This window comes from Eptesicus fuscus, chromosome 8 (genome assembly GCF_027574615.1).
Source record: "Eptesicus fuscus isolate TK198812 chromosome 8, DD_ASM_mEF_20220401, whole genome shotgun sequence".
Taxonomy (NCBI): domain Eukaryota; kingdom Metazoa; phylum Chordata; class Mammalia; order Chiroptera; family Vespertilionidae; genus Eptesicus; species Eptesicus fuscus.
The window spans coordinates 57,267,210-57,339,298 of NC_072480.1; the positions used below are offsets into that span (position 1 = coordinate 57,267,210).

The 72,089-nt window shown below is 38.4% G+C and overlaps 1 long non-coding RNA gene and 4 other non-coding genes across 5 annotated transcripts; all 5 read left to right on the forward strand.

The window, feature by feature from the left end:
• Positions 1-31,092: 31,092 nt before the first annotated feature.
• LOC114228050 (uncharacterized) lies at positions 31,093-37,350 on the forward strand. Its single transcript, XR_008556828.1, has 3 exons — positions 31,093-31,352; positions 33,101-33,178; positions 36,749-37,350. It is a non-coding gene; the product is annotated as an uncharacterized LOC114228050 (long non-coding RNA).
• Positions 33,979-34,062, forward strand: MIR17 (microRNA mir-17). Its single transcript, NR_129069.2, has one exon. It is a non-coding gene; the product is annotated as a microRNA mir-17 (primary transcript).
• On the forward strand, positions 34,120-34,204 carry MIR18 (microRNA mir-18). The gene has a single exon (NR_129067.2). It is a non-coding gene; the product is annotated as a microRNA mir-18 (primary transcript).
• On the forward strand, positions 34,429-34,507 carry MIR20 (microRNA mir-20). Its single transcript, NR_129066.2, has one exon. It is a non-coding gene; the product is annotated as a microRNA mir-20 (primary transcript).
• Positions 34,681-34,759, forward strand: MIR92C (microRNA mir-92c). The gene has a single exon (NR_129068.2). It is a non-coding gene; the product is annotated as a microRNA mir-92c (primary transcript).
• Positions 37,351-72,089: the final 34,739 nt, after the last annotated feature.

The following is a 72,089-nucleotide window of genomic DNA, read 5'->3' on the forward strand; positions in this document are numbered from 1 at the left end:
AATATTTTTTCAATCTTCCAAGTTATCTAGACTTCAGAATTTTCATTAATTCTAAATAGATCAGTTCTGATCATTCTGGAAAAACTTTACAACTATCATCTGTTTTCATTAACATTACTTGAGCAATTTTGGCAGTATTTTTAATGAAAAAACCGTAAGGATTATAATTCCCATACACAAGGAGACAATGAATTTTTTTTAAGTTAGCATGCTCTCCTGGTAGATAAAATAATTATCACCTTCATTTATATGTGCCAAATGTACTAATTATTTTAAAGGCTGTAAATTTAAAATAATTATTTCAAATTATATATATTGTGGGTCACTGTGAAAGATGAATTAGGAAGTACATGAAGATGCAAACCTGAATAGTTGTTACTTTGGATCATGAAGAAAAATGCAGTTTTTACAGGCTTTTTCTTAGTCAACTGTATTCAGAAAAAAAAAACACATTTAGGTTTCAGTGTATAAGCACAAGATGCTTCACCCTTTTCTTGACTATTAAAACCACTAATTAGCAGCTGTTCAATGACTTAAAATAGTCAAGCTGTGCATGCTGTAGCTAAGCACAGAATGCACAGGTAAAAGAAAACTAGTAGTAAATCCATTTTTTTCCCTTTTGAAGGACAGTTGTTAAATGAGATCTTATCTCTTGATTCATTGTCCCAATGTGAGCCTGGGTCCTACTAAGAAACTATTGATTCACAAATACTTGTCAAACACAGCATGTTTTATTTATACTTTTAAAAATATTAGTAAAAAAACAAAACTGAATTATTAAATTGACATTTATTGGTTGCTTATGTATAAATTAATAAACAGTGAAGAAGAGTAACTTAATTTCTCCTTCATTGTTAACATTATTCTTTGCAAAATTCTGCAGCAAAATAATAAATTCATGTTGAATTTTAGATTTATATATACATATGAAATATTTGGGAGAAAATTGTTAAATTGGTTAAATACTCTCTTCACAACTAATAATTATTTTCTGATTACATATTATTTACTAGATTTTTACAATATTTTCATTGTAGCAATAGCATCATTGAATTATGTATGGCAGAAATGAACAATCATAATATGTTTATAACAGAATACATTTTGTTGATTTTAATTGGGTCATATAAAATATTTTCATCATTTTCTTACAAGTTCTATATTTCTTGGAATCATACATTTTTGCTAGTTTGGAAATTAGGATCAAAATGTTATATACTTAAAATATTGGAAGCTTGAAATCAGAAGCATTTGATTTTACAATTAAATCAGACTCGTGTCTTTTTCAGATTTAAAAGATAAGCCAATTTGTCCCAAACCCTTTAAAAATATTTCATTAACATAATTTAAAATAGTGAGGAAATAAAAGTTGTTTATTGTTAAAAATGTAAAACTTGAATATATTTTCATTTTGTAAAACAAAAAACATCTAAAGCAATTTGTAGACTATAGGGACTGCCATTTCAAGAAACTTATTAATTATAAAATTATTGATATTCTCATAAGATCAAAGAAAAATCATAATAAAATTAACAAAAAGATTTCCCCCACTTTTGTACCTCTACAGTTCTTACAAAATAAAAAAAAAAATTACTTTGGGGTGCGTTATCCTACGTATACTATGCCATATATTCTGGGATACCTTCACACTAAGCCATAAAGTTCAAAGAGCTAAACAAGAGCAATGGGAAAATATTCTTTCTTCTTCAGGTCTACTACTTAATTTTCCCTTATTTATCCAACATAACTTACATTAGCACTCATTAGAATCCTATGTACAACCTGCCTCCTCTTCCCACAGAGAATGTAAGACTTAAAGGAAATTAATATCAAGCTCCTCCTTTCTTCCAACTGCAGCTATTCCACAGCAATCCAGGATGTAGATAAATCTACACAGGACTGCCTTGTTGTGAAAAGTTGAATTTATATCCATACACAGCTGGTAGGGATGTAAACTGCTAAAACCAAAGTGGAAAAATAATTATTCTTTACTCGGTAGTGTTGAATATATCCATACTGTATGACCATATATCTGTATAATCCTACCGTCTGGAGAAATTCCTCCTCCTGCACACTGAGAGGCATGTCCAAGTTCATAGCTATATTGTTCACAATAGAAGAAAATAAACAATAAATAAATAAATAAATAAATAACAACCCTGCAAATCATTCAAAAGCCCCATGACAGTAGATAAAATAAATAAATTGTGACATACTTACTGATACACTGGAACATTTTATGGGATGGAAAAATCAATGAACTACAGTTATGGGCATCAGTGAGACAAAAATTTTTAAGATTAAATTAAAAAGTTAAGCAACAGCCTGGCCAGTGTGGTTCAGTTGGTTGAGTGTCACTGATTTGATTCCTTGTCAGGGCACATGCCCAGGCTTCAGGCTCCATCACTAGTAGGGAGCATACAGAAGGCAGGCAAGTAATGTTTCTCTCTCATCAAAGTTTCTATCTCTCTCTCCCTCTACCTTTCTTTCTCTCTCAAAAAATAATAATAATAAAATAAAATAAAAATTAAGCAACAGAGGAATACACTATGATTCTGTTAGTTTCAGTTTCAAAAGTAGGCACACTAAACACATATTGTTTAGGAATATAGCCAAATGTAGTAAAATTATAAAGAAAAGCAAGGTAGGATTAACACCAAACTCAGGGTAGAGACTGTTTTTAGGAATGAGGGGAAGGGAGGCAAATAGAAGTATACGCACTCAGGTGATTTCAGGTTCCTAAGATATTGTGTTTCTCAAGCTGAGTGTTGGGTGGGTACACCAGTGCTCAGGTTTTTGTGGGTTATTTTGGTGGTGATGTTTTTTCATAACAGTACTCTGGTTTTCTGTGTGTGTATTTGAAATGTATGTGTGTACCACATTTCGCAAAGAAACAAAGGAAGTAAAAGTAAATAAATTGATTTTAGGCATATAACTGAAGCAACTTACTATTAAATTTCAGATTGGTTTCAAAGTAGCTTACTGACTTTAGTCTTCCCCCAACCAATAAACAAGGAAACGTGCAAAACCATGTTAAAGTAAACCAAGAGCTGAAACTGGTTTGGCTCAGGGGATAGAGCGTCGGTCTGTGGACTGAAGGGTCCCAGGTTCGATTCCGGTCAAGGGCATGTACATTGGCTGCGGGCACGTCCCCGGAAGGGGGTGTGCAAGAGGCAGCTGGTCGATGTTTCTAGCTCTCTGTCCCTCTCCTTTCCTTTCTGTAAAAAATCAATAAAATATATTTTTTAAAAATAAAAAATAAAATAAAGTAAACCAAGAGAGGTATCAATCCTAACGTGCATGGAACTAAATCTAAATTTGTATGAACTAAATTGCAATACAAATGAGAGTTTAGGGCAGTAATTCTCAACAGAATTACAGTGGGTCTCAGCCAAGACAAGGAAGGGAAGGTTCGTTGCAGATAAGTGTTCAGAATTGTGGTGGGGAGAGAGTTTGAAAAGAGCTGTCCCAACCCCCCTGCTCCTTCACCTCCTCCAATCCCCCACTCTAACCCCCTAAAGTGGTCTGGAGAACAACTTTAAATAGATACATATTTGCATTTTTTCTCTCAAACTCAGAGCTCAGTCATCACATTCATTCACGCCTTGTGCAATTACCTATTGAGCCTTACAGTGTAGCAGGCACCAACTTTCCAAATAAAGCACTGAGCAAAACACATGGAAACCCAAAATTAAAAAAATTAAAAAACAGAGAAAGTATAAGCCACTTCTCTGAAAAGATTAGCACCATTATTTAGTCTGTTATGGAAACACACATTTATTTCTCTTAAAGTAAAACACTTAGAGTTTATACCACATACATAGATACCCACATTTCATTCACCAGTCTTCTGGTATACCGGCTAGTCCCTGTCTCAGATTCTGAGCCCATTGATTGGAATGCTATATCACCTTTTTTGCCTAAGCCACTCACATAATGCGTTGTGTACAATTTTCAGGTTCAGTTTCTTTCATGTGGAGCAATAACTGAAGGCAGGCTAAAAGTTACTATTAAACGTACATTAGCTGAGAGCAAGCATTTGGGGGGGGGTTGTCAATTTTTTTTTTCCCCTCCCAGCCTCAATCTCCCACAACCAAGTTAACAGTCATTTTACCCCTTGCCCTTCAGGGATCATTCTAAACATTTGATTTAGAGTCCCCAGAAATAATGATTTTCCGTTCAAACTGACCATGCATCTATCTATGTAATGTTTAAGTAAATGATGTCATTAAAATAATGACTACAACTGACAACAGGTTTGGGAACTGACACCCTTTCCGGTGTAAAGTCTCAGATTGTTGATAAGCACACCACTCAGTTGCTGGAAGCAAAGATGAGCCAACTTACCTATCAGAAAGGAACCGACGATCTTCAACATTCAGTGTTTTTGGCATCAGTCAGCATACCATTCAAGGGAAGAAATGAAGAAACTCTATTAAGACAGGCCAGTTAAGGGAGGCTGGTTAAGATAACATACTATCAGATCGACAACAGCAGCATAACAGCAAGGGGTTGGAGCCAGGAAATAGGCATTCTGGAAAATACTGTGGAAAGAAGGCTCCTACCTGGAAGATTTTAATCTCTAAAATCAAATTGATTATGCAGTTTGGGGGCTTACATGCTGCCCTAAAACCTGAAAGTTTTGTGAAGCAGTTTAACAGGTGCAGAATCCCCCAAGATTCCTCTCCTACTGCTAACTTTCCACTTACAGTGGGTTTTTTTAAAAAAAGAAAGAAAAAGAAAAACCAATACAGAAAACACTGATTACAAGTAACAAGAAGAATCATGCCACTTCTAATGAGTCCCCAATAAGAGTGATGGCTTTGATTAACTACTGAAAGGAAATTAATGTCAGAAACCTATTGGTATCACCCTATCAAAGGCTGTAAAAGTGAAAAACCCACATGGTACTGGGCTGCTCTCTGAAAAATGAAACGATAGCCCAAGGCTATCTAAGTTCTGAGTTTCCCAATAGCCCTGTAGAGTCTGCAATGCTGGTAGTTTTTTTCTTCCAGATATGTGAACCCCCAAATAAAGGTGCAGACTTGACACCAGGTGTTGCTTCTGGGGGTACCAACTGGAAAAGACAGGTAAAATGGGCCCAAGTGACCTAGAGGAAGTGGGAAGGGAAGGGCTCTGGGGTCCCCAGTTTGGAGACAAACACCCTCTCCAAGTAATGGGATGAGCTAGGGTCTGAAAGCTGAGCCAGAGCTGCAGACGATGCACCTGTGCCCTCCAGCACTGTGATGTCTCTGGAAAGAAGTCACTTTGTGATTGGTTAAAGAAGGAAACAATAAAAATCAAAAAGAAATTGTAATAAATTTTAAGAACAAATCCATATGTGAGAAAAACAAGCCTGGTACATACCCCACTTCCCGCTGGCCCCAGCCCCCATCATTCCCACGTCCACCCTCCTCCCCACCTAGTAGGTGGTCAGGATTGGGTCTAAAGGAGAGGGTTTGAGAGCCATGAGGCCAAGCCCCCTGGACCCAACCACCAAGGGTGTGGGTTCAGCCCAGGCCAAAGAGGTGAGGGGCTGCCCCTACCTCCAGGTCCATCCCTTTGTTCTAAGTGGCCTTCACCCAGAAGTGACGTCTGCGTCTGGGACTTGAATTCTCTTGACTGTCCAGCCTGCAAGCCTCTTCTCTGGGAACCTGCAAGCGTGGCTTCACTCTCGCCTCCCTTGGGACTGAAGTCAGGAGACCCTGGACTTGTCACGGCAGCATGCAGAGCTGGACACACACTGCACTCAAGCCACCCAGATTTCCAGCTCAAGGTTTGGACCAGGCGGCCTCTGCGACCCTTCTCCAACCCTCCCTCCCTGCTGAGCCTTTGCTCATTGACCTGATTTGGGTTGCTGAAATAGTCTTCCAATTGCTTCTGACGCACCTGAACCCAGATTGCTTTTCTAAAAGTGTGTTGCTTCCTTTCACTATTCCTCCCCTTCACATCCTTTCCCACCCACCTCATGTACCCACAAGCACACCTTCACACACCTTGCTGGAGACTGTTCTCTGGGGGCATTCATATAAACTGTTCCCAAAGCTCACCCCTCCTCCCCCCTCCCCTATTTTTGAGGTTGCAATTCAATAGTATTCACTATAGACAGAAGGATAAGAATGCTTTGTACGGTCGGTATGAATCCACCTCTAGGCCAATGTCCAGCAGAACCTGGAGTTTCTGTCGCCTTCCTCAGACAGCTGGGAGCAGGCTGTCCCTGGCTAGTTGAACCCCAATTTAAAATGGAAACTTCTCTGGAACACACTTGCCATCAAGCGTGTGCAATAGGCTCCCTTTGTTTGATCCTGTTATTTCCTCCCCTGAACTTTTAAAAGTGTTGAATAGCATAGAGTTCTGTTTTCATTTGAAATACATTTCAAAATAGTTGAGTTTAAGAGTTTCATAGCATTCAGTGGAGACAAACTTGTGTTGAGGTAAAATCAGATTTTGGGGGGAAAAGGTTTGGGGGTCACTGGTATGCACAACCCTAGGCATTAGGATTTCACAGCCCTATCTATTTATGCTTTTAATTTACATTTAATTTTATTTGTTTAATAAAAATAAATGTCAATCCCTAAGCACCATCGTTATTATCTTTTCAAAAAGGGCACTTAAATCCCAGAGAAATAAAAATGTTTGTTTTTAACTTTATGAAAAATCTTCTCTTGTAAAACTATAATTTTATTTATTTCAGAGAGGGAGAGGGAGAAAAAGAAAGAAACATCAATGGTGAGAGAGAATCATTGCTGGGCTGCCTCTTGTAGGCCTCCTACTGGGGATTGAGCCCACAACCTTGGCATATCCCCTGACCGGGAATTGAACAAGTGACCTCCTGGTTCATGGGTTGGTGCTCAACCACTGAGCCACACCAGCCAAGCATGAAAAAACGTCTTGATGTTATACTTATGTCTCTTATTTTTGCCCTTCTCAATGTAAGCTTTGGCATGGACCGGCATCAGTACGATGGCCGGTGTTTATGAGACAGGTTGCTCTCAATGGTTTTGATTGCTAAGTATGTAAACCAAGTTCCTCTGGGATGCTTGCTTATATCACTGCTCTCCTTCACCAGCTAAACCCCGCCAAGGAGAGGAAAAGCTCTCTTCTCCTTTGTCCAAAATACATGCACGTATGCTAGTCATGAATAGGAAACAAGCTTGACAAGGTTATTTTCAAAGGTATCTTCTTCAGTCTGCTTTACAGAGGTTGTGCGATTAAGAGAAAAAGTGTATTTTTGGGACATTGCTGGTAGGGTCCTTGTTACAGCACCATTCTCCATAATGGCAACTTCTGATTTGAGATACAGAAAAGTGAACATTAAGGCAGCATGCCCCTGGGACTTTGAAAGAAAAAGGTCTTGTCTCTGGGACATTTCAACAGCAATCTGTGTGTCCAAGGGGAAAGTTGACTGGAGATCTGTCTATACTAACTCACAGATATATTAGGAAGGCATATAATAAATTATTAGTTTTCAGATTTCTTGTGCATGTTGACTTATTAATTTATTAAGATTAATACATCATATGGAGTCAGAGAGTCTGGGTTTGATTCTTGTCTCTGCCACTTGGTCATACTGAGAACTTGAATAAGTTTTGTCACATCTCATGTCTCGGTTTCAACTTTTGTAAAACAATGATAATCTCTATGTTGCTTAACCCCCTGTAAGAATTAAAGCTGCTAAATGGTATGTGAACATGCCATTTAATATTATTCCAATTGCCCCACTGACTGCTGTGAAATCCTTAAAACTCAATTATTTTGAAATTTATTTCAAATGAAAACAGAACTATATATGCCATTCAACACTTTTTAAAGTTAAGGGGAGGAAATCCCTGGATAAGTCAAACAAAGGTAGTTTGACATGACATGAACGTATTTGCATAAATTTCTATACATATTTATGAATGGGACATGAGAATGAGCTCTCAGCTGTAAGCATTAGGAAGAGTGAAATAATATACTCATTTTCTGCACATGGTATGATCATAATTTGGATTGAAAGTACACAGCAGCCTTAGGAAATAAGCTCTCTTATGCCAGTCTTATTGCAAGAATTGGGTTCCACATTCTTCTTTGGCATGAGGCCATGGACAATTACAGGCCAGATCAGAGGGACTGTCAGATATGCAGGCAAGTATGTGGGGCCACAGACTTAAAAAGTGAACTGGATAAACTACAATAGTCCCTGGTGTCCCGCTAGTGAAAAAAAATTAAGGAAGAAGGCTACTGGTTGTCCCTTTTACACCAGAATAACCATTCCAGAGGGTGTGGCCAAATGCATACATCCACAGAATATTACATTTCTCTTTTGTTTCTTCTAGTTTCCCCTGATCTATGAGCCACATTGCCCTAAATTGTTTTGATTGCTTAAATGTAAACCAAGCTGCTCTGGGATACTTGCTTGCATCATCGCTCTCATCCACCAGCTAAAGCTCACCAAGGAAAAGCTCTCCTAAAGGAAGGTCAAGGGGAGGACCAGTTTTCATACCTGTCAGAGACAAGACTGCTTAGTAAGCACTATCAGGACTTTCTGTGATCTTAATGGAGCCAAGACGCAGAGGGCAGCAAGAAGGAGATGTAGGTCTCAACAATAGCCACTACGATAACATCCTTTACTAGATGGGCAGAGATGTGTAGAGGCTTGGAGCACGACTCTATAGCCAGACGGCCTGAGTGTGAATTCAGACTCCACCACTTACCTCAGAGAAGTTAGATAACCTCTCTGTGCTTCAGTTTCCTCATCTACAAAATTGGACCATAACAATACTAGGAACTACCGCAAAATTTTTATGAGAATTAAATGAGTTGATGTTTGTAAAGCACCTATAAAAATGTAAACAGTATGTGAATATTTGATTGCGATTTTTAAAATATGGTTTTGTTGACCCCAGAGAGAGGAAGAGAGAAGGAGAGAGAGAGATAGAAACAACAACGATGAGAATCATTGATTGGCTGCGTCCTGCATGCCCCCTACTGGGGATCAAGCCCCCAACCTGGGCATGTGCCCTCTCTGAGAATCAAACCATGACCTCCTGGTTCCTGGGTTGATGCTCAACTACTAAGCCATGCTGGCTGGGCTGATAGTGATTTTTAAAAAGTTCTATGAAGGTTCTGTAATGATAGAGCAAAATAAATACTTAAGCATCCTTTACCTAATTGCCAAGGTTGCTGTTTTGTTGTTGTTGTTGCTTTGGTATTAGAATTAGGGTTAGTTCTTTTTTATTCCCAGGAGAACTGTAAACAATTTTAAATACTGATTGAACCAAGAGAAAGCCTTGATCAATTATTTTTTTAAATATATTTTATTGATTTTTTACAGAGAGGAAGGGAGAGGGATAGAGAGCTAGAAACATCGATGAGAGAGAAACATCGACCAGCTGCCTCCTGCACACCCCCTACTGGGGATGTGCCCGCAACCAATGTACATGCCCTTGACGGGAATCGAACCTGGGACCCCTCAGTCTGCAGACCGACACTCTATCCACTGAGCCAAACCGATTTCGGCAAGCCTTGATCAATTATAAACCTAGCCACCATTCAGTCTGTTTTTTTCCATTGATTTCTAATGAGATTTTTATCTCAGGATGGAAATCATTGGTGTTATGTTTGAGTATAGTTATTTTACATATGAATGGTGTACATAATCTTGATCAACAGTGCCCACAACCAACCGAGGATATGTGTGGGTCCTAAGAAATGTCTCTTCACCTACAAAGCTTACTGATTCACATACTAAACATATAATTACAGTTTGATTCTCTCCCTCCTCCTTAAGTATGCCTAGGCCAACAGAGTTTGGTATAAATTAACAGATTTATTAATTGTTACTATATCCATCCTTAAGCCTGATCATTTCCCTTCCTCCATGAGCATCTAAAGCTGTTCAAATCTCCTTCATGTTTCTATTTCTGTGGGCTGTATAACAATGGTTAATCAAGCTTTGACAAGACATACAGGAAAGAGTTCAACTGGTTGGATCATCTCCATGGGTTCACATCCATATTTTTTAATAGAATTCAGTATAAATAAAATAGGTAAAACAGGTTATGTGAAATTCCAAGCAATCTGATAGCTCCTCTAACCTTCTCTCTAGCAGTAAGGGAAAACTCTAACATGGGGTATCTAGAGTATCCAAAATTTTATTTTACCCCCTAAGGACAATAACACACACACAAAATCCATCATCTTAATTTCTTTTAAAAAGGCAATTTTAACAAAAACAATAAAATGGGCATTTTTTAAAATTTTAATCCTCGCCCGAGGATATTTTCTCCATTGATTTTTTTTTTTTTTTTTTTAGAGTGAGTGAAGTGGAGAGAGAGAGCGAAAGCAAGAGAGAGAGAGAGGAAGAGAGAGAGAGAGAGAGAGAGAGAGAGAGAGAGAGAGAGAGAGAGAGAGAGAGAAATACCAATGTGAGAGACATATCAGTTGGTTGCCTCCCACACATGCACCAGAGGTATGTGCCCTTGACCGGGAATCAAACCGTGGGCCGAAGCTCTAACCATATTGGCCAGGGCTAAAGTGTGTATTTTTTAGAGTAAACAACAGTTCTTAAAGTGTAATGCATTTAGGATTTTTAAAATAACTACATTGTCCTTATCTTTCTTTTTTCATCATAGGTTAGTAAACCTTGCATCATCTCTTGGAAAGCCTAGTGTGGGAGACACTGCTGTAGATCATGTTATCTGTAATACAGTTGTTTAGGTCGGTTGGGGCTGCTATAACAAAAATACCATAGACTGGGTGGCTTAAGCAGCAAATATTTATTTCTCACAGTTCTGGAGGCTGGGAAGCCCAAAATCAGGTTAGCAGCAGACTTGCTATTTGGTGAGAGCCCACTTCCCGGTTACTAGGGATCTACGTGCTGTGTCCTCAGTTTGTGGAAGGAGCTAGAGAGTTTTCTGGGGTCTGTATTATAAGGGCACTGATCCCACTATCAAGACCTCCACCTTCACGACCTAATTTCCTCCCAAAGGTCCCACCTCCTAGTACCATCACATTGTGGAGTTAGGATTTTAACGCACACATTTGGAGGGGACACAGTCAGTCCATAAAAATAGTTTAACCTTTTGCACTCGGATGTCGAGTGTGACTCGACATGGTTAGCATCGATAGCAGCTTGTATGTCGAGCCACACTCGACACGTAGTTTCACCGCGGGGGGAAGGGGGATTTTTGTCTATTTTTCCAGTATCTTTTCTTGTTTTCATTAGCATGAAAGGACAAGTAAAATGTAAATGCCGTCTCAACTGATGCCACCACCTAAGCTTATCTTTTGCATAGGCAGCAATCTTGAGTAGGAGGGTCCAAGGCATGAGTCGTTGCATCTTGCCATTTTGAGCTTGCATCATCTTCCCTTGGTAAAGAACCTTCCTTATCTTTTCGTCTACTAGGTTTGTTTAGGTTTCTATTAGCATATCACAGATGTTGTCATGACACAGGGTTTAGTTGGATGATTGGTTTGCCCCCTAGCAGTCACACGTTCTGAGTGAATTTCCCCTCCTCAGGATGGATAAGTTTTCCAAAGACATAGAAAGCAGCGATGATGAATTTTACTTCGAAAACGAAGAAAAAAGTGAAAAATGTAATAGTGACGAAAGTGAGTTCTCCTAGGATGCAAGTGGAGATGATGAACAAATCGCTGGTCCTAGTGGAACTACAGAAAGGAAAAAGTCCCTTGCTTTGCTCAAAGATCTGGCTGAAAGTACTGAGAGTGACAGTGACATTGAATTCATAAAGGCAAAAAGAAGACGCACAATTGTTTATTCGAGTGAGAGTGATGGAGATATAGGTGATATCATTGAGAAATCGGGTATAAGACCCAGTGAAAGTTACATTTCTAGGGGAAAACAGGAAAAAGAAAAGTGGACATCTACATCTGTGAATGACAAAGAGCCTAGCAGAATCCCTTTCTCCACTGGTCAGTTACATGTTGGACCTCAAGTTCCTTCTGGATGTGCCACACCAACAGACTTTTTTCAGTTGTTTTTTACTGAGACGTTGATAAAAAATATAACGGATGAGACAAATGAGTATGCTAGGCATAAAATTAGCCAGAAAGAACTGTCCCAGCGATCCACTTGGAATAATTGGAAAGATGTGATGATAGAAGACATGAAGGCTTTTCTTGGTGTAATACTAAATATGCGTGTATTGAATCACCCTAACTTGCAGAGTTATTGGTCCATGGATTTTGAGTCTCATATACCATTTTTTCGATCTGTTTTCAAAAGAGAAAGGTTCTTGCAAATATTTTGGATGTTACACTTGAAAAACGACCAAAAGTCAAGTAAAGATTTGAGAACAAGAACCGAGAAGGTAAACTGCTTCTTGTCATACCTTGAAATGAAATTTAGAGAGAGATTCTGTCCTGGAAGAGAGATTGCTGTTGATGAGGCTGTTGTTGGTTTCAAGGGAAAGATACACTTCATCACATATAATCCTAAAAAGCCAACAAAATGGGGTATTCGTTTATATGTCCTCTCAGATTCAAAATGTGGTTACGTACATTCATTTGTCCCTTATTATGGAGGAATAACATCTGAAACGTTGGTGAGACCTGATCTCCCTTTTACTAGCAGAATAGTTTTAGAGCTTCATGAAAGATTGAAGAACTCAGTACCTGGTTCTCAAGGTTATCATTTCTTCACTGACAGGTATTACACTAGTGTCACTCTTGCAAAGGAATTGTTCAAGGAAAAAACACACTTGACAGGGACAATAATGCCCAATAGGAAAGATAATCCACCTGTTATCAAACATCCAAAGCTAATGAAAGGAGAGATAGTGGCTTTCAGGGTTGAAAATGTAATGCTTCTTGCGTGGAAAGACAAGAGGATAGTCACAATGCTCAGTACATGGGACACTTCAGAGACTGAGTCTGTGGAAAGGAGAGTGCGTGGTGGTGGGAAGGAAATAGTTCTCAAACCCAAGGTCGTGACCAACTATACAAAGTTTATGGGGGGTGTTGATATAGCTGATCACTACACAGGCACATACTGTTTTATGAGGAAGACTCTAAAATGGTGGCGTAAATTGTTTTTCTGGGGACTTGAGGTCAGTGTTGTAAATTCCTATATATTGTACAAAGAATGCCAAAAAAGAAAAAATGAAAAACCGATAACGCATGTGAAATTTATTAGGAAACTAGTACATGATCTTGTTGGAGAATTCAGAGATGGTACACTAACTTCCAGGGGTAGATTATTATCCACTAACTTAGAGCAACGTTTAGATGGAAAGTTCCATATAATCATACCTTACCCTAACAAAAAACACAAAGATTGTGTTGTTTGTTCTAACAGAAAAATCAGAGGAGGAAGAAGAGAGACGATTTATATTTGCGAAACATGTGAATGTAAACCAGGTCTTCATGTGGGTGAATGTTTCAAAAAATATCACACCATGAAAACTTATAGAGATTAAAATTACTCTTTGAATGTATCAATAATTTGAAATATAAAAAAATCCAAATAAATAAGTTTGTATGAAAAGAAACTCCAGTTTTTTATCCTACTGCCACGCTTTGTAAAATCTGGGGTATTTAAAAAATTAAATCCCGAGTAGAATAAAGGAATCGAGAAAAAAGCAAGAGAGTGCAAAGGGTTAAGCACATGCAGTTCATGCTTGCTGAACATTCCATTTTCATCCCTTCCACCTGGGATATACCAGGTCTTACAAACTGAGCTCAACTTTAGGAAATGGTAAAAGGAATTAGTCTTTACTGTTTTATAAACCCAAGTCAACCCAACTCTTTTTAAAACATTAAATATTAGAAACAAACTTGGTAAATGCTAAGTAATCACTTTCATATTGCATGCTTGGAATTAGGTTTTATAAAAGTTGACATGTAAATGAGCAACTTGCTATAAATACAGGGGTGGGAAAAATTAGGTTTACAGTTGTGAGTATGTGAAACAGTGCATTCTTTCATTATTTATTAATTATTGTATTATTTTCCATACGAACAACTGTAAACCTACTTTTGCCTATTACTGTAGTGTGCATTAATTTATATACAAACAAATGCAAAATGGTTAACTGGAATTCTAATTGTGTTAACATTACATACTTTAAATACATTAACATAAAACACATAAGTGTGCATTTTATTCCGAAATCTCCTTGATGTAGGGCCAAGGACTTTTTTAAAATATAGTTTCACTGATTAGAATTGTATTGATTAGATCATATCCTTCAAATATAAACCATATTCCAATATATCTCCTGAGGTTCCTGTATTGGTTTCAGGGGGGAAAAAGAGTAAAATATTATCCAAATAGTGTGAGTCTTTATAGATTTTTGGCTTGTTTTCTTCATAATATTTTCTAGTTTTTCACACACATTTCAGTTAACAGTATTTTTTTAAAAATCTTATTGTCTGTAGGGACTTTTTCTAAAGCATTCAACTTAGTTTCCTAGAAACAACAATTTTCCCTTCCAACACTTACTTCATAAACATTACTTTATGTAACATTTAATGAAATTACATGATTACAGTAACAACTAGCACAAATCGGTTTGGCAAGTCCTCACCTCTGGCTGGTGGGACCAGAAACAGAAGTTACTGGAAAGAAGCCTATGAGCTCTAGTGCATTTTCTGTGTGGCCGCGGCTCAGTATGCCTTGCACAGGAAAGAGAGAGCTATGATTAATGTATTGAATATAAGGAAACATATCTGTGTTAACTATATTCTCATTTAATTTCATTAACTACTAGAAAAGCTAATCATGAATAGAACACTAACATTTTGGCATTGCCACATCATTACATGACACAGAGAAAGTTATAATAATTATACTCTTCACAAATGAAAACTTTAGAACAAAACTATATCTGGAATATCTTGGCTTAACAAAAAGTGAGACTATAGATCTGGGCAGCAATATTAGGTCTACCCTGTTGCCTACTCAAATTTTCAAGCTGACCATAGGCAAACTATAATATAGACAAACTTTGTTTCATCCATTTTGCCCACCATATTTCTCAAAAACTCATTTTTTCACCCTACCCATAGTAAAATAGTAAACCACAGGGTGGGGAAAAGTAGGTTTACAGTTGTTTGTATGGAAAATAATTAATAAATAATAATACAAGAATAAACTATGTTTCACATACTCACAGTTGTAAACCTGCTGTTGCCCCACCCTGTATTTTAAGATGCTTGCTAGCTAAATAATTGCCCTTAATTTTTGACATTCAAAATTTCTCCTCCTCAAAGTTGTCCCACATCAAAATTTAGCTTTTTCCTGTTTCAGTCCTTCAGATTCTATTTTTCTAGGATAATAGGTTAATAGTTAAGGTATATCAACATGCATATAATGTGGTTAATAGTATGAATATCTAACATATGCTTATGAGTGACTGTGCTGTCCTATTAAGATAATGTAAGAATTTTAATAGGACTGTGATAGAGATAATCTCACCCCAAAAGCTGTGATTAATGGGTTGAGATTTTAATAGGTGCTATGGAAGACTCAGGAATTGGGAAAGAACTTTCAGTGAGTATACCTTTTAGCCTTCTTTAAAACTTAATACTATAGAAGCCACCTAATCATTTCAAACTTTAGGGCTGACTATTAATTCCTTGCACCAAAGAAACTATCTCTACCAAAGAAGCAGGGAGAATTCACAAGCTGCATCTACAACTCAAAAAGATCTTTATTTTATTTTGGTCCAGAAAGTCAGTCTCTGTATGTGTGTGAATGTGTGTGTGAATTTTTGGTATACTTGTTAAAGTATGTTTCCAATGGAAAAGGAGCAGGCTATATATAACTTCGTGAGAGTACTGATCTCATTTTAGGTCCAGCCAAAGAGGTTATTCTTAACTGAAGAGCTGGAGTCAAGCCCTTATTAAAAGGCACCTAGGCAACTCTAACCCACAAGCCACTGGCACCATGTTTTACTCAAAAGTTAAAGGCATTAACTGAATCAAACAAAACCCCAAATGGTAAAGCTCTCCACTCCTATACAGTTTGTCTGAAACTCTACCTTTCCCCATTAGCTCTCGCCCAAACTCCATAAATCAGGGGTAGTAAACCCTCAGTCTCAGACTATGCCAGCTTATAGGAAGTACAGTTAAATATTTGTTATTTTTGGAGATAAAATCTAGGCTAATGAACATTAATAAATATCTCATCCCATTTTTCAATAATCCTCAAGCATTTAGAATTATTGAAAAAAATGGAATGAGATCTTTTCTTCTTTCAGCTTTCAAATTGTATGAGCTGCACTTTTTTCCTAAGGAAAAAAAACTCCTCAAGTTCTGACTAAGACAATGTCACTTTTATAAGTTGCTCATTACCTCTTTAAAGTGGAATTGTTTTTTAAAGTCTTTTTTTAAATTGTTCAATAATTTTTAATAAAATAATTTATTACAGCTCCTTATATTATCAAGCATGGTTTATTTTTAAAACATTTGTCATTTGTCCTTATCCATCAGAAAGTTATAATTTAACAAACATGCCAAACATATGCATATATATGGTAGGGGAGTTAGGAGAAAGGTCCTGTGTGTGTGTGTGTGGGGGGGTGTATATGTTTTCTGTATCAAAATAAAATAAAGGTTTTATTTTTTTCTAGTTTTAAATGTCATTCCTGAATTTGCCCCACTTTTTTGGTGAGATGGTTTTGTGGTCTGTCTTCCATGCAAGGAATTAGGAGTTAGCCCTAATGACTAGGTGCCTACCAAAGTATACTTCTGAACTTTCATAGTTTATACCGTTTTGAAGCCTTAGAGAAATATTATATGTTTTCTTCAGTGTAAGCCACTAAAGGGAATTATAAAATTGGCGTTTTTCTACAGGCTCTTTCAACATGTATTGACACCGTGGTTGATGGCCTGCATTACTAATGGATTGCAAGTAAGATTTGCCACGATAGTTGACTATATACACAGTTAATTTTGCAAGACTATTTAAAGGCTTTTGGTTGGTAAAAGTGTTATAAAGTATTCCTAAAAATACTTAATTAGAGGGTCTACCAATACAAAGAGGCAAGTTAAAAAGTTCCATTGGTCAGAATCCTGCAACCTGTGAGGACTGGCTTCTAACCATGCTTGATAATATAAGGAGCTGTAATAAATTATTTTATTAAAAATTATTGAACAATTTAAAAAAGACTCTAAAATGGATTAGTCCTAGGATAATCAGAGAATCATTGAATGAGACAACACAGCATGTAATTACGCCGATGAACTGAGGAGCTGCCGTTTTTCTATCCCTACTATGAGAAATAATAAATTAACATCTCCAGCATGAGGCCAGAATCTTAGAACTAATGGAGTCTTTTTCTTTCACTTAAAATGAATTAAATTTAAGAACATTTAACTTAACATTTAGAATTTTTGTTCTCTGTTGGTGTTTTTCTCTTATGTGCCTTTATCTGTTTCCATTTTGACAGAGGCAGGGGCTAGTGTGAAGGGTGTTGAGGAAACTGGAGTGGAAATAACTGAGTAAAACAAAATTGAAATTAAGAAAAAGATAAAGCAAATAACCAGAACATTTGAGTTGCGAAGAACTAAAAAAATAAAATAAAATAAAAAGCCTGCCCTTACAGACCTTATATTACAGCAGGATGAGGCAGAAAGTAAGCAATAGACATAATAAAAAAGCAAATTAAATTGAATGTTTTAAGATGATAAGTGTTAAAAAATAAATAAAAGGTAAACCCAGAAAAAATTGGAGAGATTTGCAGTTTAAATGCATTTTACAAAGAATAAGAGAAAACAACACTTAGCTCCAAATCTTGAGGTAGAGGTAGGGGAGTTGGGAGAAAGGTCCTGACAAAAGAGCCTTAAGAAATTGTTGGGTGAGCCCTTGCTCTTAAATAAATAAGGAGCAAAATCAGAATTCCTTGCCCTCCTCCTGCCTTCCCTTCACCCATCCAGCAAATGCTGGCAGCCAACCTCAGTTCTGTGTACAAACAATGTTGAAATGGTACAGGCATATCAGTGAAGATCCACTTTTTATATAGTTATTTTAAAAACATATAGGCACATACAAGAAACCTTGTGTCCAACTCACTGCAAAGCATTGTACTGTCTGTTTTCCCATACAATACTTATACACATCTGCATTCTATGGATATTTCTCCTTGAACACAAGCCTCTGTGTTACACATTTCTGTATCTTACTCAAGGATTACTTGTGGACTGAATAAATGAATTAACTCATTCATTTTATTCATTGTTGAACACTGAATTTAGCCAAAGGGGAAGGAAAAAATACTTGTTCTAGCATGCTCCAAAGGAGGCAACGGTCAAGTTCAATTTAGAGAAATTTAAAGGTTATTTTTTTATTTTCATAAATTTTAAACCAAAAAGAAAAGACTTGGAAAGAAAAAGTTTTTCCTTCCCTTTGTACTAATTTCATGACTGGTTGAAATTTATTATTCCTCTTGCTTCATGAACACACAACCTATCCAATTCTGTACGTTCTGTGTGTGGGGCAGGAATATGTAGAAGAGTCTATGTAGAAAGATTTGAGGTACTTTTTGATAGCAAAATGGCCACTTTTGTGGTATAAAAATTACTACAACTTTAATTAAAGTTTACTCTTACAAATTAGAAGGTTTTGAGAATCTGGTTCAATGTGTATAACAATATAATTTACTATCTTTTCAACAATAAAAAGAACCTAGATGTTGGCAAATAATCCTATCATAATATATTTTAACTTTATATTACTGTTAATAACAATAAAAATAGCTAATATTTATTGAGTTCTTGTGTATTATTCATGACATTCTACCATTTACATATATCATTTCATTTAATTTTTAAAAACAAACTGATAAAGTAGATATTTATATTCTTATTTTAAAAATGAAGAAACTGAGAGGCAGAAGATTGTCCATGATTATAGGCTAGTAAATAGAACATTTGGGACTTCCACACTGATCTTTATTGTTCTAAACTAGAGGCCCAGTGCACAAATTCTTACACGGGTTGGGTCTGGCCAACCCGGGGCCCAATCGGGGCGGGTCAGGGCGGGCCAGCTGTGGGGAGGGGCTGTGGGTGGTGGTCCAGCCAGCCTGGTCCCCGAATGGGGTGGGGTGGCTGATTGGGGGCCAGCAGCCTGTAGGAGGGGCCATGGGTGGTTGGCCAGCCAGCCCTGCCCCTGATCAGAGTGGGGGGTGGGTGATTGGGGGTGGAGCTGACTGGGGGGAGGGGTCTCAGGCCAATCAGGGTTGTGGGAGCCCATTGGGGGTGGGGCCACCTAGGGGGAGGGGCCACAGGCAGTTTGCCAGCTGGCCCTGTCCCTGATCAAGGTAGGGGGGGCCGATTTGTGGTGGGACCGGATGGGAGGAGGGGCTCCAGGAGGTTGGCTGACTGGCACCACCCCCTACTTGGGTAGGGGGGGCAATTAGGGGCAGGGCCAGCTGGGGGGAGGGGCTGTGGGCTGATCAGCGTGGTGGGGGCCCATTGGGGGTGGAACCAGCTGGGGGAAGGGGCTGCAGGAGGTTGGCCAGCTGCCCTGCCCTTGATTGGAGTGGGAGAGGCCGATCAGGGGTGGGACTGGCCGGGGGGAGGGCACGTGGGAGGTTGGCCATGGGCCCTGCCCCTGATCGGGCTGGTTCACTGGCCGCAGTGGGCATCATAGCGACCGGCCATTCTCGTCATTACAGCATTCTGGTTGCTGGCTTTTTATATATAAAGATTACATTCTTTAAACATTGGTATATGTTGTACCTACTTTATTTAAAAACTATGGAAATGGTAGATGTTTTAAGGACCACCTGAGAAGGTTTTGAGATGCCTTTGAGACTTTAGGAGAAGCGGAAAGGGATTGCATAGTTTATAGTATACTCTCAATTTTCTATTGTCTAGTATTGGCAATATGAAAATAATTATTGACTTTTGTTCCTTCTAACAATCAGAATGGAAACTTTGCTCTTCATTGAATCTCTAGTGGAACTGAAGAAAGTGAGATTTTCTTTTAAAGGGCACATCTTTATTATTTCTTTTAAAGGCTTACCAAAGGAGGATATGGTGCCTTGGAAATGTTCAGAATTAAATCACTTAATTTTTCTTCAAGACATTCATGTTGACTAATCCCTAATTTCCAGTAATCTCATAAGATTAACAATACTGTTCTACTTAGCTTGGAAGTTTTTAGGTAACAAAACTCAGGATATTGCTAAGGAGTCAAAACAAAAATGCAAAATATATGGAGTGTTTTCAATCTCTAAATTGAGTTTAGTTAAATCGTTAAATGTACTCTAAAATATATCAAATGTGATAGTATATCTATGATGTATTGCTAAATGGCAGCAGTTCATTTTTTCTTTAAAGATTCAAAGACATTAGAGACAATCCTGCCTCCAGAATCAAGAGAATGGGTAATGCACACAGAGGGTTGCTCTGTCAAAAGTGGCCCTTGGTGGTTTATCTTAGAATCCACCCATGCTTAGGTTCTTATTGCTCTGCCAGTCTAACTTTTACTTACCTGCTTTCTCCTGATGCAGGACTGCCAGTGGTTAGTATACTCCCTGAGAAGGAAATTATACTAATAAAAGCCTAGGTGACCTCTCGCGCGCAATGTCGCCACAAGATGGCCACCACAAGATGGCCATGCGCACAGCAGAGGTGCGGGGCCCGGTGGCCACTCCACACCGTGAGGCCTGGGGGTCCCACGGCTCCATGTGGCACAGAGGAGGCCGGTCCCAGCGTCTCCGCCACCTCGCACAGAGGAGGTGAGTCCCGGCGGAAGAGGCGGGTCGTGGCAGGGAAGGGCAGTTGTGGGCTATCAGGCCACAGGGGAGGGCAGTTGGGGGCAATTGGGCCAGCAAGAGAGGGCAGTTGGGGGTGATTGGGCCAGCAGGGGAGCAGTTAGGCATCAATCAGGCTGGCAGGGGAGCAGTTAGGGGGCAATCAGGCAGGCAGGTAGGTGAGCGGTTAGGAGCCAGCAGTCCCAGAGTGTGAGAGGGATGTTCGACTGCTGGTTTAGGCCTGATCACGCAGTCAGACATACCCTGAGGGGTCCCAAATTGGAGAGGGTGCAGGCTGGGCTGAGGGACACCCCCCCCCCTGTGCACAAATTTCGTGCACCAGGCCTCTAGTCTATATAATAAAAACCCAGTGGTCGTAACACTGTAACAACCAAAGACCGGTCACCAGGAGGCTGCGTGCACAGTGAGGCACGCACGGGTGGGCGGGGCTTCATGCACAGCGAGAAGTGCATGGGTGGGCGGGGACTTGACTTTGGGTCCCATGGCACACCAGGACTCCGGGGAGTCCCATGGCGTGGCTGGGACTCAGGGGTCCCGGGTCTCGCACGATTTCCCACTGGTCTGGGTCTCATGCAATTTCATGCGCTGGGTCACTAGTATTTAAGAAAGTCCCAGTTGAGACAGAATTTTGTCACCATTTCAGTTTTACCAGTTTTACTGTTCTTTGCATTGTCTTCTTTTATAGTCCTCACCCGCTTTCCATAGCTCCACAGGATACAGCAGACCTATTGGGACAGGAGGTCACCCAGATAATGTAAGATGTTTGTCATCTCTTAAACATTTACTATTGAAAAAGAGAATTCTCTTGGCTAATCTTAAAGGTTAGTCTTTTCTTGAGTATCTGATAAGCGTAAGAGCCAGCTCTTCTGGCCAATGCTAGGCATTAGTAGTTTCTTAAATATTACCTGTGGCTGATTTGTCTGTCCCATCCATGACTCTTTAATTGCAAGTAGCTCGTCCATGCATAATCATTTAGAGAACACACAAAAGCCAGCACCTGACAGTAGGCAAGTATTTAACCACAACCTTCTTCCATGTGCCTCATTAATCCCTGCTCTTCTGTTTGCCTTGGGTTCTTACACTGATTACTACCTCCTTGTTGTTGTTATTGCTGTCTGTATTGTTTTTCAAAATTGAAAGATAATATACATAGAACAAAGAGCATAAAATACACTAATTATAAGTGTACTGTAATATACTTATACTAATAAATGCTAAAATTAAAATACTTATCCACCCCTTAGATAAAAAAATATAGAATATTTACAGTACCCACTTACCTCGGCTGTTTTCTACATCCCATTCCCATCCTCTGAATCCTACCTTACTCTTCATTTTGATATCCTGTGTGGATGTTTATGGCTCATAAACTTCAGCCTCCCTCATCCCTTCCTATCTTGACTTGGCTTTAAACATGCTCTTGGATTAATTTCACTTGCAGCTCCCAATGAACAACTACCATGACCTCTCAACCAGAGGAGAACAATTTGCTCTAAATATGTTGCAAGCAAATTTTAACGTTGGGCACTTATACGTATGTATGGCTAACTCTAATAAATCATTTTCTTTTCAATGTATACCCATGTAATTTTGGGAAATTACTATAAACAAATGTGTCAGACATAACTGGTCTTCCTACCACCACAATACCATCACGCACATACTCCCAGAAAGCAAAGGGAATCATTCACATTCTCAAGGATGATTTCTGAGGCCCCAGAGGATACTGGTTTCTCTTTGGACAATTGCAGTGTAGAGCCCGCCTCACTCTCCATAGTGTTTTTATTTATTTTTATTTTTTTCCATAGTGTTTTTAATTGGCCCTTACACTTTTATCATTTCAGACATAAAAATGTCTTATTTTGTTACAGCTCAGTTTGGGTTTTACCTGGCTAAAACTGTGTGGGGTACTTCCTTGTTTTGAACATTGATATGTGCAAAAGAAGCTAATATATTAAAATGTACTGCCTGCATATGGGAAAGGTTAACTAACTGGCCGTTAAGGGAGCAAGAGTACGCTGCTGTGCAGGATTTTCCAAAAATGTATCTGCTTTATTGGAAGTCTCATGTAAATAATACTTGTGTGTTTTTATAATTGTCTCAGTTTATCTTTGTTAAGCACTTATTGAAATACAGTAAATCCTACCTTTTGCAGACTTCGACTTAATGGATTTAGGATTTAAGGGACAAAATTTCTGGTCTGTGTGTCAGATGTCAAAATCAACACCCTGTTATTTTTAAAATGCTTTTAGCCAAGATTTGCTTATAATTAAATTAGCAGGTTATATTTTTTTGTTATTAATTCAATTATTTCTGACAAATTTTAGCAAATAGGCCACATGTTGGAAAAAAAAAAACTTTAGTAATTCAGCTGATATAAATAAATAATACGTATCTACAACTATAATCTAAATGTTTAAATCCAAGAGTTACAGCTTCTAAACAATGTTCAGTGAATAATTAGCACGAGGTTGCACCTCATCCTGGGTCGTAATTGGTTCTGTTGTCACGTGGCCTGACCCTTTTTGGCATGCCCTAAGCCACGACCCAGCCGTGTGTATTTGTTTACTCATGATGACAGGTGAATGCACAAATTTACTAGATCTATTGAGTATAAATTTAAAATTATGTATGTACGGTAAACACACCCTTGTAACCCTAACCTTAAAATACGGACAAATGGAAAAGACTTAATTTAATAGTAAATCAAAAATTAGAAGTCATACAAAAGTTGGAGACAGGAGTGTCTGTGTCTTGTATATGTGAGCAATATGCCATAAAAAAGCAAATTGTATTAGACATTTATAAAAAACAAAGACAAAATTTAAAATTTTGCATTAGTATGTGATGTAAGTGCAAACACCAATTCCAGAAAATATGAAATTGGCACGTGAAACTTCAGTTAGAGAAGCATTGTTGAAGTGGTACACACAACCAAGTTCTTGTGGGGTTCGTTTGGGCAGTTGAATTGAAATTTGCAGCAATTAAATTAGCAAATCATATGAGCACACCATTCAAAGCAAGTGATGGGCAGCTGTGACACTGTTGCAAAGACACACAGAATTATGAACAAACGAATTTACAGCAAAGCTTCAAGTGGTCCAACAGAAGATACTGAATCATGTAGGCAAAAATTAATAGAATGTATAAATAATGAAAAGCTATTACAGTCTCAGATTTACAATGCTGACGAAACTGGTTTGTTCTGGCATTCTGTGCCTGAAAACACACAAGCTTCCAAATATGAAAAATCGACACCTGGAAGAAAAATCAGCAAAGACAGGATATTCATTCTGCTTTGTGCCAATGCCGACGGATTGCATAAACCAACACGTATAGTTGTTCGCAAACTGGTAAACCTGGAGTTTTAAAGAATATAATGAGTTATTTGCCCATTTTTGTATTATAACTCTAAAAAGGCATGGTTCAACTCGGACATTTTCTAAGTCGGTTTTTTTTTTTTTTTTTAAAGAATTTGTACCTGAAGCTGGGAAATTTCAAGGTGCAGAACTTGGAATACCACTGGAAGATGCAAGATTCTCCTGCTCATCCATTTGAAATATTTTATGTTCCAAAGATGGCAAATTTAGATGTATGTTTTTGCCAAAAAGTTCAATATCACCTACCCAGCGCATGGACCAGGGGGTAATTCTGACAACCAAAATTATATGCCACAAAAAGTTTTTCGAGGAAGTAATGGTTGTATTGCAGGATGAAGATAATGAAGAAGATACAAGAGGACAGTATACCTTACAAAACTTAAAGAGTTACAGTTTAAAATTGGCAATTTTTAATTTTGCTGTAGCATGGAAAGAAGTGGAAGTGCAAACATTAAAAAATGGTTGGAAGAATTTGCTTGATGATGAAGATGCAGACTTGGATTTAGAAGAGCTAGAGGTTACTGATTATGGTAGGGCAATACAGAATATTGGTGGAGAAGTAGCTGAGGAAGATGTTGTACAGTGGTTAGAAGAAGATGAAGGTGACCCTGGCTATCACATCATGACTGGAAGTGAAACAGCAGATGAGGCGATTACCTTGGAAGATGAGGATGGGAGTGAAGATAATGAGGAAGAAGAAACAACATGCCCCAAAATAAAATTATCAGTGATTAGATTGCATCTCCATGATCTAATAACAGTGATGGACAAATCATCAGATAACAAAATTCTGATTTCTTACACCCATTTTCGTCATTTTAGGGAGTTAATTATAAAAACAAACATCAGACTTCAAAAGTTCAAACAAAACTTGATAGTTTTTTCAAAGCAGGATTACCTAAGTGCCTTGGTATCAAACATTAATGTCACACCACAACGGTAGTGCGGATATATCATCACTTGAAGACAATTAAATAGGAAAAAATAAATTTGTTATTATAAAATTGAAATTTTGTTTTGTTTTTAAGAACATTGTTTATTTGTTTAGTTAAATATAATTAAAGTGTATTTTCATAAAAATGTTTGCTTATTTCAATTTAGATCACATACTTATTATAGTCTCAAAACTACAGGGAGTACATAAGCAATAATACATACAGAAAACTTTTCTGTGAAATTAAACATTTCATACATATTTAATCTTAATTACACAAATATGTCTACATAAGTTAAAAAAAACAGGTAAATTAACTACTTTGTCAATTTTTTCTAACATACACATTCGGAAAACCAACGTTATTAAATAATGGACTTTCAGCTTTATGGGACACCCCCTTGTCCGAATTAGTCCATTACATCGAGGTTTTACTGTATAGCAATTTTACTATCACAAAATCTTTAATCTGAGCACATTGTCATCCAACCTTTTAAGTGACTTCAGAAAAGTATTTACTTACAATCATAATTCACAAAACCAATTACAATTGACATAAAATAAAAATTTTATCACTTTTATATGTAGAAAAAATTGAGGCTGAAAGTTAAGGTGAATATAGGTTCCAGTGTAGTTTTGTAAAGTAATATGGCAATTGTGAAATCTATATTTTAACCAACCTTAGAGAGGTAATTATATAATCAATATCTTAAGTTGTTTCTAGACTATTAACTAGCAAAATAGATCTAGATGATAGGCTAAATCAACTTGTTTCCTCTTATATAAATTGAAGTTAAAGCCTATATTTAAAAGCAAGAATATAAAAAACTAAGAAGTTTTTAGGAAATTAAATAATATTGGTTAAAAACAGTAGTATTTGGCCCGGACAGTGTGGGTCAATGGTTGAGCATCGACCTATGAACCAGGAGGTCATGGTTCAATTCCCCTTCAGGGCACATGCCTGGTTTTCGGGCTCAATCTCCAGTGTGGGGTGTGCAGGAGGCAGCTGTAACAATGATTCTCATCATTGATGCTTCTATCTCTCTCTCTCTCTCCCTTCCTCTCTGAAATCAATAAAAATGTATTTTAAAAAATAAAAACATTAGTATCTGGTCATTTCTCCTACCTGGGGCCATTTTCTTGTCTGATTTTTATTATTTTTAATATGAGATGACACTAATGATCTCTATATGCCACTGTCTTTCTGCTAAATGATTGTGAAAAAAATATTTAACTTATGTCTAAACATGTCTGGCACAGAGAATTTTTTTAAAATACCACAATCTATATCTGGAATACTTTTCCATTGTTAAGTAGATTTCTTAGTTAAATTAATTGCAAATCCGTATAGCAAAAATATAACAGCACTTGAAAGTTTCCAACATGCCTTATAAACCAAGATTACTACAGTTAACATACAAGTTTTTCAAAATTATTTCTGAAGGTTTGTCTTTTTTTCTTTTAATCGTTATGCCCATAACTCTTTGGTAAAGGATTTAGAATATCCTGGGCAAGTTTCTCATGGTTTATGCGTATTGATAATGCACATATGCAATGTGAATAAACACTGACACAAGCACCTATTAACCTAGTAAGATTAACCAGCTAAAGGTACTGATTGGCCAAACACTTTATGCAATGCAGCGATTTTCAACCAGTGTGCTGCAAGAATTTGAAAACATGCAATACTTGACTATTTAGTAAGGGGCGTACTGACCTCTTTTCCTTTACATCACTGATTTTCAACCTTTTTCATCTCATGACGCACATAAACTAATTACTACAATTCTGTGGTACACCGGTTGAAAATCGCTGCCTTCGATTGTCAAATAAAAAAGTGACAACAGCCACACAACAATAGCCATCCAGAGTGAATGCTCTATTTTGAACCATAAATATATAGGTCATATAATAGAGTTGCCTCTCATTGGTCATGCTGCATAATTAGGTTGCATCTGATTGGTTAATTCTTGGTACCAGAAATGTACAAATTTATAGGAACCTGGTAATTTTAAAAGTCACTTTGGAGCAAAAAGTGTAGGTAATTACTCCTATTATTTGTTTGTAAACCAATCAAAATTATACCTATTTTTTGTCAGATTGGCAGAAAATATATTTTTTTGTGTGCCACAGAATTTTAGTAATTAGTTTATATGTGCCATGAGATGAAACGGTTGAAAATCACTGACCTAACGCAACAAATAAGTACCAGACCTTGTCAGTTCTGATTTAACATAAGCATGACTTGGGAAATTTTTTAAAAACGATGTTAAGGTCCTACTTCTGACCAACTAAATTAGAATATCTGCAAGGAATGATCAGATATTTGTATGTTTTAAAGGCTCTTTGGGCAATTGTAAAGTATAGCCAGCTTGAGAATCACTGAATTAAATTAAGAAAAAATATTAAAAATAAGCTACTTCTAATTTTGATATTGCATCTTTCTAGTAAAAAAAAGTGAAATGCTTTATTAGAATATATTATAATGATACATCACCTTGAAATGTTTAATTAGAAATGTATTAAATTTGTTTTCTAAAAGCCATACAATTTTACATATATTAAGTAATGTCACTGCATACTGAATTTCTTTAGGTGCAAAGGCTGTCCCTTTATTGTGACAAGTAGTACTTAGTCTGTCTAATTTTCTTAATCAAATAATTCTTAGTTACTTTCATCTGGATCTACAGAGTACCACAGTGACAAATTAAAAAATACAAACAACAACAAAAAAGCACTTTCTTCAACTTATTTATTCATAACCACACATCTATTCATCTTTCCCCCTATAATTTATTATTTCTTAATTTCAAAACCATAAATGGGACTAGGAGTTCAAATGATTGTGGTCTTTGTGTTCACTATAAATTTATTGTCATCAATAGCACCTTGGAATGCCATTTGTAGCAAATAATCTATTGCTATGACATGCCTGATTATCAAACAACATATACAAAATACAGATATTCTAAATTGTTAAGTAAGAAAATAAAATAACCAAACATCAGTGGAATTATTTTATTAGAGTATTGGAACAAATAAAATAAAGTCTGACGACAAAAATCTTTCAGCTAATTTGTGAAAGTTTCATGGTAATCAGCAATATCCTGTAGTTCTTGAACCTTTCATTATCCTGGCTCTTATTCCTTGTTATTACTTCAAGGAATGCCAGAATAGTGGGCACTTAATAGATGACTGTTCATTTGGATTGAACACTTTTAAAATCCTAAATATAAAAACGTAATTAATAAGGTAAAGAGTAGACTCTGTAGTTTCAGACATTTCAAATATACATTGTAAAAAATTCCAAGTGTCATCATTAAATTTGTGTCATTGATTACATTACTTTAAAAAGTTCAAAATATTCTTGATTTATAACCAGTTAATTTTCCAAAGTCAAAATGGTTTTGAATTTTATTTCCCTTCCTAATAAAAGTTAAATACTGTGGAAAAAATAATAAATAACTATAGGAATCTGTGTTAAAAAATGCCAAATTGCCAAAATATCAAATATACTTCATTGCAATAGCAAACATATAAACCTATATTATATGTAAAACAACACCGATCATCAGATTTGACTTAGATTTCTGTATCATTCTTGTTTTCATATCTGTAATGTGAATGTGATTATTGCTTCATTAGATTCTTAAAATCCTGTAATTATGCCACAAAACAAGACTATTTTAACTGAGTCTATCTTTCAAAATGCAATTAAGTCAGTTAATACTGACAGAGTCAAACAGCAAAAGGTCGGAAGTAAAATTCTGAATATAATTAATAAACTCAAGAGCTTTTTATATGTTCTCAATTCATAACATCTATGTCGAGAAGGCTCTGAAGCATATGAGTGAAAAGTGAAAAACACAGATATTTATGTACTACTTGATATATATCATGTAAACAGTTACATGAAACTGTTCTGATGTTGAACTGAGCTTCTCATTTCATCTAAAATGCCCTGGATTGTGTAAAACAGTACTGTGTGTTTTAGCTAACTTGAGAAGACTGTGTGTCTACTTTGGCATTTCAGATAGTTTTATTTTTATATTCCTTGGTTGCAGAAGGCATTTGTTAGCAGTTCTGATATTTTTCTGATCTTCAAACTCATAACCACGAAATCTTCAGTTTAGTTATAAAGTATATGTAACTGTAGCCCCTGAAATTCAGGAGTATGAGTTCCTAGTTAGTTAGGAGGGACTTTAAAAAAATAAATAAATAAATTGGCTAAGTTTCAAATTCACTGAAAAGTTTTCAATTATTCTAATTTTACTTACAATAATTTATTAATTTTGAAAGGAAGTATGAGTGTGCCCCTCAAAAATAAAATGCAATCTACTAATTGTGAAACTTTCTGGGATTTCCAAGTAAGCAGGTTTTTAAATTAATTTACATCTTCCAAAATTCTGATTACCGTAAAAAATGTGTATGCTAAGAATTAAATCTCTCATACTGTAGTCACAGAAAATACTTGCTGGTATGTTAGATACCCACAGAAATGTTGTTAGATGTCTAAAAACAGCTTTTTAAATCTGGGAGTATTGCAGTGCTGACCTTAATTGGAAAGAAACTATGAGATAACTCTCTCCTGCTAAGAAACCTGCATGTAGGTGGGATTTCCCATGATTCAGAGACTGTGATGAATACTTACCCACAGCACCTCTCTCCCCAGACATTCTTATTTAAAGCAGAAGGTAATTTTTAAAGAAAAAGGCATTGACACATCAATCAATGCTGACCAAAAGTAATGTAAATTAGATTTCAATGAAATTTGAAATCAGTTTTCCTCTTTAAAAGACTAATAAATGACTAACCTAGAAAGATTAGAAATTGTAAAAATTTCAGGTTTGGCCATCTATTTTTATTTGTAAGACAGAAATACCGGAAAGTAGATTCCCAATATAAAGGAATAGCAAAAACAAAAGTTAATCCACTTCTTATATCACTAGTTTGAAAACTGACTTGAAGCAAGGCGTGATAAATTGAGTCAGAAAGAGAGTAAATTAGCAATGTGTGGATGTCCAAAACTAACATTTGGACATTACAGCCATCTGGTGACGTGTTTTTGTACAGTGGACTTGTAGAATCACCGAGTAGTATGTGCTTTTTAATAAATACTGAATTATTTAAAACTACTGCGATTGCAGTGTTCTGAGTGCTCACTTCTTTTAACCATTATGCTTCTGAGAATGCTGGAATTTCCTACACCACCCTGTGTGGAAGGAGGTGCCCAGGAGTGGGCTGCTCCCCTCGGCTCTGCGGCTGTTTTCTGAGGTCCTTTCGAGCTCTGCTTTTTCTAGGGGAGAGCCCACAGTTCTCACTGAATGCAGCGGGGGCTGGGGGAGGTCAGGTACCGCCGCTGCGAGACCTCCGAGCGGGCGTGCGTTTGGGTCTCCACACTGCCGGGTGGAGGAGGCACGTTTCAACGATTGAGGCATCCGTCGCTCGCGGGTGTACTGCGTTCGTCTCTGTCTGAAACGATCTTTGCACCGAGTAATCCCTCTTCCATGTGGGAGTCAAGTCGCTGGGTTTTTACTTATCTTTGGCTCCTGACGGCGCGGAGCAGACCCCCTCATCACCATCACGACCCCATCGAGAGCGGGGAAAGTAATGCCTAGGAATCACACCGCATATACGTCGAGTGCCCGGGAGGAGGAGAAGGGGGCTCTCGGGAAGCCGCGGGAAGCGTGCGCTGCCGGGCGGGTGCAGGGCGGCTCGGGCGCGCGGGGATCCGCTCGCGCGCAGGGCTGGCTCCCGGAGGGCGTGGCGGGGGCGTGGCGCGAGGTGTCCGGCCGGGCGCTCCGCGCGGCGGCGGGGGGCGGGCGGCGGGGGGAGCGCGGCCGGAGGGAGGCGGTGCGGCGCCGCAAGCGGCTCTCGGCTCCCGCTCTCTCCCGACCGCCTAGCCCGAGCTGCCGTGGGCGGGGCCTGCGTTGATTGGCGGGCGGGCGGGGAGGTCGGAAGTACTTTGTTTTTTATGCTAATGAGGGAGTGGGGCTTGTCCGTATTTACGTTGAGGCGGGAGCCGCCGCCCTTCATTCACCCACATGGTCCTTCGAGGTGCTGCCGCCGCCGCCCGACCCGCGCCTTCGCGCCACTTCGCGCCCTCGGGCGAGGCCGGGGGGGTGGGGACGGCCTCCGCCGCGCGGCCGAGCCTCGTGCCCCCTCGCCGAGCCCCTTCGCGGGGTGGGCCGGCCGGCCGGCCGCACCCCCGGCCTGGGGCCTCCGGTCGTAGTAAAGCGGGGGGCGGGTTGGGGAGGCGGGCGCCCGAGCCCACGGCGGGCGAGGCGAAGATGGTGGCGGCGACTTCTCCCGGTGAGTCCTCCCGCCCGTCCGCCGAGTGAGTGAAACCTGTTGTGTGTGCGGCCCGGGTCCTGAGGGAGGGCGGGCGGGTGGGGCGACGGGCCCGGGGCGGCGTGGCGGCGGCGGCGGCGGCGTGGCCGGGCGGGTCTCGGGCCGTTGGCTGCCCCGGCGTGTGGCAGCCGCGACCCCGCTGCCCCGGGCTGCACGCGGCGGGCGGAGGGGCACGGCCGGGCCGGGAAGGGGCGGGTGGAGGTGGCGGCGTGCGCGCGGCGGCCGCGCCCGGGACCCGCAGAGACCCTCCCCGGGCCGCCCCGGCGGGCGGGGGGCGCGCGGCGCACACAATGGCCCCTCGGGGAAGGGCCACGCCGGGCTCGCGCCCTCGCCAGGGCTCGGGGTGCGCGCGGGGCGCCGGGTGCCCGGGTGAGGAAAGTTTCTCCCGGGGGCGAGAGTTAAAGCGCCTCCAGAACAAAGCGGCAGCGCACATGGGGCAGGCCGCGGGCCGGGAGGGGGCGCGCCCACGAGGTACCTGCGCGCCGGCGGGCGGCGCGACGTGGGCGGGAGCCGCGGGCCCCCAAACTTTGTGCGCGCGAGGGTGGGCAGAGGGCGCGGGAGCTCCGGGCGGCGCGGCCTGGACGCCACCCCCCACGCCGCGTGGGCTTTGTTACCCCGCGTGGGCAGCCCCCGGGCGGGACTCGCAACTTCCCTGGCCGCGGCCGCCCAGCAGGCCCGCGCCGGCCTTGCTGACGGCTTGGAGCCGCCTTCGCTCGCCCGCGGGCCCGGGAGCGCGGCGACGGAGGGCCGGGCCGGCTCGGCGGGAGCCGCGGCCGCGCCGCCATGTTCCTGCGGGGCGGGCTGCGCGGGGCGAGGGCGGGGGACATGGCGGCGACTGCGCGCCGCCGCCGCCGATTGTTCCCGGCTTAGGCCTCGGGCCGCGTGCGACGGGCACCGCAGTCGCGGAGCCTCCGCCCCTCTGGGCCGGGCTCGGGGGGGGGGGGGGGGGGAGCCGGGGGGACACAAAGGAGGGGCGGCGCGCCCGCGTCCTCGCCGCGTTCGGGCCTCGGCGCCGCCGGTCGCCGCGCGGCTGCCGCCGGGAAACGGTTTCGGGGGGGGGCGGGGGTTGCCGCGTCCGGCCACACTTGACTCTGACCCACCGCCCCCTGGCGGCCGCGCGGGGAACCGCGGCCGCGCGCCCCCTTGTGCGACATGTGCTGCCGGCCTGAGCTCCATGAGCGTGGCGGGCACTTTGCAGTCTCCGGTGTTCGTGCCGCCTTTTCTGTTCCTAAACGGGAGCCGAGGACGGGAGCTGGAGAGGGGCAGGCTCGTCTGAGCAGTATCGCCACGAGAGGAAATCGGCCTCCTGCCACCCCGACCACATCGTGGGGGAAACAACTCTTTATCCCGGCTTGCAGCCACGAGGTCTAGATTGGGGGAGGGGTGGGGAAGAATAGTCCCTTTGCTGCTTCTCCCTCCCGTAGGAACTGTGCAGTAGAGGTTAGGATTGCTGTCGATCATACTGGAGTCTTTCAGGATCTTTTAAAATAAGATGTGAATCTAATACTTGTGTATTTTTCAACTTTTTTTATCTTACGAATTTTCACCCATACATTGTTGGTCTTTTAAACTCCGCTAGTATTGCTGGGCTATCTTAGGTTTTTTTGATGAGTGTAATTGACATAAAGGGGTTGGAAAAGAACAAATTTAAATACGGATTTGGACGGTGGTAGTAAATTTGTGTTTTTTCCCTATCCCTCCCATCCCAGTCATTCATACACGTGGACCTAACTGCACCAAGAGCTTTTCCTAAGGATAGTTGCTGAACACGAAGTTTTCGCAAGTGGGTGAGTGTATTCTAATTTTCTTTAACTTTTCTTAAAAATAACTTTCTCTTGACTTTAATTTGAATAATTTAAGGTGGAATTGGGTTTTTCAAAGGGTGAAATGGGTAGTTTGACCATTTACATTTTCTAGAAAATCAACTCTGGGTCAGCTAATTTTTAAGTTAGTAAAAGTACAATCCAGATATCTTTATAAATCTTTGGAAACTGATGCACAGTTTACAAATGTAATTTTAGAACTGCTTTAAGTTGGATGATAAAATCTAATCTGTAGTGTTCCCAAGATTTAAAAATAATTTAAGTGGGATATATAAAATCGACCAGTTGATACACTTGAAGTATAGCCTGAACAGTAATTTTATTAATTAGTTTACCAAATAATTGCTCATTGGAAGCAGAAGAAAAGATGTTTTTCCACGTGGATGTGAAGATTTCCTCTAAAAGCTACATGAGTCAAATTATATTCTCATTGATATGAAATCTGATTTTGATTTTGTAAGTATGCCTTTGGGAATGGAAGGTAAAGGAAGAGCCACCACTTTGTTTTACAGTATTAGAATGATGATTAATTATGATTGTCTTGTGAAAAAAAGACTTCTCTATTTTTAAAGTCTAAATGTGCTTCTGAATGGAACTCGCGGGTTTAAGGTAATTAAACTCGTTTTCTCTTCCCCATTAGGGATTATGCTAAATTTTGTATGTTTTATAGCCTGTAAGAGTTTGGGGTGTTATTCTAATTATTTATTTAAAATTTAGCAGGAATAAAGAGAACATCACCTTGTAAAACTGAAGATTGTGACCAGTCAGAGTAATGTCAAAGTGCTTACAGTGCAGGTAGTGATATGTGCATCTACTGCAGTGAAGGCACTTGTAGCATTATGGTGACAGCTGCCTCGGGGAGCCATTGGTGGGCTTTAAAGCGCAGGGCCTGCTGGTGTTGAGTGCTTTTTGTTCTAAGGTGCATCTAGTGCAGATAGTGAAGTAGATTAGCATCTACTGCCCTAAGTGCTCCTTCTGGCATAAGAAGTTATGTTTTCATCCAAGCCAAGCCAAGCAAGTATATAGGTGTTTTAATGCTTTTTGTTTGCAGTCCTCTGTTAGTTTTGCATAGTTGCACTACAAGAAGAATGTAGTTGTGCAAATCTATGCAAAACTGATGGTGGCCTGCTATTTCCTTCAAGTAATTTTTACTAATTTTGTGTACTTTTATTGTGTCGATGTAGAATCTGCCTGGTGTGTCTGATGTGACAGCTTCTGTAGCACTAAAGTGCTTATAGTGCAGGTAGTGTTTAGTTATCTACTGCATTATGAGCACTTAAAGTACTGCTAGCTGTAGAACTCCAGCCTCGGCCTGTCGCCCAGTCAAACTGTCCAGTTACTGAACACTGTTCTATGGTTAGTTTTGCAGGTTTGCATCCAGCTGTGTGATATTCTGCTGTGCAAATCCATGCAAAACTGACTGTGGTAGTGAAAAGTCTGTAGAAAAGTAAGGGAAAATCAAACCCCTTTCTACACAGGTTGGGATCAGTTGCAATGCTGTGTTTCTGTATGGTATTGCACTTGTCCCGGCCTGTTGAGTTTGGTGGGGATTGTGACCAGAAGATTTTGAAAATTAAATATTACTGAAGATTCACCTTCCACTTTTAAATGTTCCAGAGATAAAAAGTACTAAAAATACCATTGCAATTTTAATTTGTCAGTGTGAAGTTTGTATATGTAACTTTGCTTCTTAAATCAAATTTCATCTTTTTGTACTAAAACATTTCACTACTAGGGTTGTATGTCAGATTTTACTATGTTTTTTATATTTTCTGTCTAATTATTTGATTATCAAGCATTCCATTATGATTGTAAAGGTTATTTACTTTAATAAATGCATGGTAATCTGTAAAATTAGGATATGCCTTTTTGCTTTCTTAATGTTTTATCTTAAAATTTAATAAATTATATTACTTGTACACTACTCAAGTATTTAAATTTGGTAAAAATTTCATTCTGTTTAAAGCAGTGTATAAAGAAAGTTGTTTAAGCATGGAATGTAGATTTGTGAGGGAGGCTGTCTTTTTTTTCTAGTAAACAAATATTTTACCAATATTACCAGTTCATGATAAAACTGTTCGCTAGTTATTATACTAGTTCTCTGGTAATTTTTAATGATGTATAAACTTTTAGTGATCCTTAGACTCTGCTTTCTGGAAGTTAAAAATAAGAACACAAGACATACTGGTGCCAAATGGAGTCACAAGTATGTGTATGAGTACATGTCTCTATCGCCAAGAGTGTAGAAGTTGGGTGGAAATTTGAAAATCATTTTGCAACAATTCTAGGCTGATGTAACTTAAGTCACTGGAGTGGAACTTAAGTGGCAGTTATAGTATTTTATCCAACATTTCTACCCCTTTTTTCATGTGTCTTTAGGTTATGTTTCTTATGTGTAGAAAAATGTGGGTTAACTTAGGAATGATCAGATTTGAAAAGATTGGTTGTTAAAATTGTGCCTGTACTGAATTTTAGTAATAGGAAACAAATTTTCATAACCTTACTATACCACCTAATAAATTTATAAAACATTTAAAAATATATATTAAGTCTAACAAGAAAATTTAAGCCTCTTGAAATTAAAGAAGTTTAATTATGGATCCCTGAATAGAAGAAAGGTAAGAGTTTCACAGTTCTGGAGTTTATTAAAAGGTGTAAATTTTCAGAATGAGAAAATAGTAAGAACCATGCAGTGATTTATAAGACAAATCTAATTGTCCTTTGAGTGTTCTTAAACCTTTGTGTTGGGGAAAAATTAGATATTATTCTGTTTGGGGTTATTCTGACATTTCTTTAAATATTTTGTAAAGTTACATAATGTTAGTATAACTTACTATGCTATGGTTACAAGGGGGGAAAGTGATGTTTACATGTACCAAACCATGTAATTGTATTTTAAAGCTTTGGGGGAAATACCTCTAGCATTGTGGTTTAAAGTGGAACAGTGATAAGAAGCCTGCCAGATGATTTCTCTAATATGCTAAAATGTAATTCAAATTTTAATAACAAAATCTTTAAAATGGTTAACTCTTTCTCCCGAGACATTACACCTCTAGTACTTGTGGTTAGAACTTAACAGGACTTTTAATCAAGACTTAATATCTACTAAACAAGTTAACAGTATATAATTTCTTTTGGAGTTTTCAGGGGGGGCTGAACACTTTGTTAGACACTAACAAAAGACTGTGCAAATATAAAGATTGCCATTAATTTAGCCATAATTTTTTGATACGAATAAGTGAACAAGTTTGCTGTAGCTGAAACTTTCTCATCTCTCGTTGACCTGGGGAGAAAGAGCATGGCCTTTTATTGTTTTAACCTTTAAATTGCTTAAGACTTAAGGTACTGACCCATTGCTTCAGGTTTGAGAGCATTAAAACTCAGAAAAAAATATAAACCTTTCTATTTCACATGTTCTACATGCACATACAAACTTCTAATTTATATTTAAAAGGAAAGCACTTAAAGTTTTACAAATTATCCTTTGTGAGATAGTGATTTTACTAAAAATTCTTGGAGATCTTCATTTTACAGGCCAACATGTCTAAGCAGAGCAAGCCAGACGTGGGTTTTTCCCTACACTTGGAAGAGTCCTACAGAATGATTCCTGACAAAATGAAACCTGCAGCTGCCTGGAGAACAATTCATTGTCAAGTTAAAGCTTATGTACTTAATGAAATAACTTGTTAGTAACTGACAATCCTGGTGTGGTTTGTCTAGCATTAAGATAAGTTAGGAGTCTCTGGGCTGAGCAGTAAAGGTAAGGAGAGCTCTGTACAAGGCTAATTTTTGGTGTATGTCTGGAAATACACATATAATACCTACTTGATACTTCACCTTCGAAGTGTGAATTAATGTATTTGTTTTGATAAGTTAATATTCTTTGTAGTCTTAGTGATAACATTAGTAAAATGTAATATTTGTGAGTTTTAAAGGATAACCAAGATGGGTATATGCAATCAATTTTAGGACCATAGAAAATTTGTTTTAAAAGGCTTAGTTTTCCTAATAATTTGAACCACAGACACATTGAGATGCCTATTTATGTATTTGCAATTTAGTCATGCTCTTTGGATTGTTTAGTGCATTTAATGTAAATAAAGTTATGTATTTTTAAATGGCTTGTTGAGAAATTGTCCAAAATGAACATAATAAAAATTTTAAGGTTTTTCTTAGTTGTGACAGTTTTTCTTTTTTGTTACAGTAAATGAAACATATTTATTGAGGTAATACGGGAAGCAGCAACAAATATCAAAGTGATTTACTAACTTAATAATTTACTGCCTATTGCATCTGTATTTGTATCCTAATTTCACAGATGCAGAAGTGAAATCAAAATTTCTTTGCAAGAAGAATATAAAACTGGTAAAAGGGCTCTGAATTTAAATTCATGTCAGTCTGTTTAGAAAGGTTAATTTCTACATAGTATTTCTAATCTGATGTTTAAATCATATCTGAATTTACTTAATTTGGAGTTTGATATGGTTCCTAATATTTTAACTTAGAATCCAGTAAGAAGGGCAACAAGTACAAATTATAAACTTAGTTATTTTTACTTATAGATAAGTTGAAGTTTAAGCTAAGAGAGGAAACCAAAGTATGAAACATCTTTTAACTGGCTTTTATTAAATACCCAATTATTTGTTGATTACTAGGGTTTGAATGTTTCTTAGGGGAGCTGTACTATATTTAAAATTGAATATGTTCTGAGCAACTCAGAATTCAGCAATTTATGTGTGTTCAAAAAAATAGTAAATATCTTAAAAATAAGATACTAGGTTGTACTTTTGATGGTAAAGCAACTATCAAAATTGCAGTCCTGTGAAGTTTTGATTCTAAAGTAAATGACAAGACAAATAGAGGTTTGGTTATTAATGAGAAGTGTTGAACATGGTGTAGAGTTGAATAAAAACCTTATCTTGGTAGCAAGCGGTACCAAGTTCAGTGCAATGTCTCCAAGACTGCAAGATTATATCTGGCCTGGAATTAGGGAGAATGTGCACTTCATAGAGAAAATGAGCATGTACCTGTTTACATGTTTATAAAGTATATGCACTATGAAGTTGCTAACAAACCAATTTTTGCCTTCAGTTTACATAGGCTAGAGGTTTGAAAGGTTTTTAAGTTCTGTTAATCTTTAAAGGAACCACTTTCCTGTATTTAAATTGTTTCTTGGCCTATTGGCTAAGATCAAGTGTATATTTAGTAGAGATGTAATTCTCTAGGAAAACCACTGTTCAACAGATTTGGGGAGCTGAGAGTTGTGAGAGTAGATGACAGGTATCTACATTCAAGGTAAGTATGTATGCCCTTTGAGCCACTTACTGGCTTTAGGCAGTAAGTACATCAAGTCTAGATACATCCTTCAACACAAAGTTAGAATGCAAAGGCCAAGGTCCAGTGAAGACTCCTGCTGGGATTCTAGAATGATTGTACACTTGCAAGATAAGGTTCTTCACTACCTTATTTTCACTTAAGTGTTACAATTACCCAAGGATATCTTTCAAAATATAAAGTCCTGGAACTTTCTTTCAGGTGCATTAGAATCTTTGGGGTGTGAGTAGGGCTGGATGCAAGCATTTTGAGAGGTCTATAGATGTTTGTATTTAAGAAAGTAACTGCTGCCATAAAATTTCCAAAATGAGCCATAGGAAAAGCAGAACATCAACACATTAGAATTCGCGTGGAGGTAAGAAACTGACTAGGACTAGAGAACAGACATTTTATTTCATGCTAGAGGCCAGGTGCATGAATTTGTGCACGGGTGGGGTCTGGCTGGCCTGCCCCGATGGGAGCTGATTGGGCGTGGGGGGGGGCGGGTTATGCGGGAGATTGGCTGTCAGGCTGGTTGGCTGGCCGCAGTGCACGTCATAGCTACAGGTTGTCTGGTAGTTCTGGCATTCCGGTCCCTTGGCTTTTATATATGTAGATAATTTATTTCCTAGTGTTTTTTTGTTTTTTTTTTTAATTTTATCTCAGAGGGAGAGGGGATATAGAGATAAAAACAATGAGAGAAACCTGTACACCCCCTACTGGGGATGGAGCCCACAACCTGTGCATGTGCCCTTGACCAAAATTGAACCCTAGATCCTTCAGTCTGCAGGCTGGCACTCATCACTGAGACAAACCAGCCAGGGCTGTTAGTTTTATAGCTGACTTGTGCTTTGGCATGACACCTTTCAGCTAGAGCCAATCTTATATTTGCTGGTGAATCCACAGGGTTTTCTTCACTCCCAACTTTAGGCAATAGTGACCCCTTAACTATTCCAATAATAACTTTGGTAAATGTTTGGCACCTAATACACTGAGTGTAAATCGGGGGATTTCCTTGGTGGTTGGCTCTTACACTATAGTCTGCAGGGTCATTCTGGCCAAGTGATTTTCTACTCCACTGTCTCAGAATTGTGAAACTTGTATATTTCCATGTGTTTGTTTTTTATTTTCATTGATATCTAAAGTTCCTATGTTTAAATGGGATGTAGTTTATGCCATGTTCTAAACATCTTTGATTCTGCTCTTAATTGTAGTTAGTCACAATAATAGACTGCTTCTTTTAAAATGATATCTTGCCTTGAGTATTCAGTAATCATCTTGATACAATGACCTTTTATTGAAGTGTTCTACCTCCTATTGTCCCCACTGTACTGTTACTCTGCAGGCTTTTTCTTCATGGACTTTGCACTTGCTTGGAAAAGTTTCTTTCTGTCCATGTCCACATAACCACATGATTTAATCATGTTTCCTTTTCAGTCTTCGTACCAATGTCAAGTCAAAGTAGCTCTACTTAATTGCATACTGTATTCTTCCCTGGGTCTTTTTCCTAATAGACTAGTAGAATCACCTGGGATCGTGTTAGAAATGGCAGGATCTGAGTGAGGCTCATCCCTAAACCTGAATTGGCATCTTCATATTTTTAAATGCTGTCCCTTCTAAGAGGGCAGGGATTTGAGATATTTGGTTCATTTATGCCCATTCACCCAAAACAGCAAGCCAGACAGTGAAATGTGTTTGATAGGTTTTGCATAAACAGTGGAAATGCCCATGGTGAATGATTGCTGGAATGAGGCAGGCTCAGTGGTGGTTAACAGCAAAAAAAAAAAAAAAAAAAGAAGATTAATCTGCTAGCACCTATGGGATTTAAGGTATAAGTATATTGTCAAATATCTGGTAGAAAGGGTTAGAGTTGATAAGCAGGAAATAGGCATTCAGAGGATCCAGTAATACAACAAAAATGAACTTGAGGGTCAAGAAAATTGGAAATCTTTCCTGTGTTCCATCTGCCTGGCAGTTACTCCACAATCTCAAATCCCTGTTTACTCCATAATTTCAAATCCTCAATTTTTGGTTATCAATTTGGCATTCTTAAAATATCAGCGCTGACCAAAATACTAACTGGTATTAAAACTTTTCTTGACCCCCAGCAGAAGTTTTAAGGAATATAAGAAATTCCACACTGGTATACTATGCCTTGAATAAATTGAGTTGTGTCTGTGGTGCCCTGGGACAAAGGATCAGCAAAACCAGAATGCTTGAGGAATATTGTGTTATAAGAAAAGGGTGGTGCCCTTCTCAAATTAATTTTAGGCAACAACAGAAATTGGCACAGCAGTTTATTTCCTCATAGACTTCGTGAAGTTCATCTGGTTTGTGGGCCCATGAAAATGTAAACTCCCAACGTGAAGACTGCTCTTTTAAGTTACCACGAGGTATTTGGCTAATTGGTTGAGAAATTTAAAGAACTACTTAAGTAGCTTCTTAATGTAGTATGAGGGAAACTTCCAGGTTTCAAGTACCAGTTTCATTGTTTTCAGCATTTCTACCTTATTCAGCAAGATAACCTATTATAGCTATCCCAGTTTCTGCCCACAAAATCCTCCATTCCCCACCTTCAGGTTTCAGAAGGCAAGTTTAGGTCCCAGGCCCAACTGAACTAGCCTAAAGGCCTGATCCTTCTGCACCATGTCTTATCGGTAACAGTGACAAAGCTTTAATTCCCGTAAGCATGAAAAATACCCAGATGGAGTGAACAAAGAAGATACTTGAGTACAGTACTAAGGGTTGTGGGGTATCCATCTTGGCTGGCCCAAACAGCATAATTTCAGAAGAGGAAAGGGGTGGCAAGGAGAATTAACAGGCTTGTGGTGAACTTCACCTGGATTTAGGTCTCTGCTTAAATGTTTCTTCAAAGGCCTCTGACTATATTACTTAGGTCTTGAATTTATTTCGTTCAAAACTGCACAAGTTACCTTACAATTCTGTAGATTTGAGTCTTGACTCCGGTGACACTCGGTTAAACTTAAGGTGTCAGCAGGGCTGTGTTTCTGGAGGCTAGGGGAGGATGCAGTGTGTTTTCCAAATTCTAGACACTCCTTGGCATTCTTGACTCATGGCTCATCTCTCCATCTTCAGACCCAGCAACAGCGGGTCCAGTGTGCACACCATCATGCTCTGAGCTCTGCCAGCACCTCTCTCTGACCTGCCTCCCTCTTCCACTTTTAGGATCTTGTGATTTCATTGAGCCCACCCAGATATCCCAGACTAATTTTAAAGTCAGCTGATTAGCAGCCTGAATTCCATTTGCTACCTTAATTCCCCTTTACCATACAAATTTATATTCACAGGAATTCGAATGAAAAGATATTTTGGTGTGGCCATTCTGCCTGTCACACCTCTTCTGGAATTACATCACTTGGGACTGTTATGTTCTGGGCCTGCATAACTACTTGGGATTTTATTCAGACTGAACTTAAGTAAAATTGAGAAAAATACAATCCAGTGAGACAAAATAGAACAAACAGACTATACTAAGAGTTTTCCCCTGCATTACTTAAGTGCCAGTTTATAGAGGTTCTAAGAATAATTATCCATAAATACAATAACCAGTTGTAATCCTTTTTCTGAGTAAAACATTTTCTCTGGAAAAGCTCATAGTATTATAAACCTATTACAGAGAAATTAAAGAATCTGTCAACTAGTAGGTTATTTAAAAGAATGGGAATGTCATGGAATAAATGTTAGCCAATAAAACAACATTAAAGAACTACTTTAAGAAGTGAAGATGCAGCCGAAACCGGTTTGGCTCAGTGGATAGAGCGTCGGCCTGCGGACTCAAGGGTCCCAGGTTCGATTCCGGTCAAGGGCATGTACCTTGGTTGCGGGCACATTCCCAGTAGGGGGTGTGCAAGAGGCAGCTGATCGATGTTTCTCTCTCATCGATGTTTCTAACTCTCTATCTCTCTCTCTCTTTCTCTCTGTAAAAAATCAATAAAATATATTTAAAAAAAAAAAGAAGTGAAGATGCAGAATGTGAGGAAGTCATCAGGGTCTAAAATGGGATTCTCAAACAGGAATGAGCCTCTGTATACAGATAGAAGGTAAATAAGCTATTTATCCTTTACTTTTTTTACAGTACTGAAAGAGTTTGAATGTTTTTATTTCAAAGCAACCACTAGCAGTTCAAACAGTAAACTCTGAAATCACTAGAAAAAGGGAGGAGAAAACTAAGAGCATTTTAATGGAAATTTAGCACAAAATATTTTAAGTAGTTTGTGTTTAAACTCAGATTCCATAACCTACAAGCCTTGGTTATTTGTAACCATTGGAAATATAGGCAGTGGGTGGCTTGGCCATGCTCAGAGGTAAGTCCTGGCCCAGCAATAAGATCTATTATACATCAGCTTCTTGAAAACAAAACACCTTTTGTATTTCTCAAAACGACTGCAAAATAGGCATTAAGTGTCTGTTAAATGAATCGAAGATGATTCCTAAATATTTTACAACATGTGGATTCTCTCCATTGCAGAAGATGTTTCCACACCACCCTTGCATTTCTCATCTGATGCCAAATTTTGTACAGAGGTTGAGGCTGAAGATTATGCGTACTTTGATGGAAAGGATAGAAAAGACGGTGTGAGGGGTAGTGGATGTAAAAAACGGCTCTAGCCCTAGTTGGTTTGGCTCAGTGGATAGAGTGCCCGCCCCTGGACTGAAGGGTCCTGGGTTCAATTCTGGTCAAGGGCCCATGTCCGGTTGTGGCTCAGTCCCCAGTGGGGGGGCGTGCAGGAAGCAGCCGATGAATGATTCTCATCAATGTTTCCCTCCCTCTCCCTTCCTCTTTGAAGTCAATTAAAAAAGAAAGAAAAACCCACTCTGCACATCTGTGATGTGTAAGGGAGACGTGGATGGCTGAAGGGAGTGGGATAGTGATTGTGGGTTCTGAGAGGTTTACTAGTGGGTCATACTGTGATAAAAAAGGTTCAGAACAGGTCTTGGGCCGAAGTAACTCAACCAGTTTTCCTGCTCAGTTAACTTACCTTTGGGCCATTGTTCACCAGATTGCTGTAGTCCTTGAAAAGTAAGTGGCTTAATAAACTGACAAAACATTTGATAATATATAAACACAGCCCTCTATATTAAAATCTGTGTGTCCTCAAGGACATTGCAGGTGATTTTGAGAGGTCTCACATGAGTAAATTAGAATTAGTAAAATGAAATGGTAACTAACACTAAATGAAAAGCTAGAAAATAAGTGCCGCTGGAGTTCAGAGGGGAATTAATACACTGCATTTGGCACACATAAGACACAGGTAATTAGAAGGGCAGATTTTAGTCTAACTTAGCATACATAAATGCTGTAATCAAGTTTTTTCCTAATTTGGTCATGGTATGTTGATCCTTGCTTAATATGAGGAACGTAATATTTTACAGGTTTTCCTACTAAAAATGGAATTTGCAGTTTAATACCAAGTGAAACCATTCAGCCATAGTTGATAGGTATTACTGTCAGAGAATACATTCCTGGTTTTCTTGCTTTATAGAATTTGAGACATTTCATTGCTATAGAAGTGTTTTGCTTCCTTAAAATGGTGATGGAATATTAAAATATCAAAGACCCTAAACACAGTATTCATTTTAAAGACTTACTCAACCCTGCTGATGTTTAAAGCATGCTGTAATATTTTAATCATAGGAGGTCTATCTCAAAAAGGATGCCATCCAAAAGTAATTTTCATTTTTGTACAGGGTTATTACTTTGCATTCATTTGCTTTATAAAAAAGTAAGGAACAGCAAATACATTTAGACAGTCATGTAATTCAACTTTAAATTACAGGTTTCTTATGCATATCCAGTTCTGGATAATGATAAAGATCTAAAAAAAGGAAGCACTGATGAACCTTTAAAAAATTACCAGGAAAACATTAAAGTAATAGTTTAATAATTCAGTGAGGTTACAATGCAGTAGTAAGTAAGCATATTATATAATTCCATTATTCTAAATAGCTGAGAATGACAGTTATGACTTTTGCCCACTTATCTATATAATAAAAGCCTAAGCAACGTTATGGCAGAACAACCAGTTGCTATGAGGCACACTGACCACCAGGGGTCAGATGCTCAAAGCAGGAGCTGCCCCATAGTGGTCGGTGCACTCCCACAGGGGGAGTGCTGCTCAGCCAGAAGCCAAGCTCACGGATGGAGCACAGATGCCACAGCAGGAGCCTCTCCCTCAGCAGCTGGGGATGAGCGCGAATGGCGCCCGGCCCTGATTCAAGCTCCTTCCTGGCTGCCTGCTGCTTGGCACACTGCTACATCCCCCGAGGGGTCCCAGACTGGGAGAGGGTGCAGGCCGGGCTGAGGGACACCCTATGCATGAATTTTGTGCACCGGGCCTCTAGTTTTTAATACAATGCTAGCAAAACAGAGAACATGCTACTAATATGCTGAAGGAAATTTTGAGGTTAATGATTGATTTTTACACTTTAACCATGTTTTAATAATCTAAGTGCTGCTGGTGCTGTTTTGTCTTAAACTCATCAAATGGACCAAGTTGGAGGAAATCAATCTCTACTAAATAGTTAACCATAAAGTATATTTGTATTAGCAAACAAAATGCTTTCAAAATATTTCACTTTTGAAACTCTTGAGTTTTTTATGTTGACCCAAAAACTTTGTTTGCAAAGGTAAACTGAAGTGGAGTTAAGCAATTGCCTAGCAAATTGATCACTGAGATGACTATACAGGATAAAGTGAATAAACTGATTTTTAGAAAATTTACTTAATGAGAGCAGACCTTTACATTTTTAGGAGTTTTTACTTGTTCCAGGAATTATTGGAGTTATATTTCTACATTATTTTTCTTACTTCCTTTTTTCCTTCTTCCTCTTCTCCTCACCGCCCCCCTTTTCATTTTCCTTTCTTCCCTCTTTTTTTTTATCCTCCCTTTCTTCCTCTATGTGTTTATTTATCAATCATCAATGGTATGCACATGGCTAAGGATTTCATCCAGTAAATATTAACTGTATATAAAATTTTAAGTATTTGTGGACCTACCTGTTAAGGTAATTAGAATATATTTTTAGTTTTAATTGGATGTTTTATATTCATATGGAAAACTCAAAGGCAAAAGTATCTTTTAAAACAACAGTATATTTTGAAACAGATGGTGAAGACCAAAATTATTTTCTACTGGATTCATTAACTTAGTACCACCAGAATTAATTGCCTATTTCTTGTACCATAATCATACAATATTTCATGTTTCCTAGTCATCTCAACTTCAAAGTGCCTGGGATGTTCATGCTGTCTAATCTGTCTTGATGTCATCTCAGTTTGAGAATTATATAAATGTCTTTCAAAGAAATTTTAATCTCATGAATCCATGCCCAATGAACAGTGAATTTAAAATTTTGCATAATGATGTTAAAGAAAAGCTTCTTGTCTTTCAAGACCAGGAAAGATTTCTGGAAGTGTGGACAACTAGGGCTGGCGGTGAGAAGGGTACAGAAACATCATGGCTCTCCTGTATTGTGGAGTTTGGACACAGACGTTAATAGAAATCCCAGTTATATTGGAAATTCAATGGCCAGCCTGATCACCTCACTCAGGTGACAGCCTGAGAAAGACTCCCCCAATTTCTTGCCACTCTGTGGCACACCAGAGAGGTAGAGTAGTTTCTGTACATTGAAGGAGGAATAGACTGTCAGAAGGATTCCTGTATACCTGAAAGAATCATGAAAATCAGGCCTAAGGTCATGAACAAGAGACAACCCAGCAGTGATGGACATGGCCTGATATACAGAGACCAGTGTGGGGAAAAAAACCTCTCAGCACAGAATTTGTGGCTGAAATGTGTAGCAGGCATTGGAGACAGTGGGCGTTAAGAAAGCATTATGGGAAGAGTTTGGTCTAGAATCATTTGGTATACAAAGTGGATTAGACAAGTAGAGGTGGTTGTTACAGAAGGAATGAGATGGGATTCAGAAACAGTGGCCAACAAGAACTCTAACTTCTAAGCTGACAATAATGTGAGAAGAGACCATGACTGATCACTGATAGGATAAAAATGGATACTGCTAAAAAACAGCAGCCTCTTTATACTTGGAACCTTGGCCCCCACAGCAAGAGAATAACTTTTACAACTGTCCCACCCTTATTTATTTAAATAAATAAATGTAGCATCCATCTGGAAGAACAAACTGGTGAGATGGGAAAAAGTTGAACAACATGGGAAATATACTAAGCACTGAATGTTTTATGAAGTTACACTAATAAAATGAGACACTGGCAATAATCAAGATAAATCAATGGAACAAAATAAATAGGCCTGCAACAGGCATCATTACGTATTAGAACCCCCAAATACATAATTAAGAAAATGCCAGAACCAAAATTAAAATATATACACTAAGGCCCTAACCGGTTTGGCTCAGTGGATAGAGCGTCGGCCTGCAGACTGAAGGGTCCCTGGTTAGATTCCAGTCAAGGGCATGTACCTTGGTTGCGGGCACATCCCCAGTGGGGAGTGTGCAGGAGGCAGCTGAATTGATGTTTCTCATCGATGTTTCTAACTATATCCTTTCCTCTCTGTAAAAAAATCAATAAAATATATTAAAAAAATAAAATATATATATATATATATATATATATATATATACATACTAAAGAAAATGTTTGAAATGGATATGGGAACAGAATTACTATTCTTAGTATAAAAAGCAATCATAAAACATAAAAAAAATTGCTGAAACCGGTTTGGCTCAGTGGATAGAGTGTCGGTCTGCGGACTGAAAGGTCCCAGGTTCGATTCCGGTCAAGGGCATGTACATTGGTTGCGGGCACATCCCCAGTAGGGGGTGTGCAAGAGGCAGCTGGTCGATGTTTCTAGCTCTCTGTCCCTCTCCTCTCTGTAAAAAGTCAATAAAAATATATTAAAAAAAAAAACATTAAAAAAATTACAAAGTTCTCTAAGAAATGAACAGGTAAAAATAGGCGTGGATAATTCAAGAAAAATGAAAAACAAGTGGCAAATATAGTGTGTGCTAGTTGAGAGAAATAGCAGAATTGGTGTCAGGCATGTGCAGTATTGGGGCTTATTTATAAGACCCAATACCCATGGATTTTTCATGGTATGTTTGGAGCATTATTTGAAAATTCTTAACATACCTTACAACATTTTCTATTTGTTTTTGTGGCAGATACTGTTTTTTTCACACCAATTTCTTTCCCATCCCCCATCTAGAAACAGGATGAGTAATGTTTTACCTGAGCACATGGCTGCCCAGCTAGAGACTATTGGCTCCTTTGCAGTATGACTAAATTCTTGCTAATAAACATTGCTAGTAAACATAAGAGATATGTGCAACTTCCACATCACTTTCTTTAAAACAATGGACTTACCTTCCTCTATCTCTTTTTCCCCATCCGTAGGGATGAAATATGGAACTGATGCTGTGTCTGCTTTGACTGTGCAGAGAAGCAGAGTGAACTCCAGGGGTTGCGATCAACAGGGTGAAAGGAATCTGGGTCCCCAGATGACCTTTTGGTGACCACTTAGAGAAGAGGCTTAGACCTTAAATGGGATTACCCTGATATTAGACAGAGGCCTACCTAGAAGTAGTTTATTTTAGAATTGATCTCAGAGGCAGGAATGAGGAAGAGAGAAGTGAAACAGAAGAAGTTAACAAGTTGGCCACTACTAAAACTGCCTAGTGTTCCATCCCTTGAAATTCTTTGAGGAGGCTTATCAAATGCATTCCAAAACTCTGCCTAGGGGAGAAAAGGGGGAGTCATTTTTCTTATTGGTTCTCATCACCTACTGACTAAAATGTTTATTTCTCTCCCGGTATTAACCACCCTACTCTTCTGGATAGCACAAATCGACTTATCTACTGGATTCCTTTGGACAAAAAGTGAGAGCCACTGCACAGACCCAGGGTGAGGCATTGTCTGCATGCTCTACTCAGTCTGCGTAGATCTCTTTGCCTCAGAAATGGCTGGAGTAAAGGTGTGATCAAAATTTTAAATGGTGCACGAAAGATGTTCAGTACAGTGCACCTTTTGCACCACTCAGATCTGCTTATGTCCTGCATTAATCCTAGTCCATCACAGAGTTCCTTTAAGGTATGGCTGGCCACAATCTTAGCAAGCATGTATTATGAGAGATTTACTGGAATAAGTTAGAGTCCTGTTACTGAAGCTAGTTCTGACTCAACCCCACAGTGACTTCTCTGCTATTCAGTGAGCCATGCTGACCTTCTCTTAACAAAGTCTGGATCTCAGTTCTTGGGGGCTTCTTCCTTGGGCCTCTATCAGCCCAAGGACTAGTAGTGGCTGATCCTTATATCTGCAAGTCTTATATTATTTAGTGTTCCCTTCTTACTAGCTAATTCCTCATTTTTCCAAATTCCTGTTAGATAGTGAGTCTTTAACTTTCCTTGTTCAAATTATCTTGTAGTTTCTCTCTCCTGTTTGGACCTACACTGATACAAGATAATATTATAGAACAACAAAAATATAGTCTATTAAGAATAAAGAAAAAAGAATACTGCTTGTGGCGAGATTAAAAATGGCTGCAGAGTAGAAGGATGCTGCACGGTCATGCTCCCAGGAACAAGCTGGAATTACAACTGAAATACGGAAAGGCTTCCTGAATAATCAAGGGAAAACTCACAGGAGAGACCCCTGCTACCCAAGGACCAAAGGTGGAGACCACATAGAGACTGGTAGGAGGGGCAGAGGTGTGAAATGGCTGGCTGAACACACACAGATGGCAACTGAAGTCCTGGGTAGGTATCTCAGCTGTCGGGGTTGCCACTGAGAACTCTGGGATCTAATCCTGAAGCTGGGCTCCCCAGCAGAGAGCACCAAACTGAAGAGGGTACCCAAATAACATCTAGTTGTGAAAAGCATTGGGGTGCTGTCTGCCAGGGAGTGGAAGCTGAAAGTTCGGACACCCTCTTAAAGGGCCAATGCACAAACATTCCCTGTGGAGCCACCCACCTTGTGCTCAGGCAGAGGGAGGGTGAAGTGGACTGGAGCTGTGAGACCAGAACCCAGGATGGGGGACTCGAGGGATACAGCTTGGAAGGCAGGCATCCCAAGTTTCCTGGGCTGAGTTATTCCCTCACACAGTGGAGGACATCTTTCCCATATAGGCACCTGCCTTGCCTGGGGGAAGACAGTCAACACATCCAGTTGGAAAGCACCTTGCCTTGAGGCCACTTAAGAAATTAAAAGTAACAATTAGCCTTCAGGCAGAAGCAACTGTCCCACCTTGTTGAAAAACCTCTCACCACACTTGAGGACAATTGCCTGGGGGCAATTCAAGTTGGAATCCTATTAGTCTGTAGATAGAGGCAGTCTCTGTAGGCTTTGAGTCTTTGCCTGATCCAATTAGTAAAAAAAAAGCCTTTAACACTGTCCTGCTGTAGAGATTGAGAGGTATAGAGGAACTACCTAAAACATAGTCACCAACCCAAACAGACAACCAAAATGAGGAAACAAAGAAACAACCTCCAAATGAAAGAACTAGTGAATTCTCCAGAAGAAGAGATAAATGAACCAGAGATAAGAAATTTGTCTGAAACAGAGTTCAGAGTAATGATGTTAAAAATGCTCAACAGTATGAAAAAAGATATAGTAACTATGAAAAAAGAACAGTTTGAGATAAAGAATGATATAACATAAATAAAGAACACATTGGAAGAAATACACAGATTAGGGGAAGCTGAGGATCAAATCAGTGAATTAGAAGACAGAGTTGAAAATATCATTCAATTATAGAACCAAAAAGAAAAAAAAAAACAATTAAAAAACAGGAGGACAGCTTAAGGGAGCTGTGAGACAATGTGAAATGTAACAATATTAGTATAGTAGTTGTGCCAGAAGAGACATAAAGGGAGAAAGGAATAGAGAAGGTGTTTGAAGAAATAATGGTAGAAAACTTCCCTAACCTGGCAAAGGAAAAAGTCACACAAGTTCAGGAGGCACAGAGAACCCCAAACAAGAAGAACCCAAACAGACCTATGCCCAGACACATCATAATTAAAATGCCAAAAATCAAAGACAGAGAATCTTTAAAAAATATATATTTTATTGATTTTTTACAGAGAGGAAGGTAGAGGGTTGGAGAGTTAGAAATGTGGATGAGAGAGAAATATTGATCAGCTGCCTCCTGCACACACCCTACTGGGGATGTGCCCGCAACCAAAGTACATGCTCTTGACCGGAATCGAACCCAGGACCCTTTAGTCCGCAGTCCGATGCTCTATCCACTGAGCCAAACTGGTTAGGGCTAGACAGATAATCTTAAAGGCAGCAAGAGAAAAGAAAACTATTACCTACAAAGGAGTTCCCATAAGGCTGACACCTGATTTCACATCAGTAACTCTACAGGTCAGAAGGAAATGGCATGAAGTACTCAAGTAATGGAAAGCAAGGAACTGAGTCCAAGATTACTATGTCCAACAAGGCTATCATTCAAAACAGACGGTCAAATAAAGAGCTTCCCAGACAAAAAAAAAAAAAAAAAAGGCTAAAGGAGTTCATCATCAACAAGCCAGTATTACAAGAAATGCTAAAGGGATTGCCGAGAAGAAACAGAGAGAGAAACCTAGCCATACAGAATTAGAATGGCTATAAATAAGTACCTCTCAATAATAACCCTAAATGTAAATGGATTAAATGCTCCAATCAAAAGGTATAGGGTAGCTGAGTGGATACAAAAACATGACCCAAGTATATGCTGTCTACAAGAGACCCACCTCAAAACAAAAGACATACCCAGGATGAAAGTGAAGGGATAGAAAAAAATTTTCCATGCAAATGGAAAAGAAAAAAAAGCTGGAGTAGCAATACTCATATCTGACAAAATAGACTTTAAAAGCATCATGCTAAGTGAAATAAGCCAGTCAGAGAAAGATAAATATCATATGATCTCACTCATTTGTGGAATATCATGAACAGTATAAACTAATGAACAAAAATAGAGCCAGAGTGGCAGAAAATATTATGGAACATAATAGAAGTAATCCTGTTATTTGCAGATTTTTAATATTTTCTACAACTTTTGTTATATAGCATACTATGTTAGTACAGTTTTGGTAATCCTATATATGATAAAACCCTAATATGCAAATCAACCAAATGGTGGAATAACTGGTCGCTATGATGCACACTGACCATCAGGGAGCAGACACTCAACACAGGAGCTGCCTCCTGGTGGTCAGTGCCTCCAGGGGGAGCGCTGCTCAGCCAGAAGCCAGGCTCACAGCTGGTGAGCGCAGCAGTGGTGGTAGGAGCCTCTCCCACCTCCAAGGCAGTGTTAAGGACCCCTCGGGGGATGTCCAATTGCCGGCTGCGGGGAGTGGGCCTAAGCCAGCAGGTGGACATCCTCCAAGGGATCCCAGACTGCGAGAGGGTGCAGGCTGGGCTGAGGGAACCCCTGCTCCCTGTGCATGAATGTCATGCACCAGGCCTCTAGTATTATTATACTTAAAATCCTTTTATTATTGAAATATTAATATTTATTGCATGTAACATTATTATATTTAGAATAGTTTTTCTTGAAATAAAAAAAAACTGGAAAGAAATGAATGAAGAAAAGAAAAATAAAAGAAACATCCAGAAAGAAAAGATCATATTATCTATACTAATAAAGGGTAATATGCTAATTAGACCGGGTCAACCGGACATCTTCTGGACATCCAACTTCCTTCTGGACAAAGCCACAGTGGCAGGGGCTGAGGCAGATGCGGTTAGGGGCGATCAGGCTGGCAGGGGAGCAAGCAGTTAGGGGTGAGATCAGGCCAGCGAGGGGGAGCAAGCAGTTAGGGGCGAGAGCAGGCCAGCAGGGGAGAGCAGTTAGGGGGTAAATAGGCCAGCAGGGAAGGGCAGTTGGGGTGATCAGGACAGCAGAGGAGGGCAGTTGGGGGCGATCACGCTGGCAGGGGAGCAGTTAGGCGACAATCAGGCTGGCAGGGGAGTGGTTAGGGGGTGATCAGGCCAGCAGGCAGAGATAGTTAAGGTGATCAAGCTGTCAGGGGAGAGCAGTTAGGATGATCAGGCAGGCAGGCAGAGGCAGTTATGGGCGATCAGGCAGGCAGGCGGGTGGTTAGGAGCCAGCAGTCCCAGATTGTAAGAGGGATCCCAGATTGGAGAGGGTGCAGGCTGGACTGAGGGACAACCCCCCCCCCCCCCCCCCCCCCGTAATGCACAAATATCATGCATTGGGCCTCTAGTAAGAGGCAATGGAGAAGAATGAATCCCCCAGCAGGTAAGACCAGTGGCTATGGGGTAGTTCACTTTACTTTTTACTTTATTGGGAAGGAAATTTTCTCAATTCCTGTTAAATAGAATATAGTGATTGCTATGTTTCCCATTCTTTATTTTCAGAATGGTAGTTTTTATTGCACCTCTTTCACCATTTTGTATTGAGAAGTATGGGAGTACAAGTACCTTGTCTATTAGATAATAAGTTGCTAGTCCTTGAAAAGCCACCTCCAGGTCACACAGAAAGAAATAAACATTACTCAGATATCCTATATTTTGAATTGGGAATAATAACTGGATGAACTTTAAGTTCCCATTCTTGGGAAGGGCCTGTGTCTGTTGTATAGGAAGATTGGTGCATGTGGGTACTTGGGAGCTATAAGCCAAAAGCAGAGACTTCTGTTTTTCAATATTTTTCCAATGTTCCTTTTAATAATAAAACTAGTTTTCGACAAGTACTTGTCCAGCCAGAGACTATATTTCTTCCAGTCTCCTTTGCAGATCTATAAGGCTGGTATATGTAACATCCCAGTTTTGCTCTTAAAGTGCTTAGGTATATGCTCTTTGTTTCTCTTTTGCTTAGTCTTGAATGAAGACAGTGTGCTGGACAGCCAGTTTTGAATAGTCAAGGGGAAATTCAAGGGCTCTTCAAAGTCCCATGTAGACAATCTGGGTTCCTAAATGCTCTTGTTAAGCATAGTCCCCTGCTTGTCTTGGATTGCCTGTTCACTCTCGACTGATATATGAGAAAAATAAAATTCTTTGTTTTTGTGAGCTAATTTATTTTTGGTCTCTTTCTTACAATAGTTTAGGCTGCTCCCTAATTAACACAACTTTCTCTCTCATATTCCTTTCACATTGACTATATTATTTTTCTTCTACTTTTACAGCATTTCTTTCCCTTGAGTCTACCCCTCCCATATTTTGCTGAGAAGAGTTTGCAGAAATTTTTGGCCTCATCTCATTACTCTTTACTGTCACTGCCTGCAGGCAGAGCCCATAATGTAAATGTAGAATTGTATTCTGTATAAGTTCCCTTGAGTATGTAATTATAACACATTCCAGGGTGCACCTAAGTAAGAAGTATCTGTTTCTCCAACCTAAGATTGATTTTGGTGTCCATCACACTGTGAGGTAGAGACAGAGGCAATTGCTGTGGTAACTAACACAAAGTGAAGCAGACCACAATGGAAAACTGATGCTGGCGAGGAATCAGATAATATGGAGGCCCTAAGGGTGGGATAGAAAAATGCTATTTATTTTGGAGGCCTGCAGAATATTTAGTAACAAAATCGTATTTCTGTTCATCTTCAGAAGCACTAAGTGACTTAGTTCTGCTTTATAGTAAACATTAAGTGATGATTAACAAAAATATCTGTGTTTTCTTTTACCAAATCAAAAATACTGACAAAAAGTGTAGATATTGATTTTAGTTATTATGTACTCTATAACAACTAAATGTATATATAAATATATGAAAATTCTTTAACCTATACATATACTAAAATATGTTTTAAAGTATCTATACTGTATATACAAAATGTTTAAAACATACACACAAAAGCAATCATTGTAAAAGTTATTTTTTTCCCCTAGCTGGTTTGGCTCAGTGGATAGAGCTTTGGCCTGCAGACTGGGGGTGGGGGTTCCAGGTTCGATTCCAGTCAAGAGCACCCGGGTTGTGGGCTTGATCCCCAGTAGGGGGCATGCAGGAGGCAGCTGATCAATGATTCTCTCCTATCACTGATGTTTCTATCTCTCTCCTTCTTTTCCCTTTCTGAAATCAATATATATAAAGGCTTTGCTATATATGTGTAAACTGATTGTTTTTGATGGCCAACTCTTATTGAATCAATACCAACACACTTATTTTAAAACAAACTCTAGTAAGTAGTTCCATACATACATACATTCATAATTTACTTCACAAATAAATAGTTTATTATGAATGAATTTTAAACATATCACAAGATTCATAGAAGTTTGGATATAGAATCTTTATATAGGAGAAAGTTGTTTGTGAATCATTTAGTAAAAATATTCAAGTAATTAAAAATAAATGCCTTCAGTTTCTAAAGTAAATGTATTTAATTGCTGACCATAAATTGGTGCCTTTGAAAATATAGTTCTATTGCATTTTTACTTAAATATGTTTAATTTTTTTAAACCAGCATTATGCTTTTACATGCCATAAATATGATCAACACATAATATTTTTAAACTACTTATGTTAAAAATATTTCTTGATGTACTCACGTCATCTCACATGGCCTGCATACACACTTTGATTAATGATTGATTTAGTATTTAAGCATATAAAATTCTTCTAGTAATCAGTGATTAAATAAAATATTAAAATGTGCTATACTTAAAAATCTCATTGTAGCAAAAGTGTGTTCATGCCCTAACAGTCAGGATTAGTGGCAATAATAGGTATGTGTCTTTTTCATCACTTTAAGATACTAAAGCTCTTGAGCAAACCAGTAAATCTTATAGCACATTTTTTACAGAAGTGTGACTTAGGACAATATGCTGTTGTTAATAAGGTTAACTTCGGTCCTGGCTGCAAGGCTGTGTTGGTTGGAGCATCATTGGGTATACCAAAAGGCTGCAGGTTCAATCCTTGGTTTCTCTCTCACATCAATGTTTCTCAAGTCAATAAACATATCCTTGAGTGAGGATTATAAAAATAGTAAGTTTAACTTCATTATCTAAATAAGCTACTCCAACTTCACATTTACCATAGTAAAGAGATAAAGACAAATGGCAGAGGCTGCCAATAAATTGTATCTCTCAAATTCAGTATGTTCAGTAGCAATTATGTTATTAATAACACTTTTTTATGTCCAACTTTCTAGGAACATTTCATTTGCCCAAAACAATTGAATATTATACTTTACAGTTATCTTTGAGGTAAGAAAATAGTGGTCCGCCTAACATTAAACAATATTTTGGGTTTTTGTGTATATATTTGTACATATCTATAAATTTCCAATTTGCAAGCAAGAACTCACAATAATTCAAGTTATGTTTCTTGGATAATAAATAAAATAAGAAAGCCAGATCATTCTACAAAATATAATACACTATTTTTTATTGACTATGACACTGCTTTCTGAAGAGCAGTGGATTTGAATTTGGAGACAAAGTATTTATGATAGGATTCTTCTCTCATCCAATGTCTTGGATTACCATCTGCTTACAAAGTGGTTATGGACCAAAATGCTGGATGTAGTCCAGCTTCAACCCCATTTAATTCTTGGAGTTTTGCCCAGGTGGAATGTGCTTGGTAAGCTAGGACAATGTGCATGCTTTTCACAGACTAAAGCTGAGTAATGAAACCTCAATACTCCATAAACCCTCTCTAGTCTAGAATATAGTGGAGAGTGCTGGCATGACCATGGAGCAAGCCTATGCACAAAAGTCCCTTGATGTTCCCAGTGTGCTGAAAGGGATCTGTCTGCTCAGGCCACCTTTGGAGATGTGTTTCTTTTCTGTTGCTGTGTAACAGATTACCACAAATTTAACAGTTTATCATTCATTTATTAGCTCACAGTTCTGTGGTCAGAAGTCTGGGCCCAGTGTGCTGGTTTCTGCTCAGGCTAAAGTCAAGATGTCAGCCTTCTCACGTGAAGTTAATGTCCTTTTCCTAGCTCATTCTTGTCATTGGAAGAATTCATCTCTTTGCTGTCAGAGGAAGTGACACCCCAGTTTCCTTGCTGGCAGTTCTAAACTCCTAGAGGCTTCTCCCAATTCCTTACCACAGTGGAGAACTGCCCTATGAATCTCTTCAACTTCCTCTTCTCTGAGCAGCCAGAGAAAATTCTCTGGTTTCAAAGGGCTCCTATGATTGGGTCAGGTCCTGCAAGTTGATCTCCCCATCTCAAGGTTAATGGTGTCATATAAATCACTTAACAGGAGTAAAACATTAAATTCACAGTCCTGGGGCTTATGTAGGGTGTGTATATTCCCAGGGATAGGGAATATTGGGGGACATCTTAGAATCCTGCCTACCATAGAGGCTTTTGTCACTTTCACTTTTAGCTTTACAGATTTTTTTTACCTTCTACCTTCATACCCAAGCCGTTTTCTTCTTCTTTTCCCGAAAAGAAACTCAGAAAAACTAAAATTGTCCCAAAATCAGTTTACATGTAATAAAATATACATAAAAGATGTGTATTCCAGGCCTTGCAAAAATATTTCAAGCTTAGATGCTATTCATCATTCTCATTGCAAATGCAGTTTTAACTAAACCATCACTTTATGGTGAAACACTACTGTGACACTATAGTAGCTGACAATATTATTATAATAATGAGGACATTGTATTTATTAAATTTGTTGTTTTTTCCTAACTAATATCAGACCTGCTGTGGAAGCAAGTAATAGGTTTATTTCAATACAAATGCTATTTTTAAAAAATATATTTTATTGATTTTTTACAGAGAGGAAGGGAAAGGGATGGAGAGTTAGAAACATCAATGAGAGAGAAACATTGATCAGCTGCCTCCTGCACAACCCCTACTGGGGATGTGCCCGCAACCAAGGTACATGCCCTTGACTGGAACCAAACCTGGGACCCTTCAGTCCGCAGGCCGACGCTCTATCCACTGAGCCAAATCAGTTAGAGCATAAATGCTATTTTTTTTATGATGTACTTTCTACAAGTTAAGTGTAATTATTAAGCTCTGTGAGATTAGTATGCAAATAGTGCACAATTAATATAATTATTGGTGCTATGGTTGTGTCCACTTATCGTGAAATGCCTATCTCCCCTCCATGTCTGATTATTAATTGAATTCTCTTTTTTTCTTCTTCTAAGATGTTTTATAATATATGTAAATTTTTAGATTTATTTTAGACACAGTTGTAATCATGTATATACTTATACAGTAAGCTTTTTCATTTAGCATTAAAACATGCATTTTTTAAATATTATTTATAAACATACTTTTTTTTAGCATTAAATCATTCATTATTTTATAGTGGAATTTTCCCACTGGAAACATTAAGGTTGACTGTGTGTGTGTGTGTGTGTGTGTGTGTGTGTGTGTGTGTGGTAAGAACACAATATGGGACCTACCCTCTTCTTCTTTTTTTTTTTTTTAATATATTTTATTGATTTTTTTAAAGAGAGGAAGGGAGAGAGATGGAGAGTTAGAAACATCGATGGGAGAGAAACATCGATCAGCTGCCTCCTGCACACCTCCTATTGGGGATGTGCCTGCAACCAAGGTACATGCCCTTGACCGGAATCGAACCTGGAGCCCTTCAGTCTGCAGGCCGATGCTCTATCCACTGAGCCAAACCGGTCAGGGCCCCTCTTCTTTTTTATTAATTGGATTCTTATAGTAACTAATTTTTTAGCCAAAAGCTTTGATTTATCAAAGTACAGGTGAAAAGGTACTTATGTAACACAAATAAGTCTGATTTGGAGGAGCTTACTAATACTAAAATGTATAACTAAATACCAAATGGCTAATTTCCAATTAGAATAAAGACCAATAATACAAAATCGTGAGTGTAGTGTAGTGTAGTGAAAAAAAATGATAAAGATTTAGATACTGGATATGCCACTTAACTTATCTGAGTCTCTGTTTTTTCACTATAAAGGCAGGGTGATCCTCCAACTTTATTGAGTTGTGAGAGTCGAATGATTTAGCAAATATATAGCCTATAATACATGTTCAATAGAATACTTCCCTTCTCTGAAAGTGATCAATTTAATCAACTTTAAAATGGATGAAGTCACAGTTTAGATGGACAGAGAAGACTCCATAGATGGACAGAGAAGACTCCATAGATTTGTAAAAATTTGTAGAAAAATAATTTGTAGACACAGCTTCTATAACTGAGACAGATAAGAGATAAATAATACTGAAGTACTTTTAAGTACTTGAAACAAAGGACATTTAATAGTGGAATTACTTAGAGAAGTCAAATGGGTCAACCCAGGGATAAGCAAAAACATGGAGTACCATCTCCTTACACCAGAAGCACAAAGGGAGGATGAAGTGTTCCACAAACCCAGGGGATGGGAAGGAAATGCAGCCAGAAATCCCAGCCAAGGTAGAGGGAGAAATTATCTGGTTTCTTCCTTCTAACAAAAGGTAGATCACATCAGAGCATGAGAAATGGCCCTTGGAGTTTGAGAAGAGCAAAAAGGAAATGAGTATATTTGAAGGCAAGCAGACCATGACTGGCACTCTAATTGGTAGAACTAAGGGAAAAGTAATTGACCAGCAACTAATTTCAGATAATTCCAGAGAAGCCAGGATCCTGAAAATTCTGTGATGAATTGTGTTTTCTCAGAGCTTCAGAACTACCACTAACAAAAAACAGCCGTTAAAGACAGATTTATTCCCTGAGGCCCTCTCAGCCAAGGCTGTGGGGAACACAACTGATGGCTGCAGCATACACAGCTTCAAGAGAATAACTAGGAATGTAGGCCTTGGCTGTTGCTGGTCACAAGATATGGTATACAGCGTCGAAGTATTATTTGTTGTCTCACTTTTGTTCTTTTTCCAAATGTGAGAATTCTGCCTGTCTTCATTTTTGTTATTTTGGAATGTAGAAGATGTGTTTTCCAAAGGTGATCACAATAAAATGTAGCCCATAGTTAATGCTCTTATTATGGTGTGATGTTGACATATCGCCATTGAAATGTGTAAGGTGGCTGTGTTATCTCTCTTTAAATCTGTCATATCTATGACCATGAGAAAAGTGACTGCTTTTTGAGGCTGTATGATAAAAACGATACAACTTCTGCCAGGTCCTCCTGGGACACTCACCCTTGGACCCAAAACACCATACTTTGAGAAAGCTCAGTACCCATATGAAAAACCCATGAGTAGCCTTGGCTGGATGGCTCCGTTGATTGAGCATCAATCCCATGCACCACCAAAAGGTCCCTGGTTTGATTCCTGGTTGGAGCACATGCCAGGGTTGCATGCTCAATCCCCAGTGGGAGGCAGCCGATTGATGTTCTCACGTGGATGTTTCTATCTCTCTCCCTCTCTCTTTCTCCCTTCCTCTCTCTATAAAATCAATAAAATCATTTAAAAAAGAGAGAGAAAGAAAAACCCAAATGTGGTATCTCAGCCACTATCTTAGCCAAGAGTCATTATCAACCAAACGTGAGTAACTGAGTCTTCAGATGATGCCAGCCATCAGCTTTCAAACCCTTTGAGCTAACTCCAAGAGAAGCAGAGATATGTCCCCCACCAAGCCCTTCTCCAACTGCAGACTCATGAACAATACAAATGTCATTGTTTTAAGCTACTAAGTTTTGGAGTGGTTTGTGACTCAGTAACAGATAACCAGAACATAGAATGATTAAACTTATAATTTAGTCAAATGTTGCCATATATGACAAATCACACTGGACTAAGAAAAATATGCTTCTCCAGAGATCTGGGGCATACTACTTTATGTAGTAGCTGGATTTGATTTTGTATTCTCTGCCTCTGGGGAAGTGTAAGTGCATTTTCAGTTGTGAGTGGGATAATTGTATTTACTATATCAGGCAGAGGAAATGTGGGAATTGTCTGTGCATGTCTCAAATGATGTTAGAACAGGATCTTTCCTGTCTCCATTTTGACAGAGGCACCAGTGATTGATGTCAGATTACCTACCTGGCAGATTCTGACTTCATATCAATTTATTCAACACACAGTGCCTATTATGTGCCCCTTGTAATTCTCAGTGTTGGGATAGAGCAGTGGACATTGCAGTTAAAATTTTCTGCCTGTATGAAGCGTACATAGGCAGACTTAGGAAGGAACCAACTCTAAAGCCCTTTTCCTTAAGGAATGTAAACATAAGTCAGGGTGTGATAAAGAGGAGTTTGGTTAAGAGATTTTATTGGAAAGTGTGGTTGGCATGTGTATTGGTCAGGAGAGGCTGGGTTATGTTATGTCAAAAAACAGGCACAGATGAGTCAGAGGTGGTACATGTGTACAATGTCATGGGTCTTGTCCAATATGGGTCAGAAAATCTCTGCAGGGGAAGAAAATGAAGATGAACACATATAGGCCTAAGAGTGTGGACAATGGTAGAAGACCATCTGGAAGAGAGAGTCATCTCTCTTCCTTGATCAAGAGTACTGTGGGAAAGAGATAGTGTGTTAAGGAATATTTGAAGAGAGAACAGGTGGGAGCAGAGAACAGAAGGAAACACACCTTGTCCCCATGCTACCTCCCAAGTATCCTTCCCTATGGCATGCCTTTAAAGAAAGCAGGTCCATGCTTAGGATAAAAGAATATTTGATGCTAAATCAAGTTTAAAATTTTGTTTAATATTTTGTATTGGGTACCAATTTTTAAGTTGAAACAGTCTTTACCACTAACAGTAACTGAAGAACTTTTATTTTCTGTGAATGAGTAACCACAAAAATCATGGGCCTGTCCAATTATCTTTCAAGGTAAGGAAATATTACCCTAACTGAGTAAATTTTGAAGCCAAGGTAAGAGACATAACTTAATTGTCTCTGTAATCACAATTCTTGTGTTATACTCAACATTCCCAGTTTAAATCTATGGGGTAAAGGGTGTGTTTTTCTAAGATAGACAATGGATAGATCTCCACTTTTTTTCTACCCTATTACTGGTAAGAGAATTCCATTTCCTTATGGGGAGTGAATTAAATGGAGGTCATTCTATCTATCTCTAGTCATAAAAGTGGACACCTGACCCAGCTCAGTGAGAATGATGGGAGGTAGCAGGATAAGCATTTGACCCAAGAGTCCATTAGGTTCTACTTTGATAGCTATAGGGAAGAGCTGTGTCTTTCTGTTGGGATTACTAACTGTGGGTGGCCATTAATGAGGAGAGAGAACGAGAGAGAGAGAGAGAAGTACTCACTGTATCAGTTTAGTCCCGGTTCTAGCTTTACCATGAAACATCTCACCTCTATAAGCTAACTAATTTTCAGTTTTTACTTAAGCTGGTTTGAATTGTCATTTGCAACAAAAACAGTTTTTACCTATATAGGTAGCATATTTGAGGAGAACCAAGTATATACCTAATTGCCAGTAGCATGTCTATAAAACGAAGCTTCTTAGTCATTATGGGTTTTGGATCCTTTGTAATTTAATGAAATCCGAGAACTTTCCACATTTTACACATTAACACAATTATCTCAATTATATTGGAATTTGATTTTCTTTTTCTTTTTTGCTAATCAAGTACTCCCCTCCCCAACCCCCCCTTTTTTTAAATCCTTACCCAAGGATATTTTTCCATTGATTTTTAGGGAAAGTAGAAGAGTGGGAGAGAGAGGGAAAGAGAGAGAAACATTGATGTGAGAGAAACACATGGACTGGTTGCCTGCTGCATGAGCCACAGGGCCCTGGGGCAGGGAGGAGCCTGCTACCAAGGCACGTGCCCTTGTCTGGAATCGAACCCAGGATCCTTTGGTCCACAGGCTGATGCTCTATCCACTAAGCCAAACCAGTTAGGGCCAAGTACCACATTTTAAAAAAAAATTATTATTTTAAATCTTTATTGTTGAAAGTATTACATTATGTCCCCCTTTTTCGTCCATTGACCTCTTTCCACCCCCACCCCAGGCCTTCACCTGATTTTATTCACATACATGACAAAATAGTAAGTTGTATCTTTCTCAAAAAAGTAAAAGTAAATTTAAGGAGAAAGCCACTGCTTGACTTAAATGCACACTTGACCCAGTGGATTGGTTTTTGACTCATTTCTTTTTGGCAAGTTGGGAATCCTTGATGCTACCTATGACTGTGTAGAAAACATCTTCAAGTGTGGTTTACAGTACTTATCTATGTCTGCACATTTCTGTCTGGAGTGAAATTTTTCATGACTGTCATTTTCATCCATAATCTGCAGAATTATCTTCAACGCTGGACCACACACCAAGTTGTCTGCTTTTAGTATTCCTTTCCAGATTGGCAACTTGTGCTTGAAGATAAGTGGGTTTTCATCAGTGTCTATAATGTCATGTCAAAGCTTCCAATCAAAGACGGGATTAAGAAGTACAAATTGGTTGTTACAAAAGAGTCATGGGAATGTAAAGTATAGCATAGCGAATATTGCCAATAATCCTATATAATAAAAGGCTAATATGCAAATTGAACAGTGGAACAACCGGTTGCTATGACGCACACTGACCACCAGGGGGAAGATGCTCAATGCAGGAGCTGCCCCCTGATGGTCAGTGCGCTCCCACAGGGGGAGCACTGCTCAGCCAGAAGCCCTGAGCCGGGCTCACTGCTGGCGAGTGCAGCGGTGGTGGCAGAAGCATCTCCCACCTCTGCGGCAACACTAAGGATGTCCGACTGACGGCTTAGGCCCGCTCCCCATGGGGAGCGGGCCTAAGCCGTCAGTCGGACATCCTTTGAGGGCTCCTGGACTGCGAGAGGGTGCAGGCCAGGCTGAGGGACCCCCCAGTGTGCACGAATTTCATGCACTGGGCCTCTAGTATTGTAATAACTAGGTATGGTGTCAATTGTGTACTAGATTTATCATGATGATCATTTAATAAGTTATATAAATGTTTAATCACTATGTTGTACACATGAAATAAATATAATATTATATGTTAGCTATAATTGAAACATAAAAAATTATTAAAAAATTAAAAGAAATTATATAAAAAAAAAAAGAATTCACCTCATTTACATGGCTGAGAATATCTGTCAAATGACCTAATCCATGAATCACCTCTTCCCTGACTAACTGATGTGGAATTTGTGTTGGTTATATCCACCTAATAGTAAAACATCTTCAAAAGATTCATTTAAGTATGTGAAGACTTGTCATTTGGTAAGTTAGCAATATATATTACATTTCTTATTATGACAAAACCTCTTGAGAGGTAGCAATTCAAAGCCATATTTTAGTTGTCAATTACTAATAGCAAACATTCCAATGTAGAAAGCTGTGATCTGCATCCCAGGGACATTTGGTACTTCTTTCTTCACTCAGCCACAAAGGCAGATGAGCTCCAGCTACACATGTGCTCATCTGTGCTTGGAGTAGCAGGACATTTCTTCCAGTTGGAATTCTTTGGGCAAAACTTGAAGATACTCATACCAAATTGGTAATTTCTTTTTAAAAAAATATGTTTTTTATTGATTACAGAGGGACATCAATGATTAGAGAGAGTCATTGATCAGCTGCCTCCTGCACACCCCACAATGGGGATTGAGCCCACAACTGGGGCATGTGCCCTGACCAGGAATTGAACCATAACCTCCAGGTTCATAGGTTGATGCTCAGCCACTGGAACCATGCTGGGGTGGTAATGCCTTTTTTGATTATATCTGTGTGAACACCATGAACAAAAATGAGGAACTGCCTATACTCACATTTAATTGTTTCATCCTATAATTAGTTGAAGGGGAAAATAACAACTAACACTAATTTAAACTTAAATTTATTCAAATAAATATAGTTATTATTATTTGTTTTGATGATGCTTAAGTACATACACAGAAAGTGATTTGACTGAATTGAATTAAACCACTTCAATGATATTTTTTAACAATTTGGTTATTTTTTATTGAATTTATTAGTGTGGCATTGGTTAATAAAATTACATAGGTTTCAGGTATACAGTTCTACAATACATCATCTGGATATTGTATTGTGTGTTTACTACCCCAAGTCAAGTCTCCTTCCATCACCATTTATCTCTCCTTCACTCTCTTCTACTTTCTCCCACCCTTATCGCCCCTGCCAACCCCCCTAGCTGGTCATAAGATAACAATAGTTTTAAATCAGATACTTTGAAAGATAATGTGAATTTTTTTTTCTTACAGCCTCTATCAGCAGGAATTTGTTATATTCATGTAAATATAAGAGGATGTTCAATTTGTTCGAGATATGGCAAAACTCTTTCTGAGACACCAAAATGGCAAATATGTTTTCTATCCTTTTGGAATGGCTGCTAACTTTACTTAACTAATATTAAATTGTCGAACTTCCAAATGCAAGTTTAAGCCTCCCACATGATCAGGCACTATACTCTGCAGCTGTTAGGCTGTGAGAGAACACTTGGGGGCAGGATGAGCCTGGTGTTGTACAAGGGTGTGTACAGATGCACAGAATGGGAGGAACAGCCAAGGAGTCACAGGCATTATTGCTCTGGCACCTCCCCTGTATCTTGTGATCAGAAAGTATTACATTATGTCCCCCTTTTTCGTCCATTTAAAGAAAAAAATTGTGAAACTTCCAGAACAAATATTATTCTTGAATATAATCCATGATTCTGAGTTTATGAGTTAGTGTTCAACCAACAGTTTCACCTACAATAGTAAATGTCTTTACTATTGATTCTGAAAGATTGACTTCTCATTAGTATCTTTAATTCCTTCTTAATGATTATATTAGTGTATTCATGTTATTTATATACTAAAGCATACTATTTTTAGAAAACTGGTATTCTCCTAGCAGCATAAGCATTTATGAAGGACTTAAGTGATGAATAATAATTAGCAAACTCCTGAGGGTCATATTTATCCTTCTAATATTGATATCTCTTCAGAATTGCTCTCTCTAATTTTGGTTTAAGTGTCATATACTCAAATTTACACCAGGTCATTACAAGGAATAGCTGATTGAAAAAAAATTTTTGCATTGCTATTAAACATTTTGTTGCTATAATGTCTTTACTGCAACTTAATGTACCAGTTGAGACAAGTACTGGGGAGAGAGAGAGAAAGAAAGAAGGGACGAAGGAAGGAAGGGAGGGAGGGGGGGGGGGAGGAAGGAAGGAAGGAAGGAAGGAAGGAAGGAAGGAAGGAAGGAAGGAAAAGGGAAAGAAAGAAAGGAAGAAAGAAAGAAAGAAAGAAAAGAAAGAAAGAAAGAAAGAAAGAAAGAAAGAAAGAAAGAAAGAAAGGAAGGAAGAAAGAAAGAAAGGAAGAAAGGGAAAGAAGGAAGGAAGGAAGGAAGGAAGGAAGGAAGGAAGGAAGGAAGGAAGGAAGGAAGGAAGGAAGGAAGAGAAAGAAAGAAAGAAAGAAAGAAAAGAAAGAAAGAAAGAAAGAAAGAAAGAAAGGAAGGAAGAGGAAGAAGAAGAAGAAAGAAGGAAGGAAGGAAGGAAGGAAGGAAGGAAGGAAGGAAGGAAGGAAGGAAGGAAGGAAGGAAAGAAAGAAAGAAGAAAGAAAGAAAGAAAGAAAGAAAGAAAGAAAGAAAGAAAGAAAGAAAGAAAGAAAAGAAAGAAAGAAAGAAAGAAGAAAGAAAGAAAGAAAGAAAAGAGATAAAAAGGGAGAAAGACAGGGAAAAAAGGACTTTTCTTCTTAAGGAAGTGATAGTCTTCTTTCTTTTTCTTTCTTTCAGAACAATAGTGTGGTAATGGCCAGAGGGAGGGAGCTGGGGGCTGGGTGGAGGTGGATAAAGGGTGGTGGTGGTGTGTGTGGGGGGGGGGGAGTAGGGGACATCTGTAATAGTGTCAGCAATAAATTTTTAAAAAGTAATTGTTGATAGATAAAAGAGAAAATGAAACAGTGCCTATTGTCAGCCTCCCCAATTGGGCTATGAATTCCTTGAGGACAGAAAGCATATTTTCTTCACTTGTATTTTTCTGGTGTCTAGCACAGAAGTTTGTATATGGTAGATATTCAGGAATATTTGGTACACAAATTAATGAACAACTCTTTTTTTTGTCTTGGCAAAAAATAGTAACATTTTTCTTCCTTGTCTTCCTTAGGACACTGATTTTTTTATTTAGTGTATTTCAACCTATTATATTTAATGTGGTGGTAAGTGTACAGGCACTAAAGTCATATTGCTTGAGTTCAGATACCAATTCCATGTAAGGATGCTCAGTTATCATCATCTTCATCATCATTATTGCTTTTTCTCAACTTCCTATTTAGTCAAACTCTTGTCCTCATTTTCCCACAGGCAAATCAAATGCTGTTTTTCTATCTTCTTTCATTTTGTTCCCATTTTCTGAAAATCTTTCTTTCCCTTCTATTTGTCCAAGTTATATTTATTCTGCAAAGCCCTCACAGGTCTCTTCCCTTTAGTGAAACCTTCCCTGCTGCATCAAGACTTCTCTGAGCCCACTGGCATGCAAAGTATAATACCCATGCTTATTTTGTAATTTTCACTCCCATGTCCTATGTGTCAGTCTTGCTTCCACTAGTCTATAATTTCCATCAGGGTAGAAATTATGTCTCTACTTCTTCTGTATAACACTAACCAGCCTGGTTCTCTATTCTACCTGTAACATATACTTTCATAGTTTATTGTTTTTCCATTTGAAATTGTATTGATAGTAATATGTTATATGTTACAAAATTTGCAGAGTATTAGTTACCCATAAATATCTAAAGTTATGTTTTAAAATTTGTCTTCATTGATTTTTTAGAGAGAGAGTAAGGGAGAGGGATAGAGAGATAGAAACATCGATGAGAGAGAAACATCGATTGGCTGCCTCTTGCATTCCCCCTACTGGGGATTGAGCCCCCAACCCAGGCATGTGCCCTGGTCAGAATCGAACCAGTGACCTCTTGGTTCATGGGTCAATGCTCAACTGCTGAACCACACTGGCCGGACTAAAGTTATTTTTATAAGAATAATTCTTAATGTAAAATTATACCATGAACAACACATTTTAAACTGAGACAGTTTCAAATAAACACATTTAAAAGAATGAATCAGAATAAAATTTTGAGATTGCATCAAGTTTTAAACATATTAAGTACATTTGAATAGGGATCTTTATCAACAAACTAATAATTCTGGGAAGCTTTCTGAGGGAAGATTTATTAGTCATAAAATTCAGGTCAGAATTAGAAAACCTAAAATGTTAAATATCTAAGAAAGTTGATTGAGTCCACAGGAAAACAGATTGTACAGTATGCTTAAAATTCTTTAAATTACAGAAAATCTCTTTAAACAAAATTACTCAGTTTGCCTGAAGTTATGCGTACCTCAAAATAAAGATGTGAAAACACAAATGGCTGGTGACACCAGACTCTCTCATCTTGTGACCCTCCTCTAGTGCTATCCCCAGTACTAATATGCCATGTGCCATTCTGATGTTCTCTAAGCACAGCAATTGGGATGTTTGCTTGCCAGGTCACCAAATCTCTAACATTCATTTTGTGAGCAAAAAATAAGATTGATGTTTTATAGTAGTTCATATGTGGATGATACTGGAGAGTTTCAGGGTTCTCTTTGGCCACAACCATCAGATAAGAGCCACACCCTGTCCTTTGTTGAAGTTCTCTAGAGCTGTGGTGACAGCCTCGCTGGGCTTGTCAAATACAGAGAAAAACAAACTGGTGGACTGAATTCTTTGGGTGGATGCATGCTCTAAGGCTGGGCATTTAAAGGTTTAAGTTTGCTAAATTGTTTGTTTTGCCTTTATTATCCATTCTAACATAGGAGATTTGAACTTCCTTACTCATCAGGCCAAGCAAGCCTGAAATTTTTTTTCACCAAATCAGCCAGGGTACTGTGGGTCTCTGGTGGGAGCCAAGAGGGTCCATCAGGCCTCAGATGTCATATAGGGAGGCCACTGGGTCCTGATGAAGCACCCACCAGCATTTGGGGAATCGATAATTGCCTGTCATTAGCAATACTACAGAATGAAAAGAACTCTGCAGAGCCATATCTCATAGCTATTGATACATTTTTAAAACATTTTATTTATTGATTTTAGAGAGAGGGAGATGGTGAGAGAGAGAAACATCGATTTGTTGTTCCACTTATTTATGCATTCATTGGTTGATTCTTGTATGTGCACTGACTAGGGATCAAACCCCCAACCTTGGTGTATTGAGAGATGATGCTCTAACCAACTGAGCTACCCAGCAAGGACATTATTGATACATTTTTAAAAATCATATAAAACTTATCACACTTATAAACATTTTAAAAATATATATTTATTTATTGTTATATAAAAGATCGTTATTTTCTGATTTTTGCCAATTAAAATTTTCAAACAGCATAACTATATGTGACTCCTTAATAGTAATTTAAAATCTTTTAGTCTGTATACAAATTTCTACATATTTATCAGTATTTTTTTCTCATGAAATGTTTTAATCTATTTTCCAAATATAAATTACTGAAATGTGAGCAAATATATTTTTCCTGGATGGACAAACCACATTGGTTTAAAGTAGAAAGCATACTTATGGCCTATGTATTATTTCCAACTTTTTTTCTTCATAGAATTGTGTTTCTCACAGAGGTTTATTTGTTTTATGAAGGATCAAATTAGCTAGGCATTGCCACTTTTGAACAGTTGGTGGCTCCAATGCTTTACAACTGTCTTGAAAGCATGGCAGCAAAATAAGAGAGCTCTCTTTTAACTGTTTAATGCAGAATCTGAAAACAAAAGTGCATTTGAGTGATATGGTACATTTAATCAGAAACTACAAGTTATATCTGATATGCATTTAGAAGAAAAGTGTTAATATTAACATATAAATATAGTGAATACATATTAATGCATACATTAAGTGCTCTTAAAGGATCAAGAATATTCCACTAGAAATATAATGTAAGCCACATATATAATTTAAAATTTTCCTGTAGCCACATTAAGAAAGAATAAAATGAAGTAGGAGAAATTAATATTAGTAAAATATTTTATTTAACCCAATATACCTAAAATATTAACTAATATAAAAATTCCTAAGGAGCTATTTTACATGCTTTTCCCTCCTTCAACATCCAATGTGTATTTTAGCTCTACAACATATCTCAATTTGGACTAGCCACCTGTCAAGTGGTCAATAGCTGCACGTGGTGAGTGGCTACCGTATTGGTGAGTTCAGGTCAACAGCAGCTAGGAGCAACTACTAAGATTAAATGCAATCTATGAATATTAGAGATGGAAATTAATTTTTAGAAATGAAATTCTGTAAAGGAAGTCTTATTTTTTGCACTCATTTCCAGGAGACTTGGCTCACAATTTTGATGTGAAACATGTGGCTTGGCTAGCAGCATATGAGTTTGTGTTATTGGCATTGTCTAGAGATTTTCATTACTAAAAGATTTTTGAATTACTCTAAAGTCATTGGTCCCTTAATATTTTAAAAGATTGTAAAATTTCCCTCATGCTTGATTTCCATTTCTAATTCTCCCCTTCCACATTTCCAGAATTTAGCTCAGAATATTCTCTGATCTGGCATTTACAAAGTCTACTCAGACTCAGTTGTTGTTGTCACCTTTTACAAGCTGCTATTATCATCTAGATAAAGAGTGTGGTCTCTGGAGTCAAACTATTTGGTTCTACTGCTCATTGGTCATGTGATCATGGACCATTTATTGTATACTAGTATACTTCATGTGCTTCAGTTGACATTTTAAAAATGCAGAAAGTTATAATACCTGGTTTGTGAGTTGTGGTGAAGATTAAACATTATATGTTAGTCCTAGGTATCTAATACACACACACAAAAATCAACTTGTGTGTGTCTTAGTTCATTGTTTAGATCTTGCAAAAAGTACCAGTGTCTTCTCTTACCAATTCTCTAATACCAGTATATTTAGCAAAATAACATAATTTCACACAGCCTTCATATTTTTATTGTAGAATGATGAATTTTGTTGAAAGATGCATCTTATTTATACAAATCACAATAAAATACAGCTTAGGTTAGTCTTCCTCGGAGTATAGGATAGGACCTTCTGAATGTTCCACAGGGAAAGTGCTGAGAAAGCACAGCGACTGAGGTGCAGGGCTCTGGACAGCATTTTGAAAAGTAAGGTTTTGAACAAATTCATGATTTTCTAGTAGCCACATTAAAAAAAAAAAAGAATAAAAAGTAGGTGAAATTAATAATAATATATTTTATTTAACCCAATATACCTAAAACATTATCATTTTAATATGTAATATAAAAATTTAAATTCTCCATCTATTAAAATGTTTATGAGTAGACTGTATCTCTACATTCAACAAGTATTTACTGTATAGGCCCCTGAGATCTTTTAACAGTACAAATTCTTTCCTGTACTGTTTATTTTTTATTATATAGGATCTGTTCTGTGGCTAAGGAAGGCAAAAAATTCAGCTTTTAAAGTATAATTGGTCTGTACATCTGCACAACATATCTACTGGGAAGTTATGGTGTGCTAGGTATTATGGTTGTTATACTGAAATTGCTTAGAGAAAATGAGGCACTTAAAAAGTTTGAGAACAGTAAATTTGTTCTTGGTGAATAAGCTTACTTGCTACTTAAATACATAGAAATAGAACACGCTTTTCAAGCTAGTCAAGGATGTTTATTACTTTCTTTATTGTAAATTGAGGTTTTACCTCAAAAAATCTAGACCATCTGGAAAAATAAGTCATCTGTACCATCTGCTAGAGTCTAATTCAGGAATAATGATTTAGGGAGAAAAAGGAAACAAAAACCAATAGGTTGGAAACAAAAACCAGTAAGTTGGGAACGATTCCAACAGCAACTACTACTAGAAAAATATTTGTATAATGATTAGTATCTTGGATTTTTTTCAATTGATAAGTGTTTACCACCTGTGGCCACAGCTGTTAGATCTATTTCTGGACAATAAAATTCTGGAATAAGTTAGGAACTAGGAACATTATGAAGGACATCTTGAGATCAACTAAATATGATATTATACAGTAAGAATATGCTATATTAATGTTTTAATTCTCCATCCATTAAAATGTTTATGAGTAGATTGTACCTCTACATTCAATAAGTATTTATTGTGTGCTTACAATGTATAAGCACCTGATATCTTTTAACTAACTTTATTTCCTATTTATATGTTTCGATCTCTTTTGTATTTAACTACCATGGTCTTTGAAGGGACTAACTTTCACACTGTAGTTCACAGAGGTCTCTGCAGAATGGATGGACTGTGGGAAGTTGAAGCTTGTATTAGGCTGAAGGTAGTAAGAATGATGAAGAGCAAATCCCGGAAAATGTCTGAATAGAGAATTGATGATATAATGATTGACTACATGTGGATGCTAAAATAGAAATATCAGCGACAGAATACGGTAAGATGATAGTGATTCAGTCTGAAATATTGTGATGAAAGAGTGAAACAGGCACTTAGACAAGATGATTTTCTTTTTCTTGATTAAGAGAACATTATTATTTATTGAGAAGAAGGCTGATGGATTCAGTTCTTGAAGAGTTTTCTAGGAAGTGAAGCAGACAGTTAAGGATGAACAGATATATTGTAAGCAGAAAACAATGCCAAAGCAGTGTTTGATGGCCAACATTTTGCTATGAGGCATAAATAGCTGGCTATTGAGCTCCCTGTACCAGACCTCCATTGCCTGAGAGGGCAGACAAATTCCATAAGTACATTCAAAGTTTATTTGATTTATGTTTTCTGCTTCTAATTACAATCT